The 72089-nt window shown below is 34.7% G+C and overlaps 3 protein-coding genes across 5 annotated transcripts; 1 reads left to right on the top strand and 2 right to left on the bottom strand.

Moving 5' to 3' along the window:
- Nucleotides 1–41069: 41069 nt before the first annotated feature.
- Nucleotides 41070–44395, top strand: LOC132645999 (probable protein phosphatase 2C 34). The gene is made up of 6 exons (XM_060363310.1): nt 41070–41328; nt 42144–42430; nt 42550–42858; nt 43362–43479; nt 43666–43889; nt 44151–44395. The coding sequence occupies exons 2-6, from the start codon at nt 42179–42181 to the stop codon at nt 44361–44363; spliced, it is 1116 nt and encodes a 371-aa protein (XP_060219293.1). The 5' UTR covers nt 41070–41328; nt 42144–42178; the 3' UTR covers nt 44364–44395.
- A 1444-nt stretch (nt 44396–45839) lies between these two features.
- On the bottom strand, nt 45840–47375 carry LOC132646000 (deoxyuridine 5'-triphosphate nucleotidohydrolase). The gene is made up of 3 exons (XM_060363311.1): nt 47138–47375; nt 46965–47056; nt 45840–46313 (listed from the first exon to the last, which is right to left on the bottom strand). Exons 1-3 carry the CDS (start codon nt 47302–47304, stop codon nt 46069–46071), a joined length of 504 nt encoding a protein of 167 aa, XP_060219294.1. The 5' UTR covers nt 47305–47375; the 3' UTR covers nt 45840–46068.
- Nucleotides 47376–48329: 954 nt separating this feature from the next.
- On the bottom strand, nt 48330–64571 carry LOC132645998 (phospholipase D zeta 1-like). 3 transcript variants are annotated; one of them, XM_060363308.1, is made up of 21 exons: nt 64071–64563; nt 62596–62700; nt 62352–62464; nt 62105–62246; nt 61406–61576; nt 60763–60936; nt 59643–59885; nt 59447–59563; nt 58563–58702; nt 58265–58414; nt 57419–57575; nt 57101–57347; nt 56877–57019; nt 56284–56394; nt 54514–54660; nt 54237–54434; nt 53773–53874; nt 49510–49641; nt 49313–49378; nt 48902–48963; nt 48330–48764 (listed from the first exon to the last, which is right to left on the bottom strand). In XM_060363308.1, the coding sequence occupies exons 1-21, from the start codon at nt 64263–64265 to the stop codon at nt 48515–48517; spliced, it is 3165 nt and encodes a 1054-aa protein (XP_060219291.1). In that variant the 5' UTR covers nt 64266–64563; the 3' UTR covers nt 48330–48514. The 3 variants fall into 3 exon arrangements, with proteins under 3 accessions (XP_060219291.1, XP_060219289.1, XP_060219290.1); XM_060363306.1 differs by having other exon boundaries at nt 56877–57347; nt 64071–64571; XM_060363307.1 differs by having other exon boundaries at nt 56877–57347; nt 62596–62697; nt 64071–64569.
- Nucleotides 64572–72089: the final 7518 nt, after the last annotated feature.

Here is a 72089-nt window from a genome sequence, read left to right as displayed (position 1 = left end):
CATAATGAAAAAAGATGGCAGCTATCACGTCATGGGTTACATCCTCAAATATATATATAACAGGACGACCAGTTCCGCTGGATAAGATTTCAAAGCAATTTTCATCCCACACTTTCGTTGTTGGATAAAATAAGGCATAACTAGGTTTATACCAGATGATCAAAGCCCGTGTAAGCACGGGCCTAACATAAAAAATAGTATCACATTTTTTTTTAAACTATTTAAAAAAGAATGATATATTTTTATGTTTAGAAATCATTTAAATTGAAACTTTTCTTTTTACCTTTAATGAAATGATTTAAATCCACACAAAAATTTATGACTTATTTTAGATCACAAGTTTCAAAGATCTTTCCTTTCTTTTTTAAACTTCATGCCTAATCAAATTATGTCACATAAATTAGGACAGAGAGAGTACCTTTTAGTAATATAATTATGGAATTTTTATTATAGAAAGTATTATAATTCAATTAATTGAAAATATCAATAAATTATTTTACTTAGTCCGTTTCTCCCATATATGACTTTCCTGGTTTGGTTCTCCAATTGAAAGATTTGATATACACCTTCTCCTACCGAGTTTCATGTCATCATCTCTTTCTATTCAACAACACTAAAAAGCGTTTTCATGTGTTAGCATCTGTTGTAGCCTTAAATTTTTAAGTATAGACCAACTTCATTATTTTAAGAAAATATGTGTATACGTTTCTTGACCGTTTATATTTCGTCTTCTTGATGTTATTCCTCATTATTTGTGTGAGATGTATGCGTCTAAAATTAGTGCATTTTTATCCTTACCCAAAGTTATAAGTTTTCAATCTTTTAGTTCAATGACTTCTTTGGCGATTTTTGTGTTCAATTTAAATCGTCATTTCTTTTTTCCTGAATTTCTCTTCGTTAAATTTTCTCTAAGCATACCTTTACCATTTTCTGAACTTATTATCATTATTTAAATGTCCTTTTTTTTTGCAATTGTCTCCTACTTCTTCACGTGGACCCTACTTTTTTTTTTTGGCAATTATCTCCTACTTCTTCACGTAGACCCCACCTTTTTTTTCTTTCAATTGTCTCATAATTCTTTACGTGGACCCCACCTTAATTTTATTTTATTTTTTAATTATTTTTCTAACTATATTAGAAGAGTGGGTGGTTGACGACCAAACCCACTTTTCTAATATAGTAGAAATAGAAATATAATATTTCCTCCGTCTCAATTTATGTGGCACATTTTGGGACCGATTAAAAAGAAAATGGTGCTACGTAAATTGAGACGGAGGGAGTAAATTAATAACATAGCTAACCAAAACATAAATGGGATTATTTGACTCCGGACCTCCCGAAAAGGTTGATGATTCTTTAGCAGATGTCTCACTATTTTTTAGGTCGACTAGAAAGAATGTCGCGACACTATAATATAACATTTTTAAGCTTTTAACCACATCAGAAAAGTATGACCTAAACTGTCGGCAACATTTTAGTGGTCTAAACAAGCGTAACATTTATGCTAAGGCTACGCTTTTCTTGAGATGAAGACAATGGTTTACACAAAAAAAAAAAAAAAAATCCAACCGATTAACCAAAGTATTAATGATAAATAAATGATAAAAATGAATAAAAAAATTATTCATTTTTATTAGTTATTAATAAATTTAAATTGTATGAATTGTTAGGTTTTTGCCCTGATTTTCTTATCATATTTGGATTTTACCTTTTCTTGAAGGAAGGGCAAAGAGTTTACCATAATTGATTTTACTTTTTCTAAAATAAAAATATAAATCTTCCATATTTGAGTAACCCTTTTCTTGGAGAAAAAGTTTTGGACATCTATAAATTGAAAACTTTCTTCCCACAACTAAAAAACACAATAGCATCCACAATGTAGTCATTAAATAGTCTTGTTTAGAGGAACATTTTTCTCTCAATAGATTTTATGCTTATTTATATTAGTTTTTCAATATGTAGGTTAATTGACCAAACTCACATCATATTGTTAAAGTCTTTTTTTATAGTTTTTCTTTGTCATCTGATTTATCGTGTTTAAGGTTTGCAATTATTAGTTTTCGCATGACGTCCTGTTATTTTGATCCAACAACTGGTATCAGAGCCAATGTTACAACAAAGTAGAAGATGGGTTTAAGATAGATTCATATCAAGATGTAGCCAATTTGACGATAATGAAGATTTTTGTCCAAAAAAAAAAAAAAAAAAGAGGATATCTGGAATACTACATGTGGAGAAATTCTCAATCATATTTTCAACAATCCTACTGCTGCATATTTCTAAAACAAAAATAACTTTTAACACATGCTTACTTTAACGCATTAGCTTCAATTTTCAACTCATGCTTACTTTTAACGTATGAGCTCAAATTTTCAACCCTTGCTTACCTTAAACGCTTGGCCAATTTTAACCAATGGGCTCCACTTTTAACCTGGCCTCACTTTTAATGCACAAGGCTCAAATATTTAAGGCAAACTTACTCAAGTTCCTACCATATTGTAGCTACCTTTTTAAATATTACCATTTGTAGCTACATTTTGGTAAAATAGTGTATGTTTTCGCGTGTATTTGTTGCCAACAAATACATGAGAACACAATAAAAAAAAACAGGATCCTTAATTTTAGCCTTTAACGGTGGAGCTATTAATATATTTTTTTTGGATGTATTTTAGTGATTTTTTTTTTGATGTATTTCAGTGGCTTTTTTGGATGTATTTCTCTGATGTATTTCCAATATATTGTGTACATTCCAACTACATATGAAGCCAAAATATATTCAAATTTTCGTGTATTTGAATGAATTTCAACAAATACATTCAGATACAAAGACAAAAATTCAAATACATGACAAATACATTCAAAAACAGTGTGTCTGGCTATTAACAAAATACACTAAAAAATACAAAGACAAATACATTAAAAAATAGTGTATTTGTGAGATGTAGATTTTTGAATGTATTTGTATTTGGCTTTTAACAAATACACGTGGCCAGATTTGAGACACTACCACCACCAAAGACCCTAATCTCTCCACCACCACCAAATCCTAATCTGAGACACCACCACCACCAAAAACCTAAATCCGAGACACCACCACCACCAAAAAAACCCTAATCTTTCCACCACCAACAAAACCCTAGTCTCTCCACCTCCATGTCATCTTCTCCGCTGCCATCTCAAAATCAGTGCCATCGCCGCCACCACCAACAATACACACGGCCAGATCTGTGCCATCGCCTCACCGGATAGAGTGAAAAAAAAAGAGGGCTAGCATAGAGGGAGAGGGATAAGGAGAAAAGAGAAAGGGGCGGCGGAGAGAGAGAGGGGTGAGCACAGAGGGAGAAGAGAGAGAGGGGCGGCGCGGCCATGGTGGTGGTGGTTGAGAGAAGGGGAGAGAGATTTTTTAGGGTTTTGAGAAATGAAAAATCTGAAATGGGTAGTGATTGCGAAAAAAGAAAGATATATGTGTTTGGGTGTGTATTTTTGATATAGCTACCATTTGTAATTTAGAAAAGTTAATTAGCTACTAAATATCATTAAATAAAAGGGTAGTTAATATTAATAATTAGGTCTTAAAAGAAGCTACAATGAGTAAAAATTCCAATTTTTAACCCATGCATACTTTTAACCATAGCAAGCAGCAGTGATGAAGATTATGTGAAGAAGACAAATCAACTTTTTTCAAGAAAATTCAGGCCAAAAGGGGAGATTTGATAGGGTTTTACCCTGATTTTTTTTACCATATTTGGATTTTACATTTTTTTGAAGGAAGGGCAAAGAGTTTACCGTAATTGATTTTACTTTTCCCACAAGGAAAATATAAATCTTCCATATTTGAGTAACCCTTTTCTTGGAGGAAAAGTTTTGGACATCTATAAATTGAAGACTTCCTTCCCACAACTAAAAAACATAATAGCATCCACAATGTAGTCATTAAAGAGTCTTGTTTAGAGGGAGATTTTTCTCTCAATAGATTTTATGCTTATTTATATTAGTTTTGCAATATGTAGGTCAATTGACCAAACTCATATCATATTGTTAAAGTCTTTTTCTATAGTTTTTCTTTGTCATCTGATTTATCGTGTTTAAGGTTTGCAATTATTAGTTTCCGTATGACGTCCTGTTATTTCAAACTCAACATGAACTCAGATCAATCAATAGTTACTATAAGTATACGACTATGATGCAATTGGGGCTTTATCGGCAGAAACAAATCAATTTAGATAGTCCTTCGTGGACTCGAGATATGGTGATTTTTTTTGTTTTAAAAAATCTTTTCGTTTTCATACAACTATGTTCAGAAGAATCTTAGCTTGTTTCCTCTATGTTATGCCTACTGAAGTTAAGCTTGAGTCTTGTTTCCCTCTTGTTTTTCCAATTTATATGTCAACAAAATTATATTTCAGGGCCTTTAATTAAAACAAATCTGCGAAGACGAGGCTTTAAGCAAACTTTTGTGGTCTTGGAAAATTTGTCTTATTACTAACGTGCAGGGTTTATGAGTTGAAATTGAAATGACATACTTGTGGATTCAGTCCTAAATTCTACTCCTAGTTTAATAATGTCAAAGGATAGATATCATACCACCTTAGCTAAATCGGTTTTGAGTCTTTTGACCTTGTAGTTTATTATCACTATCTTTTTTGTCCATTTAAGTATTTGCATATATACTACTTGTCATAACAAAGTCCTAGATCTTCATGAGTTTTACACGTGTCGTTGACATCTTTATAACAAGTTTCCTTTTGATATTGATATATTCGGTCAAATCACAAAAGAACTTACAATAATGGGAGGATATAATCATGCATCGAACATGGACTTAAGATGTTTGATTCAGATTTTGTGTTAAATATCTAAATTCTCTATCTTTTCGCCCCTGCATATTATAAGATCTGACTGAACGATATATCAAATACTCACATATTATGGAGTAGACATTTAAGATTTATACCACGTAAATAATTATTATTACAAACTTATGGCTCTAGCCGTCTAGCGTGGCCTTTCATCTTGAAATGAAGGTCACAATCAAGTTAGAGGTGATAAAAAAGTGACAAGTTTGGTGGTTTTCCTATTTTTGTTTACTCCTAATTAATAAATAAAACATCAATCATCATTGGCCCCAAAAAATAAGAAGGGCCACATTATTCTACAAAAGCAAGCAATTTCGTACAAAACGAGTTATTGTTGAACATGTCGCATGTTTTGGCAACGTCTCGGAACGAGAGTGCAAAATAGGGTCCAAACTTGGGCAGAATGGTAGTAGAAAATATTAAGGCAGCTTATATGTATCATGTTCATCGTGTGAAAGTGTAATTCTTTCTACTCGTCCAAACTTGGACGGATTGAAGAAAAAATATATTTATTAACGAGTTAATTAACTTGATTTGAATGTAACCAAATTTAGCTCGCCAGTGCTGGATTTATTTGGACTACAACACATAAGCAGATAAAAGTTCTTTTTATATGACTTGGTATGTATTCTGCTTTCTCTATATTTTCATATACTTTGTTTTAAGAAAATTGATATAAATAGTCATCCATCCAAAAATAATTGCCCGAAAATGTATAATATACACATAATATATTGTTAGCGAATCTTATTCTACTTTTTCTATATGAAATATATACTTTTTTAGGGAAATTGATATAAATAGTCGTCCATCCACAAAATAATTAACATAAAATATACTATAATATATACATAATATATTGCTAACGAATGTAAATACTCTTGGTCAAGCGATCGCATGTATGAGCACCCTTACTCTTTATCTTTGTTGAGCACCGACTTTTACCCGGTGAATCCGACCAGTCGAATTGGATTTAAAAGCAGCCCAATGGACTTGAGATTTACGAGAGGAATCAGCCCATAGAGGAAAATAAAAGGTGAGATGTGTAGTTACAGTAGTCGTAGATGTGTAGTAGTAAAAATTAGGTGAGAAAGTTCTAAAGCCTGCCATGAATTTTATAGCTACACCTTAATTTGAAAATAAAAATCGGATAAAAACAATGCTACTTAAAAATATGGAACAACTTATAAAGGTTTGAACCCTATCATTCCTTGGTTTTGAATATCTAAAGGTTTGAATCATGAATCCGTCCTTATCTTGAAACTACAACAAATTTTTGAACCCCATAAATGTTCCTTAATTTTGAACTCATAAAGGTTTGGCCACATGAATCCTTCCTCGGTTTTGAAGCCCATGAAGCTCTCCTTGGGCTCCACGTAATAATCCTTCAAATTGCAATAGCATTTGCTGGGGTTATTCCGTGTATTAGTTGGGTGTATTTTTGTCCAGAACTTTTCTCGTGTCAAAAGAATGACTAAATGTTAATACCTTTTAGATTAGTGACTAATATTAAATTGCAAGTATTAAAAGTGGCTATATGCCAAATTCGTCCAGTATTACACATGTCAATGTCATTCATATTGATAGCAACAACCGCATGTTTAAAAGTTTAATTAGATGTGTGTGACCACATTAATGGCTCCTTGTGCATAGTTCGTTGGAAAGATGGGAGATATATAGGCCTATCAATTTATATACCTCTCTGTCCGAATATTTTTATTATTAATATAAATCAAACGTCAGATGAAGGAGGGCAAGGGAACCCAGTGCTGAAGAAGGTTGATACATATATTGACACGTCCAGTTCATACTCAAGGAAATTGACAAACAAATAAGACAAATCGAAACCTTAATACACAGACCGAAAGCTAAAAGCTACAACAATTGTCACCGACAAACTTCTCACTGATCCCTTTGGATACACTCAGTTGCCGTGCACAGTTGGTTTTCTTTTTTCAGCGCCGCGCACACTTCACTTATGTAAATGCGGACACAGTAGAGTTTTCGAGCTTGACTATGTTGGATAATTATTTCACAGCCTATTAGATATAGTATTTATTATATGGTAATGCTCCCCGGCCTTTTGTTCTAAATGAAAGAGGGCTCGGCTTGATTGTTATTATATGGTAATGCTCCCCCGGCCTTTTGTGGATGGACGACTATTTATATCAATTTCCCTAAAAAAGTATATATTTTGATCCAAAAGGCCGGGGAGCATTACCATATAATAAATCCAATTTTGATCCAAAAACGAAACCCAAGACACAAATACAGAAGGCCCAACAAGGTAAGATTCTTGGCCCAACAGAGCCCAAAGTTATACGGCCAAAATTAAAGTCCACTGCAGATCTCATTCAAATTTTGGATCTTTACATTGGATTGTTAGCCCCCAACGAAGATTGAGGGCTTCCAAAAATTGGCGGGCAAGCCCACCAAAGGTAGGGTGGGCCAACTCGCCTTAGATAAAGCGTGTTCGTTTCGTGGGTGTCGGCACGATCCGCCGGTCTCTATACGATCATTAGCGAATCGCCTCAGCACCCCCGACAGGACGAGTTAATCCGCTCTCGTTATTGGGCTTCAATTTAAATAAGAGAAAGTTCATACTACCGTTTCTACTCTTACCGATGTGGGACAATAAGTTCAACGAAAATACCTCCAAATTCCACTTGTGTTGAGCATCTCAGAGTTTATCATCCAATAATTTTTAGTTGTTGACGTGTCTTTCCAAACATTAGCTTAACTAAAAGAAAGTATGTTTGGATTTTTTTCTTCAACAGTTCAGTTGTATTTATTATTTATTCTTATTATTCCAAGTTTAACTTGACTAAAACAAACCAATTAAACATTTCTTCTTCGACCATTACTGTTTCTTTTTGTTGAGTTATTTACTGTATTTCCGTACATACTATTGCCGTCCATCTTCCAATAGACGAATAAAATTATTAATGACATATGTTTTCATTGGATGATGAAGTTGTTTGTAAATGAAGTTTGTTTATCATTGAAGGGTGTGATGGGATAGTTTGGTTTTCTCCATCCAAACAATGTCTCGTTCAGATTCGAACATTAAAAAGAGAAATTTTTTAGGTAGTGAGCATTTTATTTTTAGTCGATCTACTCGACACTAATCTAAATTAGTTGTGTCACTAAACTCGAGAAATTGGATGGTTAGATAAAAACAACATTCTATTATGCAAATATAAATTAATAAGTGTATGTTGTGTATATGAAATTATGAGTAGTGTCAGTTCCAAAGTTTCAATGTCGCATACAATTATCATTGAGACATTTTTATGACACACGGGATTAGTACAAATAAACTAAATTGTTTTTTTGTTTTTATTTAACTTTCCTTAATTAATGTGCTGTGTATTTTTGTATATATGTATCATTATCCTTTCTTTTAATATCATTAATATGTCAGATGAATAAATTTCATCATATATTATTGAGATATTTATATAACACATGAGACTACTACATATAAATTAAATTGGTTTTTTGTTTTTATTCGACTTTCCTTAATGTGTGTGTATTTATAAATGTATCGTAATCTTTCTGTGCATATCATTAATATACCAGATTAAATAACATCTAATATTGAGATATTTATATAACACATAAGACTAATACAAATAAATTGGATTGGTAATTTGTTTATATTTGACCTTCCTTAACATTTTATATATCCATCTTTATCCTTTTCTTTTCACAAAGTATCAGTATACCAGATTAAACAACATCAATAATTTGGGAAAGCAATCACCTTGCCAAACAACGATGAAGAGGCCTACTTTCAAGAGAATGGACCTGGAAAGTCAGCTCCCTGAGTTTTTCCCCAAAATATTTTATAGTAACAAATTTTGATAAAAATATCCGAGTCAACCTCCACAAGGTTATTGTTATTTGGCAGGGTTTTATTTATGCAGGTACAAACTATATAATTCTTTCTTTAGCATGCCATAAAATTAATTTTGGTCCTTTTCATAGGAGCTCTTTCAAAATCATAATAAAGAGGCCACAAGGTAGTTGTTGTCCAACAACAAATGTTAGCATAATATTAACAACATTAATAGTGTCAATAATATTAACAAGTAATATTATTAGTATTTCACATTCATTACTCGAATCGAAAGTTTTAAATAAAAACGTAGATAAAACTTTACGTGTTCTTACCATTATTGAGCGCCTTTAGTATTGTTGTGGGCATTAGAGAAAATTAACTATTTAATTGCTTCAATTTTTTTCTGTCACTAAAAGGGTTGGCCTATAAACTTAAATACTTTGGTAAAGAGGGATACTTGTTCCCTCACGCTATTTTTAATTTTTAGTTATGTTAAATGTTCAACCTTACCTTTTGTTTTTCTTGTTTAATAATATTTAATTGCTGAGAAATAAACGTGATGTCCATTTCTTATCATTTAGACAAAACAAAAAGCGACTCAATAAGTGATTAAAAACTTCTTGTAACTAAGAATAATAAAAGGTGGTCTTGTTAACACGTGTGCCAATTCGTAAACTCTAACAAAGATATAGAGAAGAGGGTAAAGTTGAAAATAGCACCGTATAGTTATGAATAAAAAAATATAACAATGTAGAAACTATACAATCTTGACTTGTTCCATTCATTCACCAAGAGAGAATATATATAGGATACAATCTTGAACCCTGGTGAAACAAGGAAACTAACTAATATATGGTAATTAGTGAAACAAGGAAACTAACTAATATATGGTAATTATCTCCCTACAAATATGCTACCAAATAATATCAAATAATATAAATATATTATACCGCAATACCCCCCCCCCCCCCCTCAAGTTGGAGCATGCGAATAAAAAATGCCCAACTTGGAATGCAAGAAGTCAAACTAAGTTTTGTCGAGAGCTTTGGTAAAAATGTCTGCCAATTGTGAAGATGTTGAAACGTGTGACGGAGAAATCAAACCTTCATTAATTGCATCACGAACAAAGTGACAATCTACCTCAATGTGCATTGTTCGTTCATGGAAAACCGAATTTTTTGCGATGTGCAAAGCGGACTGACTATCACAAAACAATTTGATCGCCTTGGGATGTTGTATACCTAAACTCAACAACAGACCTCTCAGCCACTTCAACTCACAAGTGATCGCAGCCATGGACCTATATTCAGCCTCTGCAGAAGATCTAGAAACTGTGTGTTGCTTCTTTGTCTTCCAAGAGATGGGAGATTGACCTAGAAATACTAGCCAACCTGTCAACGAACGACAAGTAAGCGGACAAGCCGCCCAATCAGAATCACACCATCCCTGCAAAGTCAACTCACTGTCGGCACGTAACAAAATACCCTGTCCTGGTGTGCCTTTCAAATAACGGACCACTCGTAAGGCCGCTTCCCAATGTTCAATCCGGGGTTCTTGCATGAATTGAGACAAAATATGAACATAATATGCCAAGTCCGGTCGAGTGACCCCCAAATAAATCAAACGCCCGACTAATCTACGGTAGACCTCCGGATCCGACAACAAATCTCTATTTGCAAGGCCAAGTTTATGATTTTGCTCAATAGGGAACCCACTTGGCTTTGCACCTAACAATCCTGCTTCAGAGATAACATCAAGAGTATACTTGCGTTGACACAAGAACAACCCTGATGAACTACGAGCTACTTCAATACCCAAAAAATATTTGAGAGACCCAGGGTCTTTCATTTTGAAACAATCACTCAAATAGGCTTTGAAAGTTGCAAGTGCAGCGGAATCATTCCCAGAAATAATAAGATTATCAACATAAACCAAGATATTAATGTGAATATTCCCTCTAGTAAATGTAAAAAGAGAATAATCAGAATAAGATTGAAGAAAACCGTACCCTTTCAAAGCAGTTACCAATTTTGCAAACCAACATCTAGGGGCCTGTTTCAACCCATACAGCGATTTGCGCAAACGACACACCAACGTAGGATCTGGACTTTCAAACCCGGGAGGGAGCTTCATATACACCTCCTCATCAAGGTCACCGTGTAAAAAGGCATTATGAACATCCATTTGGTGAAGTTCCCAATTTTTGGATGCTGCAATGGCTAGGAAGGCTCGAACAGTAGTCATCTTGGCGACCAGAGCAAAAGTTTCATTGTAGTCAATCCCCGCTTGTTGATGATTTCCCAACATAACCAAGCGCGATTTGAGCCGTTCCACATCTCCATTTGACATAAACTTGGTCTTGTACACCCACTGATTACCAAGTGCTTTCTTACCCAGAGGAAGATGTTCCAAAGTCCATGTACCATTGTCTTCCAATGCACGTATCTCTTCTTTCATTGAATGTCTCCAACCTTCGTGTTTCATGGCTTCTTTGAAGGTCTTAAGATCCTTACCCGAAATAATAGCTGCAAGAAACTTACGATAATTTACAGAAAAATTGTCACAATTAATATAGTGTGCCAAAGGATAGGGAGTACCTGAGGATTGATTAGTAACAACAGTTGTAGGGGACGGACTATTAGCAAAAACTGAGTGTGTCACATAATCACGAAGCACAACAGAGGGAAATTTCTCCCGAAAACCACGCCCCAAGCCACCTTCCACATTCGTGACTGGGGTATGGTGTTGCTGCCCCCCCTCGCTGCCAGCGGGCGCTGGGTTCCCAGCGGGCTGTGCAGTGGCTGTTGGCAGCCGCTCAGCCTCGCTGCCAGCTGGCGCTGGGTTCCCAGCGGGCTGGACAGTGGCCGCTGGCTGCAGCTCGGCCTGGCTGCCAACAGGCGCTTGTTGGGCAGTGGTTTGCGGCTGCTGCTCGGCAGCCTCCGAACTATAAACTTCGCCCCCTAATTCATCCCCGTACACCATAAAATCACGATCAATTTCAGCACCCTCATAAAAAAAACTAGACGAAATATTAACATCTTCCAGACAAGCAAAAGGAAACACATCCTCCACAAACTTTACATCACGAGAGACAAAAAATTCCTTCGTATCAAGATCAAACAACCGCCACCCCTTCTTACCAAATGGATATCCCACAAACAAACACTTTCTGCTCCGACTAGCAAATTTGTCACCCTGAGTTTTTTGATTATGAGCAAAGCACAAACACCCAAAAGTACGAATAGCATCAAAAGAAGGAGGTTTATTGAATAAAATTTCAAAAGGTGTTTTATTTTCCAATTTGGGTGTGGGGGTATGATTTATGAGATGAGATGCAGCAAGAACACATTCACCCCAGAAAAAAATAGGCAAATTGGCCTGAAATCTAAGAGCCCTCGCAACATTCAACACATGTTTATGCTTCCTCTCTACCCTCCCATTCTGTTGCGGAGTACCCACACAAGAGGTTTGAAACAAAATACCAGTAGCGGAAAAATAATCGATCAAACAATTAAATTCTGTACCATTATCACTTTGTACAACTTTAATTGTTTGATTAAATTGTCGATCAACCATAGCAACAAAAGCCATAAACATCGGAAACACTTCTGTTTTATCAACCAACAAGTAAATCCAAACAGCTCGGGAAAAATCATCAACAATTGTTAAAAAATAACGAGCTCCACACGACGAAACATGGCGATATGGGCCCCACAAATCATAATGTATTTTCTCAAATATTCTAGATGCATTATTATCACTTAAAGGAAATTTGTCTCTAGGATGCTTAGCACGTAAACACACTTCACAATCTTTTGCTAAACTACTTTTATCACTACTGACATGAGGAAGCAACTTAACTACTCTCTCGGAAGGATGCCCTAATCGTCGATGCCACAATTCCAATGCGGACGTTGCCACGACAGTAGACACATGTTGCACCACGTCCGGTTTGCTAAAATAGTATAGTCCGTCCCTCCTAACTCCCGTTCCAATCAGCTCCTTCAGTGGGTCATGAATAGCACACATATAAGAATTAAAAGAGACAATAGTATGTAAATTATCAGTAAGTTGGGGGACGGAGAGTAAGTTGCAACGTAAATAAGGCACATAAAGGACATGATGTAAGGTGATTTTATCTGACAGTCGAACAGAACCTTCCAAAGAAGCAAACACCTTTTCACCATTAGGCAAACCAACAGGACAATCAACAGTATGGACATCAAACAACCAAGATTTCTCACCGGTAACATGATGAGTAGCACCAGTGTCAATAATCCAAGAAAAAACATCAAACTTACCATTCAAGCGATTTTCGGGAATTGTAGCATTACCAAAAAATCCCGTAATAGCCTTCCATTGTTCGGAAGTAAAGTGTTGACCGATGGCAGCGTTATTTGATGCACCCTTGAAACGAGTAGGCGTGATATAGTCCCCGGGTCGGTCTTGAGGACCGAGAAAATAGGGAGAATTAGACTCAATTTTGGGTGGTGGTGGAGGAGGTACGGCGTCACCGGCCATGGAAATTTACGATGAAGAGAAGAAAAAAAACGTGTGGCCTGATACCATGTAGAAACTATACAATCTTGACTTGTTCCATTTATTCACCAAGAGAGAATATATATATAGGATACAATCTTGAACCCTAGTGAAACAAGGAAACTAAGATCCTAGTGAAACAAGGAAACTAACTAATATAAGGTAATTAGTGAAACAAAGAAACTAACTAATATATGGTAATTATCTCCCTACAAATATGCTACCAAATAATATCAAATAATATAAAGATATTATACCGCAATAAACAAGGATATCTTGAATAATTTCTTGGTGAAGTTGGAGTTAATTAATATGTGAGTCCGAAATCGAGTGAACAATGAACTATACTGTTTCTATATATATATATATATAGTCAATTTTAATTTCTTATTAAAATTTAAGCTCATAACAAAGTCATGTATGTCTCGATCAGAAGTTATAGCTCAATTTTATATCAAAAATAGTAAGGTTTCCTAATTAAATTATTAGTAATTAGGTTTAAGAAGATATTAAAAATGCTCCAGCAAATTAGACGGCAATATCCACAGCTTCAGATCAGAACTAATTACATGTCGCCATCATATTGAAATGCCGAATTATTTCTTGGGCCACTAGGAAATCAAATTAGTTGTATTTACTAATTTCTAAATAGTTAAACGCGGTACTCCAATTATTTCTTAAATATCCTGGAAGGTGGCGTGGAAATCTAGATGCTCATAGATACTGATTTGATTTTTGTATGGTAATATTGACATTTTATTGCCAAAAAAGAAATCACGAATATAGTGGGAAAATCTATTAGCCATTGCCAAAGTATAATGGATAGACACAACTATCTAGTTTATGATTACCAAAAGTCCACACATATCCACATTCAAATCATCCTATGTTCGAAAAATACGCTATTAACGGCCTTCGAATTATAGAGAAAAAAAATAGAAGAGAAGAATTAAGGGATGAACAAATTTGTACTCACCGAATAAGGGATGAACAGATTTGTACTCACCATCTTGATAAATAAAATCTCTTTATATTTGTGGTTGCAAAAATAAAAAAAATAAAAAAAAAATCCTCCTGCAAAACATATAATTTCAGCAAATTAGTTAATTTAGCAAGTCAACAATTTAATTTGTTATACTTTGGTGGAAAATTGTATTTTGGTTTTAAGATAAAATGACGTTATTTAATTACCTCTTTTTCTAAAGAGGGTTGTTTGCGGGAGAAGTACCAGGGAGAAATTGACAAATGGCTACTCTTTCATGTTTGAACTGCCAATTTAAGCTTTAGCCAAATCTCAAAACTATTCAACTTTTTCAGCCACTTTTAATGCTGAAAAATTACAGTCAAATCTCCCTATAATAGCATCTTTTATTCGAAATTGTTTTGGCTGTTACAATGAAATATTGTTCTAGTAAACATATAATATAACATAACATGAAATATTAGTTCCAATAAAAATTTAGATGTTATAGTGAAAGGTTGTTATAGAGGTGCTATTATACAAAGGTATGACTGTATTTGGACAAAAACATTTTTACTTATAGCACAAGAAAATTAACTCCAGTATAATGAGTTGGAGTTCAAAGTTTATACAAGTCAGTGGCGGAGCCAGGATTCATATTAAGGGGTGTCAAAAATATAAATATGTGGCTATTCAAGATCGAAAACGAGACCTTACCGGAAGTTTGCAACCCTTTAACCATGCACCAAACGCTCAGCTTGTGTCAAGAATCGGAGTTTGAAGAAGGGGAGGGAGAAGGAGCTCTTGACCCGCAGGAGGATTTATTCAATCACCTAGTTTGGGCTCCTAGAATATGGCGCCCTTGGGGAAATAATAATTTTTTTGTTTACAAAAGAATAAAGATCATTTCTATTCTAAGGTGGGGAGTTTCATTTTCCCCATCGACCTATTTGCAGAATTCAATTAAAAAAGAAAAAAAAATCTATATTTCCATATTTTTGCCCTTAACCCAATAGATAAAATTGCTTAATGAAATTTTGTATCACTAATTGTCAACACTAGTATACATACCTATAAAATCAAAATTTCACCTACCTATACAATGTAATTTTTCGGCGAAGGTGTGTCGCTTGACACCCGTCGGGCAAGGATAGCTCCGTCCCTGTATACAAGAACCCTATGTTGGAGTTGGGAACTTCTAAATTAAAGGTGAAATTGTATGTTAGGTTTCAATCTATTTTTTAAAACAATTCCCTGCTTCATTTTTATAGCAAGAATATTTGTTCAAACTCCTGGGATATAATCATGGAGTTTAACTAGTATAGAAGATGAAACTCCATAGAGTTCAACAGAGGTGTCATGAGTGAAATTAATAATCTTTTTCGTATTTCATGTACCTATTTTAAAATTTATACTATGTTTTATCATTATTTCACTCATGATATATAATTATTCCAATTCCCCTGAAAAAATCTCTGGTTACTTTTCTTCCTGTAACAACTTGGTGACCTTTTTTTTGTTCATTAAAGAATCGAAATCAGTTTCTTTTTTCTTCCTTTTTATCTCTTTGTTCTTTAATCTTCCTACAAAGTAACCATATTTATTTATGCGACATCGTCGAAATCATCTATATCTATACGATCGAGACAGAGTAGAAGATCATTAGTTGTTTTTGCACTTCTACGAGTTGATTTCTCAAAAGGTCACTCAATTATCTTCATTGTAACATAAAAGTCATTTAATTTTGTTTTGTAACTGAAAAATACTCAATTTTCATCTTTGTAACATAAAAGTCATTCAACTTTTTAGTTAACTTTTGCTGACATGGCATTTTTTTAAAAGTTGAATTCTTATTCAATATAAACTCACCCATTTTTACCATTTAGTGACCCGCCCGACTAACTTGACCTGCTATCCAATGAATCTAATGTAGACTTGATGAAAATGTCTGAGAACTGAACAGTAGTGTAAAATTTGTAGAGCAAAGGATTAATATAGTAATTTTGAACAAAATCACTACTTCCTGGCTCCTGCATTAACTAAGTGAATTGAAACGTTGATTATCCATGTGGCATTTACTTTCCCTGCAATCATGACTATCAACTTCTTATGGTATTCTTTGTAAAATTTAAGCCGCTTGCTCAAGGGAATTGTATTATGAGTTCATCATAGATGAAAAGAAAAACAAAGGTACAACTAGACTCTGTTGATTTGCGTAATATTTTGTGAATAACATATAGAAATTTCCTTGAAGAACTGTTACTACTTGCAAATAGCTTAGCAGTAGTGTCATAGTAACCAGATGAACTTGAGGCAAAATTTTAAGGTCTGAGTAGAGAGGAGAATCTAGTCACATTACCAATAAAAATTACTAGTAAAATTTCAGTCCTTAGTGTGTTATTATAAAAATTTGGATAGCGGGTTCGTTTAGTGAGGCGGATCACCAAATGGTAAAAATGGGCGAGTTTGCATTAAATAAGGATTTAACTTATAAAAAATTGTCATGTCAGCAAAAGTTGACTAAAATGAGTTGAGTCATTTTTGTGTTACAAAAGTTGACTAAGATGAGTTGATTGACTTTTGTGTTACAATAACGATAGTTGAGTGATCTTTCAGTTACAAAACAAAGTTAAGTAGTTAAGTGATTTTGCCGTTACAAAATAAAGTTAAGTGATTTTTATATTACAATAAGGATAGTTGAGTGACCTTTTGAGAAATCAACTCTTATGCTGACTTATGTGTAGATAGAAGAGAATCCAGGGATCAAAATGCTGCAGGAGCATAACTTGTCAAGGACAATAAAACAAGTGATAGTGTTGATTGAGGAAATCAACCTTAAATTTTCACCAAGTGGACCCAAAGAAGCTCATGTCATTTGCTCTGTTTCTTTTAATTTTTACATTAATTAAGTGCATGCGAGAAACTTTCGTAGCACATAATTCACCTAACATCACTTGCTGTTATACTGGTCTCCAGCTAGTAAAATAAGTATATATATATATATGTAAGCACAATTTCATCAACATAAAGTCAGATGTTAACTAATGCGATATTAGTATATTATGATCACGTTAGCTACTGCAGAATTTGAGAGGATCTTGTTGACTAATGTTCTGTTTCCCAAATATCAGTAGAAGTTAAAAACATTGTACCCTAATTGGAAAGACTTGCCACTTGCAAGTGGTAGATATTTCACGAACCAAATATGGTCTACCAGAAAACAAAGGGTAAAAAAAGCCTGGTCTAGCAACATATATTAGGCCAATTAATGTATTTGAAGGAAATTGAATATCATGACGAAACAATCATTTTGACTACAAAATCATATTTGTCCGTTTAACAGATCAAATTGGATGATCACGCTGAAGGTTGTTCCCTTTGTTCCCTTTTTTATCACTTCTTTTTCTAATGTGAATCCTGAATCATCAAAGATTTGCTGACTCCAATAAACGACTTTAAAACTTTTATTGTAGTAGTGGTAAGTTTTTAATTAACAAATTTTAACTATTGTTATCTAGCGTCCAGCCTTTTGAATGAAAGAGTTGAACATGTGAAGTATTGGAGCTGATTATGTTTCAACTTGTCCGATCCGTAAAAGTTGTATTATTCAACTTTCATCCAGTGTTCGAATTACTCTCGTGTAAGAAAGAAATGTTGGGTACTACATGTCTTGACTCTTGAGTAGATAAATGTGTTCTGTAGCAACTTAAATTTAATTTTTAGATTAGACGGGGTCCACACTTCAATAATATGAACTCAAGCTTCCAAAAGAAAAAAAAGAAAAGAAAAGGACAATCATTCGAACTTTCTTTAAGTCTTGGAAAATCCTATAACTATTTCTAGAAATGAATATATATATATATATATATATATATATATATATATATATATATATATATATTATACAGTACATTGGAGTGACTTCTTGCTTAATCCAGCTTCTATCTCCTAATAACTCTGTGTGCTATGTATTATTCTCCACCGTAATTGTGCCACCAACTAGTCACCATCCAATTCAATGACTTTCTAGAATACTTTGTTTTCGTTTTACGTTAGCACTTCTTTGTAATCACTAGCTTACTTTGTTCCATTGCCTTTAGCCTCTTATGTCATTAACAATAGAAAGTATTTAAAGTAACTTTTTGAGCTAACATAGCCAATGACAAAAAATTCAGTCTTCTGTGACATGTCAAGTATAAATAAAATAATGCGATACTAAATCCATTTATTTGATTCCCGCGGCCAAGTCCCCACCGTAATTTGTCTCTTCAATTTAGTGCTTCACTCCTATGCATTTATTTACTAAAAAATGGGAACTTTTTCTCATATAAAATATTTCTGTTCCACATCGAAACCAATCATAACTTGGAAAATTGCAATTACAAGATTTACATGCGAGTGTAGAAGCAATGATTTCAGTACTCCACTTACCCAACCAATCTTCAAGCACTGTAATATATTATAACTATACTAGGGTATATTTTATCGTCCACCATTTCATGATAATACAAGTTTCAACTCCATGAAGAGTCAAGTTAATACTCCCCCTATTCCAATTTATATGAACTTATTTCCTTATTAGTCCGTGCAAAAAGAATGATCATTTTCTATATTTGGAAACAATTTACTTTTATGAAATGATTTATAGCCACACAAAATATATGTGACTCATCTAACACCACAAGTTTAAAAGTCTTCTCTATTTTCTTAAATTCCGTATCCAGTCAAATGGGTTCACATAAATTAAAACGGAGGGAGTAGTCAAATTATCAAAGATTCCCCTTAAATTTTTCCCATCAACCTCTCCCACTAATTCACTTGATAGATCTTGTCTTTTAGTTGGTGGGCTAAGAAGCGAAATCGAATCAATTAGAAGAAAAACTTGAATCAACATCTTTGAACAACTTAGCATTATAAAAAAATCCTAATTCACTGGGTTGTAATGAAAGAGTAGCTCTTGGTTAATCCAATTATACTGTTGTAGTGTTGCCAGCCATCTGGAAGAGATCGAATTTCATGAAGTACTGTTTTTCTTCTTGAGGTCATTGGTTAGATGGACGAATTCAGTTATTTGAACATTAATTATGAATTTGGATTTTGAATTTTGTTACAACCTATTTGATTTATGGGTTCAAAATTTATTATTTAATTTTTTTATGAATATACATATATATATCCGAAGTTTACCATTGAGTTTGAGATGATCTTCAACAATGACAAGAAGTTAACAAAAAAGAAGAAGAACGAGTATCGTAAGGGATCTTTAATTTCTTATATGGAGTAGCATGATGCTCCTAGAAATGTCTACGTACTACTATAGAGTTTCCACTTTCCAGCTGCTAATGTGCATGTACATGTGCATCTCATATACTCTGGAACTGACCTAAATACTTCGAATTTTTGGGACTTTTGACAAGCTGAATAATCTAAAAAACTCTTTTTGGAAGGAAATTCGAACACTAACTGAAAACAAACGTCAAAGTAAGTGAATTGGAATTAGAAAAAGGGGTCTCCCCCGTTCTATTTCCTTTGGACATATGTCATTACCGTCCAACTTCAAATTCCCATTAGCGATAAGTGAGGAAAAGTGTGTTGAAAAAAAAAGTGAGGCAGCGTGTACGTAATAAATGGTATTCGGTGGCCAATGCACAAACAGTGAGAGGTGGGAATAAAAGGTGCAAATCCCATATATAGATGGTAGGTGGTACCCATAATTGCTACTCCCTCAACAGTAGCAGAATTTTGCAGACTGACTTGGTCCAATATGAACATAATGTATGGGGCATGCTAGGGTGCATGCATGAGGAGAAATCTATGATTTGAACCTAATAAATTTGAGTTTGGAATTTGATTTAATTACTGGTTTGAATTCTATATTTCTTACATATTTAATTGATATTTAAGCACTTATATAAGATCCGAGCTAAAGCTAATTAATAAATTCTTAAGTTATACGCTAGATCGGTCCTAGGACCACAAATATAGCCCTTTTTTCCAATTTGAGAGGGAGGTTATTAGTTTGCGAATAATGGAAGTGACGGAACTGTAATTACAATTTACACATTTAAGTGAGGCAAACTGGAGTAGCAATCAATCTAACTACGCAAGTCAAGCTTTATACCTTACTCCATATCACTTTTTATATATGTAATGAGAGCTTAAAGTAGAAGGCCGAGCCTTGCCGTAACTGGTAAAGTTGTTGTCATGTGATCGGGAGGTCACGTTCGAGTCGTGAAAATAACCTCTTGTACAAATGCAAGATAAGTCTGCATAAGAAAGATTCTTAGGTTTGGCCCTTCTCCGAACCCAGTGCATAGCGGAAGCTTAGTATTAGGGTTTTGCCCTGATTTTCTTACCAAATTTGAGTTTTACTTTTCTCTTGAAGGAAAGTCAAAGTATTATCATAATTGCTTTTACTTTTCCTGGAAGGAAAATATGATTCTCTTCCATATTTGGCTAATCCTTGTCTTGGAGGAAAATTTTTGTACATCTATAAATTGAAAACATCCTTTCCACAACTGACACAAAAAAACAATAGCATCCACAATGTAGCCGTTTAGAGAGTCTTGTTTATGAGGAGATTATTTTGTCCATAGTTTTTAATGCTTTTCTTTAAATTAGGGTTTTAATATGTAGGTCACTTGACCAAATCATATTATAATATTATATTTTTTAGAATATTTTAATTGTTGTTTGATATCATCGTTCAAGATTTGCAATTGTAAGCTTTCGCATGATGCCCTGATTATTTCGATCCCAACAAATGGTATCAGAGTCAGGTTCATCCAATGATTCAACAAGTGGTATCAGCGCCAAGTTCGACAAGGTTAAAGACAGGTTCAAGATGGGTTCTAATCAAGAGCAACCAATTTAATGATGACGAAGTTTTTTGTCAACCAAAAAAAAAAAAGTCCAAAATTCTACATGTGGAGATGAATTTTTCAATCATATTTTCAACAATTCTGCTGCTACACATCTTTAAAAACAAAAAATATATTTTTAACCCATGCTTATTTTTCATGCTTGTTGTTGTTGTTGTTGCTGCTGCTGCTGCTTATTTTTCATGCTTGTTGTTGTTGTTGTTGTTGTTGCTGCTGCTTATTTTTCATGCTGGGGCTCCAATTTTCAACTCATGCTTACTTTTTTAACGCATGAGCTCAAATTTTCAACCCTAGCTTACTTATAACGCTTGGACCAATTTCAACCCATGTTTACTTTTAACGTATGGGCTTCACTTTCAACCTGTGCTCACTTTTAACCACAAGGCTCAAATTTTTAACCCATGCCTACTTTTAACCATAACAAGCACCAGTGATGAAGATTACGTGAAGAAGACGGATCAACTTTTGTCAAGAAAATCCAGGCCAAAAGGGAAGATTTGTTAGGGTTTTGCCTTGATTTTCTTACCAAATTTGAGTTTTACTTTTTTCTTGAAGGAAGTCAAAGTATTATTATAATTGCTTTTACTTTTCCTGAAAGGAAAATATAATTCTCTTCCATATTTGGCTAATTCTTGTCTTGGAGGAAAAGTTTTGTACATCTATAAATTGAAGACATTCTTCACACAACTGACACAAAAAAACAATAGCATTCACAATGTAGTCGTTTAGAGAGTCTTGTTTATGGGGAGATTATTCTCTCTATAGTTTTTAATGCTTTCTTTTAAATTAGGGTTTTAATATGTAGGTCACTTGACCAAATCATATTGTAATATAATGTCTTTTTAGTATATTTTAGTTGTTGTTTGATATCGTCGTTCAAGATTTATAATTGTAAACTTCCCTTGCAATTGTAAATTTTCACATGACGCCTGATTATTTCAATTCCAACAAGTGTACCGGGCAGTCGGGCTGCCCTTTAATGAAAGCTGAAAATATTGTGATTTAATTTATGCAGGTGCATGGCCTTGGATCAGATATACGTTCATGTCAATCAGGTCCTACATTAGCTACGCCGACTCTACAATTGATCTATGATTAATCCATAGGCGGAACGGGTGTGCACTTTCCATTGGCTATTTGTTGCTACTAATGGACGACCAAGTTTGTAACTCTCTTCGAAACAATCACTGGGAGGCCGTTTGTTGCTTTTTTAAAAGATGATGCGAAAAAAATTTGAAAATATTATTGAAAATGTTTCTCAATAATTTTATTAAGGATGGAAGATTTAAATAGCCAACTTAAAAATAAAAAATCTGAAGAATAAAATTCAAAAGACCTGAATTATATTATCTTAACTGAACTTATTTAACTAAATTTAAATTTAACTAAGTAATTTTCAACACCGGTCTTGTCAGCTGCAGTAAAATGAGGTGCCTTTCTTGTGTCTTATATTGCTATTCTTACACTAATTCAACGAATAGATTCCTATTATTATCATGAATCAATATAATTCCAATGTCACAACTGAAAGAATTATGATCAGTCCTTCACAGAAAGGGCAATGGACAAGATATATCTAAAAGTGTCCTCATGAGGAAAGGAAGACCTTAGCTTAGACTTTGTGAGAAAAACAAAAAACAAAATCATGTCGTGAAGATATGGGGGGAGATGTGTTCACACACATGAGAAGGGGTAAAAATTAACATAGAGTATTTTTTTTTCCCGTAACCCAGTTTATTCACACCAATCTGTGTTTGACTATATACAATTATCATTTAATCATGATTAATGTAAATATTTTCACTATATTAAATTACTGAATCAAATTAACTTAAGTAATCACTTTTTTACCCATGCCAAAGTGACAAAACTAGAAAAAAGAGGATGAAAAGCAGAGTTGAGTCTGTGAAATGCATATGAGGTATGGGTCAAGTTTGCAGTGCCATCCAACGATCCAAACACTCTATGATTGCTGGTTTACGTGTCATCATCTCAGTGGACAATTCCCAAATTCTATCACTACTTTCCACCGACGTCATTATGCCTTATTTCCCACTTCTGCTTTCATCTGATACATGAACTAACTTTATTGTACTCCAGACTCCAGTAAACATTTTCACGTGTCTTTTTTTTTTTTTTTGGCCTTTTCCAGAAATTACTGCTTTTACTTTTCTTTTTGCAGATCAAAATTTTAATATCCCTCACGTGGGATATATAAAGTAGTAGAAAATGCCGACGTGCTCCAAGTGAAATTCACATGTAGAGATTTTACCTTCTTGAGGTAATTGACAAGTAAATTTACCTTGTTTAATAGACAGACCTAATTTAAATTACCTATATAAAATAAATAATTGTACTAGAGAAAAAGCTTATCAATGAAGCTGTGTTTTAAGTAAAAGCTACTATACTCATTCTTTGTTAAGTTACTGAATACCTCAAAAATTCACATTTGAATTTCGAACTTGCAATTCTCATCTAGCGTACGTTTTGATGAATTTGTTGTAAGTTTTATCAATAAATATCGTTTGAAGCTCTTCCTAAATTCTGAGGGAAATTAGATCGAGGGGGAACCTGGGAACAAGTTAAATGGAGGAGAACTGGTTAAGTTTTTAAGGACAATAAAACAAATGATGATGTTGATATACTCCCTCTGTCCAAGTTAACTAATTTTCGGAGCTAATTTTGATTAGATCAATTCAATATTTTAAAATTATAATTTAGATATTTAAAAACTATACGAAAAATATTGCAAATTGTAATTATTCTCATATTAATACGTTGAAAAAACAACTCTCAAAATATTGATCAAAGTTTATATAATTTGACTTTTAAAAAAGGGAAGTGGACAAGTAATATGAAATGGAGGGACCTGGAGATACGCCTTAATTTTCGACAAGAGAATAAAAAGTAGGTGCTCATGTGAGTCTTTATTATTAATATAATAATGATAAACATATCACTCTTTCTTTTAGCAATTGATTAATTGCATGGGAGAAAAGTTTGTACCATATCGTTCATCTTTTTCTTCTGTTGCTTTGACATTGATCTCCAGCAAATGAAATAAGTCGATTTAAGTAAGCATAATTGTAAGCGTAGCGATTGGTTTTAATTAATTTACAAGATATTAGTTAAGATCACATTAGATGCATACTTTGGGAGGATCTTGTTGACTGATGTCGTTTCCATAAAAGTATTAAATATAGGGTAGCTAGCTCAAAGTCTTGGCAAGTGGCTATTTACAAACTAAATACACAGTTTTACAGCGAGTTCTTGTCTAATCCAGGTCCTAATTATATAATTCTCTGTGCTAATTAAAAGTAAAATCTCCACTTCTTTGCCCATATCAAACGGTCATCATCCAATGAATACATCTCTAGAATACATCATCTTTACTTTATGTTTGCACTCTTTTAATTTGTCATCACTGACTTTCTTCATTTAATTGTCATTTTCCTTGAGAAAAATAGTAGTAATAACTTTTTTAACCAAAGCATAGTGCAAAGGGCAAAACTTTAGTCTTCGACGACAGTCAAGTAATAAATAAAATAAATGCGTCACTAAATCCATTTGATTCCCAATTTGTCCCTGATAGATAATGTAAATATTTAGTCAAAGAATATTTTGTAAATCTTCTATTTTAGGTTAGTACATTTTGTAGATTAATATTACGTTGTAAAGATGGTATATTTACCAACTCAATCAATGAGAATAATGATGGAATTAATCTCTTTCATGGTATCAGATATTAGGGTTTCTCTTCCTTCTCTACACCCTCATCTTCCGCTGCCCTAGTCTCCTTCTTCCTCTTCTGTTTTCCGTCCATTTTCTTGTCTTCCATCAATGGCAGACACCAAGTTCCACCCTGCTTTGGCTGTCTCCAACATCAAGAATCACATTCCGATCACTCTTGAGATGGAAACGGATCATTATTCGGCTTGGGCCGAATTATTCAAGCTTCATGCCCGGTCTCACCGTGTCCTTTCCCACATTCTGCCAACCGGAAAGGAGAAGGCTCCTTCCACCGACGAAGAAAAGGAGTTATGGTCCACCTTGGATGTCACGGTACTTCAATGGGTGTATGCAACCATCTCCACTGATTTATTGCATACGATCATCGAAGAAGATCTCTCGGCAAAGGAGGCCTGGGATCGCCTCCATAATTTTTTTCAAGACAACAAGAACTCCCGTGCCGTTGCCTTGGAACACGACTTCTCTCATGTCAAGATGCGGGATTTTCCAAACGCTTCGGCGTATTGTCAACGACTCAAGACCCTGGCAGATCAACTCAAGAGCGTGGGGGCTCCGGTAACCGACAACCGCCTCGTTCTTCAACTGGTGGCTGGCCTCACCGAGGCGGACAAGAACGTGGGCACTTATATCCGTCAAAGTAAGCCCCTTCCACCATTCTCCGAAGCTCGGTCGAGTCTGTGCCTTGAGGAAAAGGCGTTGGCTGAAATGCATGATGACTCGCCGACAGCTATGGTGGCTGCTTCCCAATGTGAGTTTGATGACTCTGGTTCTCTGGAAAATTCGAGTCATTCTCACCATCATCGGGGCAAAAATAACCACAAAAATCGTGGTTCTGGCGGCGGGAAAAAGACCAGTGGTGGTCGTGGTTCTGGCGGCGGCAGTGGCAACCGTCGCGCTGGTGGTCGTGGCTCCGACGAGAGGCAGCAGGTACCGGTGCAGCAGCAGTGGCAGCATCCTTCTTCACCGTGGCCATGGGGGTGGATGCCTCACTGGGCTCCCTCTTGCCCGTATCCAACCACACAGTGGGCTCGTCCACCTTCTGGCCCAAGAACGATGGCCTAACCAGGTATTTTGGGCTCACGACCACAGCAGCAGGCGTATGCAGTAGCAGGTCCAACAACGCAGTGGGCTCCAACTGATATTGAATCGGCCTTGCACACAATGACTTTGAGCCAACCCGACCCCAATTCGTATATGGATACCGGCGCCACATCCCATATGACATCCACGAAAGGTACTCTCTCGTCTTATTTTAATTTGAGCAATCATAATACTGGCATTGTTGTTGGTAATGGTAATTCAATTCCAATTCGTGGTTGTGGTCATGCTAAATTGCCTCCCCCGAACCCTCCATTATTTTTAAACAATGTCCTTCATGCTCCAAAACTCATAAAGAATTTAATATCGGTTCGTAAATTTACTACTGATAACTCTGTAAGTGTTGAATTTGATCCTTATGGGTTTTCTGTGAAGGATTTCCGGACGGGGATGGCTCTCATTAGATGTCATAGTAGGGGTGATCTTTATCCGTTATCCACCATCAAATATACCACAAATTCACCATCAACTTTGCTGCCTTGTCTTCTACACGTTGGCATGATCGTTTGGGTCACCCGGGAGCTTCTATTTTGGATTTTCTTAGGCACAATAAAAACATTGAATGTAATAGTTCTAGTTCATCTAGTATTTGTCATTCTTGCGTACTTGGTAAACATGTTAAGTTTCCTTTTGCTAGTTCTATTTCCGAAACTTTATTTCCTTTTGACATTATTCATAGTGATTTGTGGACTTCTCCCATTTTAAGTTCTATGGGGCATCATTATTATGTTTTTTTTTTGGATGATTTTACCAACTATTTGTGGACTTTCCCTTTGGCCAGAAAATCTGATGTTTACTCAAAATTCTTAGCTTTTAAGGGCCACGTTCATACTCAATTTGAACGTCCTATCAAGAATGTCCAATGTGATAATGAGAGGGAATATGATAATGGTCAATTCGGAAAATTTTGTGAGTCCAATGGGATGTCTTTTCGTCTGTCTTGTCCTCATACATCCTCTCAAAATGGGAAAGCCGAAAGAAAAATTCGTTCAATAAATAATGTCATCCGGACTCTTCTTGCTCATGCCTCCATTCCTCCATCTTTTTGGCATCATGCATTGCAAATGACGACGTATCTCCTTAATATTTTACCAAGCAAGTTATTGGGTCAAAAATCACCTTTAGAAGTCCTTTACCAACGGAAACCATCTTATTCTCATTTCCGGGTCTTTGGGTGTTTATGTTATCCCCTCTTTCCGTCTACTACTATTCACAAGTTGCAACCTCGGTCAACTCCATGTGTTTTTTTTGGAATATCCACCAAACCATCGTGGCTATAAATGTTTTGATTTATCCTCAAATAAAATCATTATTTGTCGTCACGTTTTATTTGATGAGACTGAATTTCCGTTTTCTAAAATTCACACTCCAACTACCACCACTTATGACTTCCTTGATGATGGTCTTTCCCCTTACTTGGTCCATCATCTCACAACCAGCCCACCACCGCTGCCTTGTCTCCAACCACCGCTGCCCAGTGCTATTGCGCCTGGTCTGGGCCAGCTGCCCACGCCACTCTCTGTTGGGCCGCCTGCTAATCAGGCCCACGCAGACCCCTGCTCACCTGGGCAGCAGCGTGCGTCTTCCTCTCCTCTGAATCAGCCCGCAAATCTGCCCCACCAGCATGCCCCCAGCCCACACAACTCACCCATTCCTCCTCCTGTCCAGCAGCCCGATACCCAACCACGCATGGTCACTCGTAGTCAGCGCGGGATTTTTAAGCCCAAGCACCCATTTAATCTACATACGGCGGTTACCAAGTCCCCCATACCTCGTAAACCGTTGGATGCGCTACGTGACCCGAATTGGAAATTAGCCATGGATGATGAATATGATGCTCTTATTAAAAATAAGACGTGGGATTTGGTACCCCGTCCACCTAATGTGAATGTTATTCGTTCTATATGGATTTTTACTCATAAAGAAAAGTCTAATGGTGATTTTGAGAGGCACAAAACCCGTCTTGTAGGTGATGGCAAAACACAACAGGTTGGCATTGATTGTGGTGAGACTTTCAGTTCGGTAGTGAAGCCAGCAACTATCCGCACTGTCTTAAGTCTATCTCTATCTAAGCATTGGCCCATTTATCAGTTGGATGTCAAAAATGCATTTCTTCATGGTGAACTCAAGGAGACAGTATATATGCATCAGCCAATGGGTTTTAGAGACCCATCTCATCCCGATTATGTGTGTTTGTTGCGCAAGTCCTTATATGGACTTAAACAAGCACCGAGAGCTTGGTATAAAAGATTTGCTGACTTTGTTTCTTCCATTGGTTTTGCTAATAGCAGGTCTGACCACTCCTTGTTCATCTACCGCAAGGGGCACGACATGGCTTACATTTTACTATATGTGGATGATATTATTCTTCCTGCTTCTTCAGATGCTCTCCGCTGTTCAATTATGGCTCTTCTTGGCTCAGAATTTGCTATGAAGGCCTTAGGTCTTTTGAATTATTTTCTTAGCATTGCTGTGACTCGTCACAAGGGTGGCATGATTCTTTCACAACGAAATTATGCTGCGGAGATTATTGAACGTGCAGGAATGTCATCGTGTAAGCCTTCTTCCACTCCGGTTGACACTAAACCGAAGGTCAGTGCCTCTTCTGGCGATCTGTGTGAGGATCCCACTCATTTCCGAAGTCTTGCAGGTGCTCTTCAGTATCTTACTTTTACCCGACCGGATATTTCTTATGCCGTACAACAGATTTGTCTCCATATGCATGCTCCACTAGATACGCATATGCTTGCTCTTAAACGGATTATTCGGTATATTCAGGGTACTCTTGATCATGGTTTGCATCTCTACCCATCTTCAGTTACTGATTTGGTTTCCTATACTGATGCTGATTGGGGGGATGTCCCGACACACGACGTTCAACGTCGGGTTATTGCGTGTTTTTGGGGGATAATTTGATATCTTGGTCATCCAAGCGCCAACCTACTCTATCCCGCTCCAGTGCGGAAGCAGAAAATAGGGGGGTTGCTAATATTGTTTCTGAATCATGCTGGATACGTAACCTCCTCTTGGAACTACATTGTCCGGTCCGTAAGGCTACTTTGGTCTATTGTGATAATGTCAGTGCCATTTACCTTTCATGAAATCCAGTTCAACATCAGCGCACCAAGCACATTGAAATGGATATCCATTTTGTTCGTGAGAAGGTGGCGCGCGGACACGTACGTGTCCTTCATGTTCCGTCCCGATATCAGCTCGCCGACATTTTCACTAAAAGACTGCCACAGATCTTATTTGAAGATTTTTGGGACAGTCTAAGCGTTCGTAAACCTCCCGTTTCGACTGCGGGGGTGTGATAGATAATGTAAATATTTAGTCAAAGAATATTTTGTAAATCTTCTATTTTAGGTTAGTATATTTTGTAGCCTAATATTACGTTGTAAAGATGGTATATTTACCAACTCAATCAATGAGAATAAGGATGGAATTAATCTCTTTCAGTCCTCACCCACTAGCTTGTTCAAGTTATTACCTTGCCCCTAGGGAATTGTATTAGAAAATTAGTAGTAGAATGTTTGTTCCACATACACAAAGATTAATTCGGAGAATGGCACACATATAAAATTTGCGTGTGAGTTATAAGCAATGATTTTCACTCAAATCTAACCAAATCTTTAAGCGTTGTAATCAATTGTGTAATTGGTGGAGGTGTATAATTTTTATTAATTGTCCGCTAGTTCACGATAATACAATTTTTTATCACCGTCGAGACCTTAAGAGTCAAAATGTTCATGATTCTATCTCCCATCAACTTCTCCCACATTACTCAAAAGTAATCTAAATTTGTCTTTAAGTTATTGTTCTTTTCAGCTAAAAAAAAAAAAGGGGGGGGGGAAGAAGAAGTTATTGTTCCTAGAAGCAGGATTTTAATAATTTAAGCAACTTCTATCGTCATCAATCTTTGATCGATCTGCAATTTTGGACGAAAAAAAAAAAAAAAACTAATCACTTGGTTGTAAATGAGGGGTATAGCTTTTTGTTGATTAGTAGTACTGCTCTTTGTAGTCTCATAAATCAATCACCGATTTTTCTTGACAATTAATAAATGACAATCGTGGAGGGCTGGAGGCGTCTCTGAAAATTATGAACCATATAATTCAAAAACCTAAATACTTATAGAAATTTTGGAACCATAGAGAGCTGAATGCAGATCTAAGGAACAAAAACAAGTATCATGCATATCACTTGTTTCGTGTCTACCTTTACAAAAATTATGAGCATTATCATACTTATTTTGTGCTCTAGCTAGTGTATATATTCAGCTCTTGTGCACTTTTTCTGCGATATATAATGGGACCCATTTGGCCATAAGAATTATTCATATTTTTTCAGAATTTTTTTTCACTTTTTTTAAAAATTGATGTTTGGCCATGAAAATTTCAAGTATAGTTTGAAGTTGTATTTGGAATTTAAAAAATAAGTTTTTCACAACCAAAATAAGTATATTTCAACGAAAAAAAAATACTATTTTACAAAAACTATGGCCAAACACAACTCCAACTCTAAAATTTCAAAAAAAGTGATTTTTTTTTTTTTAATTTGTATTGCCAAACGCCTGCTAAGATCTAGGGTGGAGCTTAAAGACCAAATTTGTTAACACGCATTGGGGTGCTAAAAACTTCATTCTCGTCAAAATTTAAGTAGATTGGATAGAGAAAAAAGGGGTCTCCGCGTTGAATTTAGCATAAAGGTCTCCTTCGATTTTATTTGTACAATGAGTCCAATTTTTCAAGAAAACAATCTGAGAGAGTTAAAGTTTGCGTACCCTTTACTTTTTTTTAATCCCATTTATAAAAATTTATCCGGTATGTTGTTATTGTAATGAGTCCAATTTCCAAGTTTCCAGTAGTAAATTAAGTGAGGCTACGGAACAAAAATAATTAAGTGAGGCCGTATCTGCAATGAATGGTACTCAGTCGGTGGCCCAATAGCCAATCTACAGATTTTAGAAATTTGACAGGGGCCAAGTCTAATCTACGTGTTGGAATGAAAGTGAATAGTGTCTCAAAAGAGTTTTTCCAACGGTATTTCTCTCTACTTAATTAGTATCAAAGAGAGCTAGTCATAGTGAGCTCACACGAGAACTTTTTACCCAAGTAAGCTATTATTTCAGCAAATTTACCAAATAATTTATTTTTAAAAAAATTTACAGAACTAGAATAAACGTATTCCGTAGTAACGTATTAGACATTATTTTATTCACAAAATCCAACAGGCAAAAAATTAATAGTTAACGGTGTTGAAGGGTAATTCGTTACTATGAGTAACGTTTTATGCCTAATACGTAACTGATAGTAACGTTTCTATAAAATTCTGTAAATTGGGAATCCTTCTGATTGATTTACTTATAATACATTATCGATAGTTTTTTTGGTGAATATGTTGTCCCCCTTTATTGTTAAAAAAATTCAGCATTTTGCACATAAAGAAAGTATCTATACGCAACTAAATATTTTCGGAATTTTTTTCAGAAAGTACCTATTAACCCCAAATAATAGTATGTTGATAACGACAACCATCAATTCCGAACTAATCAATAAAGTTACGGGTATTCACAACCTAGTGTATCATCCCCTTAATTGATAGAAAAGAACTTAAGAGTAAAACCTTATCCATGCATGTATACAAAATTGCATTTCCTTTATTGTATTATCAAATAAAGAGGCATAGCAAGCTGATTTACTGGTCCCAATTTCCATGAACCCAAGAAAATGTTAACATGTTGCAGTGTTAAAGAGAAACACGAATAAGTACTAAAACAAAAGAAATTCTAGGTCGATCGGTCCTTATAAAAGCCTTAGCCAAACATACAACTTTAAGTGTAGTGCTTTATTTTCTTATGTCACTGGTGTTTAACAGACATTTTTCTTGATTCTTTCGTAATGTATGCTTACAAGTTGAAAGAAATATTTATTAGCAATTATGAGCATCGAGATTGTTAGGCGGAAAAAATTGGTTCACAAAAGGGTATTTTTTTTAGCAACAATGATGCTCGTTAGAATTCCATTCAGATAGTACATATCCTAAAGCCAGGTCTTTCCCAACTAAACAACGCTGACTTTATCCATCTCATCTACAGTGTCGAGAGAAAACATCTCCTAGCTAGTTCCAATTATCCCCAACTACTTCCAAAATTGCTTGATGTATATCAAAGGGTCAAAGAACGTTAAAAAAAAAAGTGAAAAAATATGTGTAAGATGCTATTTTTTAACAAAAAGGGGGAACAACATATTTACCAAAAAACCGCCAGTAACGTTTTATAGGTAAATCAATAAGAAGGATTAACAATTTGATGGGATACGATTGTCCGTGCCTGAATTCCATAGAAATGTTACTGTCAGTTACATTTTAGCCTAAAGTCGTAATCTCTGAGTTACCACTTTAAGATCAATCAATGTCAGATTTCGTACAGGGATTGCTCGTGCGTGGATTTTGAGGAAACGTTACTGTCAGTTACGTATTAGGCATAAAACGTTACTCGTAGTAACGAATTACCCTTTAACACCGTTAACCATTAACTTTTTTGCCGTTTAATTTTTTGAATAAAATAATGGCTAATACGTTACTGCGGAATACGTTTATTCTAGTTTTATAAATTTAAAAAAAAAAATATTATTTTGGTGAATTATTTGGAATAATGGCTTAATTTGATAAAAAAATTCCACCCATGAGGAATAAATCAAAAGGCATAGCCGATGAATATGTCCCTCGATGTACGAGGTCGATGGACGACAAAACTAGTTGTTATACGATTTACCCCCAAAATGAGTCGAAATATAAATTGTTACAAGTTTAATAGTTTCTATCGTTTTTATCCTAGTAATAACTTATACTAAAAGTGCTTCTGAATCCTGGGGCAGATATACATTGTTGGAAAAATATCTTTAAGTATATAATTTGTCCTTACACGCGTCAAGCTTCACAGGATTATTTGATTCTCCAACGTAACAAATAGTACCCACAATTAATTGCAACTCCTTTTGCTGTGGCAGAAATTAAGAGAGTAGTTTTGTCTTGGTCCGCCATGTGTGAAAGGACCACCATGCATGTGATTTTCTGGACTCATTTTCCTGGAAGGACTTGTAAATAATGAGAAAGAAAAAGGTACTCGATGAAATTTGAATTATGTACCCGATTGATAGTATTTAGAAGTCGAAGAAGTGAAATTTTCTTACACTATATATTGCATTGTAAATATTGCCGTCACAATATATATCAGAATCTTTCTACGTGTATCCATTTTATAAGTGTAGTCAAAGAAAGTATGGGTACTAGATTACATTGTCATTGTCTCTAATGCCTTTGATCCATTGCGAGTTAGTGCATACGCATGCCTTGGATAATATCCTTCCCTGTCAGTCAATTTCTTATTTTTCGATCTTCACTTTCCGGACATTTCACTTTATTCCCTTTCATGCATGTGGAAGTGGTTGATGACCAAATATGATCATCAATACCTTGGCAAAGATTGTTGTACATTTTGCATTGGACAAAGTTTTTGCCTTTTCGTGAGAGCATCTTTTGACTAACTTGCAATTTTAGGTAACAATGTTAGAGGTGGTTTAGATATGCTTTTACTTCTTTTAGATTTGCTCGATCTAACGAGACCACAATGTGGACGAATTAAAAATGGAAAGCTAATAAACACATGAGTTATGAACAAACTAAAAATTTGCACTTAGCAAAGAGATCTTCTTGAATACAATTGTGGCACGTTTGCGGCTGAATAGCCATAAATTAGACGTGGAAAGACAAGTTCCCTCCTTCAATTGATAGACGATACCCTCATGTCATAATTAAATAATTAATGCACTGCAATATCTATCACATGTAACTATAGTTACAATTATTATTTCTTTTTTCTAACTACTTTGAAATGTTTTCCCTTAAGTCGAACTAGGGTCTATCGAAAATAGTTCTCTACCTTCCAAGTTAGGAGTAAAATCTGCATTTATACACTCTATCCTTACCAGACCTCGCTTGTAAAATTATACTGAGTATGTTATTGTTGTATATAACTACAGTACAAAAGAAAAAGGTCTAATGAAAATGACTAACACACGAAAACTTTTTACAATGTGGTGAATGGGAGAGGACCTTAATGAACACTTTCCTGGTATTTTCATGATTCAATAGACATGTTACAACTGCACCAAGAAAAATGAGTCCTCCTTAATTTGACTGAAAAGATGAAAACGCGGGGTAAGGTCCTTAGAGTTGATAGAAAACAAACATGTCTGGAGAATGGGAAAATGAATCAGCCAGAGAATGGGAGAGTTGAAGGGTCAATTTTGCTGTGCTGGAAAGAAGCAGAGAAAAATCAATAATTCAGCATGTGCCGCCCCACACTTGATTGTTGGCAGTTTACGTGTCACCATCTCATTTTCCTTCAAAACTCTAATCACTCAGCATCACCACCAAAAAAGTTACTTTTATTTTAGGGCAAGGGATATATATCTCAACTTTCCGATTTAAAGAAAATATATATACATACTCCTATCATTATAAAATAATACAGATATATTATTGCCTTTATAAAATGATGTAAATATATCTTTTTCATTGACTGAGTTTTTTTTAAATCATTTAGGTTATTTTTGAATTAAAAAAATGTCACGTGACTTTCAAAAAAAATTTACCTATTTTTTTTGACATATTTTTCTAAAGCCACATGATTTGGGTGTGGTTCGTTTAAAAAAATATCTCTGTGACTTTGAAAAAATAAGTCTACCCATTTTTTTAAATGAACTGGACCCGACCCACTAGAAAAAAATTACTGTTATGTGGCTTTAGAATAGTATCTCTACTAAAAAAAAAATGGGTAGATTTTTTTTGTTCAAAGCCATGTGGCTTTTTCTTTTAATTAAAAAATAACCTAAATAATTTTTTATTTTTTTTTAAATTCCGTCAACGAAAAGGGTATATTTGCACCATTTTGTAACGATAGGGGTATATTTGCACCATTTTGTAGCGACAGGCGTATATATACACTACTTTTGTAACAAAGAGTATGTCTGCTCTAACTCGCAAAGTTTAGGGGTATATTTGCACCTTTGCCCTTTATTTTATTGGATAAAGTTTCATTTCAAACATATTTCCGGGGTAAATTTCACAGATGGTCACTTAACTATCACTTTTTTCAACAAAAGTCACTTAACTTTGAGTATACTAATACAAAAGTCACTAAATCACTTTACGGTATCACTAAACCACTTACGGTGAATAACTGATTTTCTACTCTCTTTTTTTAGAAAAAAAATCAAATAAGTTAAAAATTACTTAAAATGGTTCAACCCGACCCGACCCAAAATTACTTATTATCCCTCTGTCCCAATTTATATGACACGGTTCAAATTTTGAGTCAAAACAGTTTAATTTTGATTGTGAATTTGGGCATGTGATCTTTAAGTTTTTTGAAATAAAATGTACATATTTAGAAATTACGTAAAAATACTATAAGTCACGATAATGGACAATTCAAAATATTTAAAAGATATATGAAAAAATTACGGTCAAAGAAACACTTGTTTGAATCTCGAAATCCGAAAGGTGCCACATAAATGGGACGAATGGAGTAAATTTTTTTTGGGTCGGGTTGAACATTTTTAAGTAATATTAGATTTTTTTTTTTTAAAAAGAGAGTAAAAGATGTGTTATTCACCGTAAAGTGGTTTAGTGACTTTTGTGTTAGTATACTCAAAGTTAACTGACTTTTGTGTTAGAAACGATAATTAAATGACTTTTGTGTTAGAAACGATAATTAAATGACTTTTGTGGAAAAAAAGAATGATAGTTAAGTGAATTTGTATTACAAACGATAATTACGTGACTTTTGTGAAAAAAACCCCACCCCCTCAACTATGAAAAATAGACATTCTCCCCCATTTATTCTAAGCAATGTTTATTTTACCCTTGGTATTTTCAATCCTCCATCTATATAATACCTTTTTATATTATATAAAATTTATTTATTTTAACCTAGGTATTTATACATTTTTATTTAAATTCACATTATAAGTAGAATAATCCATTTATGTATTTATCACAAAATCAAATATTACTTTTTATGATTGTTATTTTAATAGTAATGCGTGTATGTGTATATTATACACACAAACACACACATTACCGTTTATTTTTATATGTGTGTGTGTATGTCTGTATATATATATGTATGTATATATGTATATGTATAGTTAAGTTTCACTTCTCTCTTATTCTCTATTGTCAATATATAAACGAGTTTTGGTTGTCATTAATGGAATATTTTAAATTATGAATTAAAATTCATTTGTGATATAAATAGATTATCTTTTAGGAATTTGTTATACAATATACCTCTATTTTTATTAATTATTTTATATTACCTTCATTGAAATATATTTATAAGATTATTATTACATGTTATTTTTACTTGTATAAATAGATATCAAAGTTTTGATTATTAGTAAAACAAAATTTTTATTTTTCTCATTTATTTCATTATAGAACGGCATTAAGCTATATACTCAACTAGTGTTTCTCACTTTTCTTTTTCTGTCTAGATTTTTTTTTAATAGAAAATTTGTCTCATAGATTAAAGAGATAAAAAAAATCATGATTTTAAAGAAGTAAAAGAAAAAAAGAAAAGTTGATAATGTAAGGGTAAAATAGAAATTTTAAAAAGTCAATTAGGATAAAGGGGGGAAGAATGATTTTTCAACGTTAAGAGGGAGTTTGATTTTTAAAGTAAGGTTGGGGTGAAAATGATTTTGTGAAATTTACCCTATTCCTTCACTACAGTATTATTTTCTGTCCAGAAAACTACTTCGTTCAATTTCTTTTTTTGGTTCAAAAACCTTATTTGATGAAGACTTATGGAATGTCAACCAATTATTAAGATTTACTTTTAAAGTGTTATAATACTTTCTCTTGTGGATTTAACAAGACTAGTTAGCAATTCTACCGGTGGACGTAAAACTGATAAAGAAAAAGGCAAAACAAAGATATGATTAGAAATATTAGTGTCTCACCACTTTTTATATTGGAACAAACACTTCTCATAAGTCATTATGATTTGGAGTAAATTGTTGAGCTGTGTAAGGGGTTGAATTGTTATCGAGCCATCGAATCTAATGACCAAGTAATAGGGTCCACCATAAATCATTGATAAGTGAGTGTGACCGTCTTAACCAAATAAAATGGAATTTACACCTTCATCAAACTTTTAAGTCTCTTTTAATTGGTCGTCAATGGGACATCAATTAAATTAACTACTTAATGAAGTTTTTGGGTAAAGTAAACACAATGGGCCCTCATTCCGACATTTCTATTTCCTCCACATATTTCTTAGCTGATCTACATCACTTTATTTTTATATTCTTCATAGAAATATATCCAATTAAGGAAAGATAATCTAATTAGAAGTTTTAATTAATTAGTGGAGTCCAGATTAAATGTCATGTCTCATCTTTTTGGCACGCATCTTTCTTGTTCAATAAAAACTAGTCACCCTTTGTGGTTGTAGTTTTTTTAAGGAATTATCCCTTTGTATAATCTACCCCCGCAATCTTTTAAGTTTTAACATTTTTTATTGAAGAAAATTGTGAAAACTTAAGAAGAGTAAAACTTTGATTTCTAGTCTTCAAATTGCGCTAATGGGTGTGCTTGTAAGTATTTGAATTGCTTAATTTTGACTTCGGAATAACTCAATTCTTGTTTTAGTAGGCGTCGATTTTGGAGGCCGTCATGAATATTAAATTTTGAATAATTGTCAACCACGCGGTACATCTCGGAACATTATTGCGGTCCAAAACCACATGCAAAAAATGCACATTAAAAACAATGCTACAAACAAAATGAACAATAAATAGTACTCCATATATCATTCAAGAACAGGGTTCTATATGTTATTCGTGGATCTCATCTCTAAGTGCCGGATCCACTCCCCACCCACTTATGAAGGAAAATAATTTATTCAAAATCTCATAATTTGAATGTGCTCTATAATTCTTCACAACAGAAAATAGCTAATAGCATTCTATTTGTAATAGTACAAAATCTACTTTCGGCTAAGATCATAACCTTATGCCATTCAGTATTATGTTTTCTATTACTTAAAAATTATCTCCTTCTTCTTAACGGGAAAAATGACATATGGAAATAGGAATATTATTATTTTCATTCCCACATCAGTATTGCTTATATAGAAAAAACGCAATACCAACCAAAGAGTTGACTGGTAGGTCGGTTGTAAAATTACTATACATGCTACAGCTGCAGGTGTAATATTTGGATATTACTGAACTTTTTCTTTCTTCTTACCCTACAGTCTCTCATTCAAATAGAACATAAATAGTTAAAAATGTTGTATCTGTTATAAAACTATATAATTGGAAATAAACAAGAGAAGCAAACTAATAACTTTGTAGAAAGGAGGGAGAGACTGTATTTCACTTCTTGTTGATATCTCTTACAAATTGAGAACTTAATCATCTATTTATAGAGATGGTAAATCTCTTGATGAAGTCATCAATGACAACACCAAGAGTTAAAATCAAACTTGTGTTGCTTCATTTCTTCATTTCATACATGCCACCAAATGTACATGTACCTTGCTTCATTTTCTTCATTTTATACATGCCACCAAATATACATGTACCTATTCTTTTTAGGACATGTGGAAAATCTAGACTCTATGGACATTCATATATATATTTTATAACAGTATCAATTATTTTGACCAATTATGTGTACTTATTGCACGGCTCTAGCTCTGATTGGATACAATGAAAGTTGACATCTTATTATAGCATTATTTCTTACGCAAAAATAGTTACTGTTACTTGGTCGACTTCTATTTCCTATTTATAGTAACTTTTGGTTATTCATCAAAATGTTAGCAAACCTTCAGTTGTCTCTATGGATGCCACCTGAGACGAACTGTATGACATTGTGCTTCAAATAAATAGCGTACAAGTTATTAGACCAACAACTAATAATTAATCATATCAACATAATTGCGTTATCTTGGAACTATAATAATATAATAATAAAAAACATAGAAGACTCTGCTATGTGGACCGCCAAACTATTTAATTAACTCAATCTTGCTCGGCCATCCAAGCTTATCCACGTATTCTGTTACGAAGTATCTTAGCATATAAAATTATTTGTCCCTATTAGTTAGAATTATTCTTTCGTTTCGACAGAAAACTATAATTTGACAGCTTACAATGTTTAAACAGAAGAGTTTATTTCAGCCCTTACCTCACACGGTTAGTTGAATAGCAAATTAAATATATAGATAATAGTACATATTTAATAATGCTCTCATCACAAAGTATTTGACAACCTATATGACTCGATCATGTTATTAATTTAGAATGAGATTTCCATTATTTTAAACGGGAATATTGTTAAGTAAAACACAATAAAACATACTTAATCTTCCCAAAAGGCATCAACTGTTGATACATGCATGCATGATGCATATCACATTATGTCTCATTTAATTATTTAAAAGTAAGAAATCATTTTACGAATGGTTAGAACAATATCTTAATATTCTCACATAATTATGAACTCAACCGAATTGTTCGTTCTACTGGAAACAATCCAATTTTTAGATATAGTCAAAGAAAGATAAAAGAACTCTTTATATTTCTTATGTCTCAATTTATATAATACTCTTTGCAATTTGAAGAGTCTCATTTTTTTTTTTAATAATTCCTTTTATACAATTTTAACAACTCTCAAGAATTTTTAAATTCAATCAAAATTGAACTTTATGTCTAATTATTTTTAACAATTACAATTTTCTTCTACTGCCACAAATATAACATAGTGTATAACTGAAATCAAATATCTGAAGCACCAAATAAATCAATTACCATCATAAAAATAAAATAGAAATAATCTTTTTTTGGCCTGATGAATTAAAACCAAAAGCGTATAGGTTGTAAGTTGCAACCATAATCAAGATTAACCTTAATTTTCTGTCATTATGCATTAGAATGTAAATTGAACATCCGTTTTAGCTAATAACAAAAGTTTTAAGTTTCTAATGATTTAAATAATAGGAGTTTCAAACCTCTACTGATGGCATATTAAAATTGAGGGAAAATAAGAACAAAGAAAAGGATGGAGATATTGTCTTGAATCTTTGTATACCTCCTGTTCTATTTATAGGAAATTCTTCCTTTTTTGGTTTGATTGAGAAGATCCCACACCTCTTTTATATTTGAAAGTTTTTCTTACTTAACATTTTTACATTATTCTTGAAGATATGCTCCAATCTAATACTCCTATGAGTTTGAATAATGTTTAGTTGAAGTTGAAAAAAGAATATTTAATATTAAAGTAAGTATTTAAATTGTATTTGGATATAAATTTTACTCGAAAAAATAAATTTTTAACCCTCTTTTCTTGTACAGTTTTACTATTTCTCCTGAGTATCCACAAAAAATTTCCAGCTAATGATTCGGGTTTAGAACTTGGTAAATGGTAAGTTTCAAAATGAAAAAAATAGTTGCAAGTGAATCATGGCCAAAAAATTACTTAAGGAGCCGTTTGGACACGCAATTTGTATTTCTTAAGTTGCAGTTTTTTCTATAAACATAAACATAAAAACCCCACAAGTTGTGAAAACCATCAAAATTTTCCCAATTCTTATACAATCTTACCAAATGCGTAAATTATAGTTCATAATAAAATTAATATGCTACTAGAAGACCTTTCTAAAAAATATAACATCAATTGATCAAACTTTAGTTCAATAAAAATAAAAATTTAACATGAATAGTAATGTAACAACTCTTTAATATAATCCTCCACATGGTACGAACAATATATCTACCAACTTATGATTGGTAAACGTGATTGGTAAATATATCTACCAACTTATGGGTCTGTTTTTACAAAATATAAACGTATGAGTCAAATTTTATATTTATATTTTTTGAAATCATGATTTTAAATTTTAAATCATGCCTTTTTAAATAATTTGAAATTTCATCTCATGAGATAAAACGACTGATGGAATCGCATGTCCAAACCCTACTTATTTTACAAAAATATCTTGACGAAATCAACGTCAATATAGACGTTTAGTATTCACCTTATTTTAAGACAGTACACAGGAAGTTGCACACCACATGTTTAACGTACGCTCTATGTATGTCACTGTACACATAAACCAAACTCTCTTGTCTTCTCTTTTCTTACCCTTTAAAGGATCTATAACCAACGTAATCTTTTAATGGATTCTCTTCTTCTTTTCTCTCCATTATATTTCTCAGTTCACCTCATCAGAATTTCATCACTTTCCGGCAATCATTTTCTTGATTTTCAGACCCGTCAATAAATCTCCGACCATATATTCAACCGGAAGTAAAATAAAAGGTGGTTCACATGGTCCTTACTTTTGGTCATGTTACATAACAAAAGGGTGTTATTTGGTTAATCAAGTTGTTTTTTTTTTTCTTGGAAATTTTCTTTTTTAGCTTTGTTTACGAAGAAAATGAAGAAAAAGAGATGTAGTAGTAAAGTTTTCAACTTTCAATAATCGTAAAATCTGTTCAATAGTTATTTGGGGATTGTTTTACCTATAAAACACTAGTCAATTTTTTTTTTTTGTTTGCTTTGTTTCAAGAAAATGAAGAAAAACGGATGTACTATAGCAAAGTTTTGAACTTTCAAGAATCGTAAATTCTATTCAAAAGCTATTTGGGTTTTTTTGTTATTTATGTTCTCAGCCAATCAACTTGTTTTTGTTAATTGAGAAAATGGTAAAAAAGGGACAAACTTTTAAACTGTAAAGAAGTTGTCTTTGTCTGTTCATGCTAAAAATACCATGTGGGGAAATGCTTTAGAGTTAATGGATTGATGGGTGTCTGTTCATTCTTCTGACATTTTTCTGTTGTTGAAATTCCAAGTTGGAGTTCGTATATTCCGCTTTCTTTGCATAGTTAAAAAGGTTGTTTAATCCTTCTCCTGATTTGTCATTTTTGGATATTTCTGTATTTTAAAAACTGTAGATTCTTAACTTTCTGACTCAGATCACATCCCTTTTTACCTCAGCCAAGTATATCTAATTACTTGATTCATGTCATGTTGTGTGTGTGTGTATTATTCAGTTTTTTACTAAATAGTGATATGCATATTTTGGGGGGTGTTGTGCCTATAAAGCTCAAGACTATTTTACCTTTCTGCTGCAGGGGTATTTAGGTAGCTAAATTAAAGAAGGCAGGAAATGGGGCATTTTTCTTCCATGTTTAATGGATTAGCAAGGTCTTTTTCGTTGAAGAAAAGAAGGAATAGCTCTGATAATGGGAAGTACAATGCTAGAGAGGCTGTTGAAGCTATGGCTAAAGAAGCCAAGAAAAATGACTTGATATTAAGGTCCCCAGGGACTGTAAACGTTGATGGCTCTAAGAATTTTGCTTCATTATTCTCCAGAAGAGGTGAAAAAGGAGTTAATCAAGATTGCTTCATTGTTTGGGAGGTATATTTCCATCATCACCCTATTTATGATTATTAATTTGGTCTATGTATACTAGTCTTTGGATCTTTTCATTGTGGTTTCAATGAATTTATAGTAACAGTAAGTTTTGGTATTTGCAGGAATTTGGATGCCAAGAAGATATGATATTTTGTGGTATATTTGATGGGCATGGACCTTGGGGTCATTTTGTGTCAAAGAAGGTTAGAGAATCGATGGTGTCATCGTTGCTTTGCAATTGGCAGGAGAGTCTTGCTGAGGCTTCAAGTGATCCAGATTTAGATTTAGATTCTGATAAAAAGCTTCAAAGATTTAACATATGGAAGGACTCATACCTAAAGACATGTGCAGCTGTAGATCAGGAGCTGGAAAATCATCCTAAAATTGATGCATTTTACAGTGGAACCACTGCTTTGACAATAGTCAGACAGGTAAATTCTTTCTTTCTTTTTCTCTTTGGAGTGTTCCTCCTGCTAAATTGTTAAACAGATTATAAGTGAAACTCAATGTAAGAAAAATGTGCTGAATTGTTGAATTTTTACTGTTATAAAGGCTATTGTGACAGTTCTCTTTTTTCTTCCATTTTGTTTTTGAATGTGGAAATGGTAAGTGAAATGATGTTTTTACTACTTAGAAAAAGTGTTTAGCATGTTGACCCTGCAAATAGCAAATTGTGGAGAATCTATGGTTGAAGCCTGAGAAATGAAACTGCTTTCTAAGAGAGCTTTTTCGAAAAACTTTATCTTCTTTTTAGCTTCTGTCAATGAACATCTAGGAAATCGACCATCTCATCTCTGGCCTCGACCCTAATGTATGACAAGGATTTTATTTTAAACTTCATTTTGTTTTATGTCTCTGTAGCAAAATGAACTTGCTGCATAGTTCCCTGATCAAGAAAATTTGCTTAATCATCTTAGCGTTTGTTGTATTGCAGGGTGAGGTTATTTTTATAGCAAATGTTGGCGACTCACGTGCTGTATTGGCTACCACTTGTGATGATGGCAACTTAGTACCAGTTCAGCTCACTGTTGATTTCAAGCCTAATCTACCTCGTGAGTAATCTATATACCTTCATCTTCCTCTCTATACTGGACACAAAACAGCATATATGTACAACAAGTTGGTTATATGAATCGCCATTGTACATGTTGCTCTAATTAAGCGAATGTATATATATATATATATATATATATGGTATTTTAGTTTGATTTTTCTTTTTCTTTTTCTTTCTCTTGCAGAGGAAACCGAGAGAATAGAGCAGTGTAATGGTAGAGTATTTTGCTTAGATGATGAATCTGGGGTGCACCGATTATGGTTGCCCGATGAAGAATCCCCCGGATTGGCGATGTCTAGAGCCTTCGGGGACTATTGCGTGAAAGATTTTGGTCTAATTTCAGTTCCTGATGTGACTCAGAGGCATATCACAACTAAAGACCAATTTGTTGTGCTGGCAACGGATGGGGTATGTTTTGGCCTTCTAGGCTGTTCCCAATTATAGAATTAGTCTATGTTGGACAATCACGGCTTCATCTCTAATAGTACCATATTTCTTATTTAGGCACATAGAACAAAAGTAGGTAGGTCAAAATGGTAAGCATGACCTGATAAAGATCCATCAGTTCAACAGAATCTGTTGACCACAATAAACGAACCTAGGCTTTGAGTTATCTTCTTAAGTATATATTCTTTGATGACAACTAAAGTGTATTTTTTATTTATGCAGGTGTGGGATGTTGTTTCCAACCAAGAGGCTGTAGAAATTGTATCCACAACTCCAGATAGGGCAAAAGCGGCCAAGCGCCTGGTTCAATGCGCTGTTCGTGGTTGGAAACGCAAGAGGAGGGGGATAGCAGTAGATGATATTTCAGCAATTGTACTTTTCTTTCATTCTAATCATTTCTGTCAGCATATTTACCCTGTAACTACACCAAAATAACATTTGATAGAAAAAGGAAAGTTTCCATCTCACTCTCTCTCTCATATTCTCCCTGCCTGCCTTTGGTTGGTTTAGTTTTTAACATTTTAATCATGAAATGGTCTCGATTGGTATTTGTGTAGATACGGCAAAGTCATTTTATTGGATCGAACAAGTCGTGATCTGGTTGATACTTTTCTTGATAGTAGTGCACGTTGCAAGGCTAAGCCGCGAATGCCACCAAGAACTCGTCCACATGCTTGCATGTTGGAACATGTATAAAACCTTAGATTTAGGTGCTCTTGGGTGAAATTCTCACTTGCCTTTGGACCTTTCTTCCTCCAAGAGGTCGCTTACTTTTTTGCATGTTACAAAAGACATTATCCTAAGATCTAGGTGCTCTTTAATTAAGTGAAGTTCCCACCACCTGAAGTTTGGGAAAAATCAATCTAATGGTTGTTGACAATTAACGCACCTGATTGAGTGTGTAACTGCATTAATTCAGATATCATTGTAGACGATGCATTCCACTCCTATTGCACATGGTTTGTAACAAAAGCATGAAAAATGGCAGTGTCATGTGAGCATTATTAATGAAGAGTAACATTGTAAGCATAAAGCTTTATCCTAAAAGGCCATGGTCATATGTATCAGACCCCTTGTTCCATATAGTAAACAGAATCATTGGTCAAGATACATCACTCGATCGTTGCCCTGTCATTTTTCTTGCTTGTATTGTCTTACGTTGCAAGGCTTTCCTAATTGGTCTTGCGAAGTTTTACCAAGTAGTTTCTTTAGTGAAAATTGATGATAGGCAACGCATTACTGGAAAGAAACTTGAAAAATACTTCCAACAACAATATTTCTCCATTAAAGAATACTTCCAACTTCCAAGTGATGCAACAAAGATAGAGCTAGGCAACTTGAATGATGAAGCTAAAGTTCAAAGCATACATTAAATGAAGACTAGCTGCAATTGGAGAAGTGCTAAATTTCCTGCACTAGAAATACTGGGGAAGCCACCCTAACCTAGGACCGGACTAAACAAAGAGTTAAATGCACGTGTGGCTGAAAAGTCATTGCCCAAGAAAATAAGAAAACAAAGGCAATTTTGCCGCACCTTGTCAACAAGGAAATTAAGGCCACCTATAATTTGTGCAGCCCAAGCAGCCATTTCAAACAACTGCGAGAGGGATAGTATTTGTTTATTCAAGTTTGAGATTTCAGAAACTGAGGCTTAGCTAAGAAACTAAAGTTGTAACAGATAGAAACATAATGCTCCTTGCATGTTGTTTGATCCGAACTGCTAGAATAATCTTTTCGCTTCAATCGAAAATCAGTGTTTTGTTTTAAAATTTTTCAAATCCAACTTGGAGTTGGATTTCAAATTTGGAGAAGTGCTCCAAACCTGTTTTCCAACTCCAACTTCATAAATTCCAAATAGTCAGAATCTATGACCAAACACCAACTAAGTACTTAAAATAGAACAACATACACTAGTTGAACCTGGCAAGTCATATAGAATGCACTGAGGCAATTAAAGATCAGTGAGATATACATTTGATCCAAAATGCAATTCCAAAATCTCTCACTGCTTGATCACTAACCCAACTACCAGGGTTTAAGTACTAGGCATAATCCGAATAACAGCCAAAACCTACTAAATTCAAAACTAGATACTAATACTATTATTATACCACAATGTTCCAAGTTAAGGTCAAATTTCTTATACTCCAGTGGATCCAAAGCCACCAGATCCCCTCACAGTTGCATCAAGATCATCAACCTCCTCAACTTCTGGTGTCACAATTTTCTGAATAATAAGCTGAGCTATCCTGTCACCAGCCTTGACTTCAAAATCAACATCAGAATGGTTGAACAAAACAACTCCAACCGGCCCTCTGTAATCAGCATCTATAACACCAGCTCCAACATCTATAGAATGCTTCCATGCCAGACCAGATCGAGGCGCTATAGAAAAACCGACAAAAAAAAAATCAGTCCTGAGAAACCAGCTCTTTGAAGGTCCTATGGATGCTTACTGCAGAAAATGTTTTACCTTGAAAACTCATTTTCTAATAAAATCAATTGTCAAATTTTGATTGGGCATAGACATAGGTAAATATGATAAATCATACAAAAAGTGTAACAATAGAGCTTCATTCCAAAGGCAGATCTCTGATTTAAACTCAATGGATTCAATTTTTAAGATCTTTCTAATGAACCCATTACATTTTTATGAATCATGGAATAAAGAGACTGACTCTACTTAGTCTCCTGAACTAAATTCTTGAGAAAAAAGAATTCTGCTTACTAGATTTCTCATTTATTATGGGTTCATAATTTACTACTATATTTGTTGCAATATTGTTGAATTTTTACATGTGAAACTTATGATCGACATCGAAAGTACTAGGTTCAAATAAACACAATATCGTAATGGTTGATCCACCCCTGCTTTTCTCAGTTTAATGATAAGATAATATTATTTCTCTCAAAAACTGAAAAATAACTTCACTAAGAAAACTGGAAAAAACGGCTACCGTGGTCCCAAACACATCTAGAACGAATATTTTTCAAAAATGGGGAAAAACAATTCTGAAAAGGTATAAAAGAAATTACCAATACGAGCATAGGTTCCTTGAGGAACAGCAATAGTGAGATCTGTGGGTACTAGAGCCTTGCCTTTTGCAGGCACTTTAGTCTCTGCAGCACTACACACCAAGAAAACAAACAATTTAGAGAAAAAAATCCAACCTTGCCAAATAGATTAAATAAAATCACTGCAAACAAACCTGGATAGATCATAACCAGCAGAAAGAGGAGAGCCTCTGGAAGGCAAAACAGCGTTTTCAGAGAGCTTTTTGACTCTGAAAAATGGGATTTCAGGGGTATTGCCGTTTTGGGTGTGGTCCAATTTTTGAATCTTGGGAGAAGGCTCTTTGATTTGTGTTTCTGCCATTTTTGGAAGTGGTAATGTTGAAGAGGAGTTTCTGAGAATGGAGATAATGGTAGGGTTTGAAGAGTGAGTGGGAGGTTTATGTAGGGAGAAAAATGAAATGGCGCCAAATATTCCCGCCTTGTTTTGTATAGGGAAATGGCCTATGGGGATGAAGAATTCTCATTCGGTATACCTAGTATTACTATTTACATTCACAAACTAGAATTAAACTAGATGTAGGAGGCTGCTTTAAACTCAATTAAGTTCACTCACAGAGGGTCGTTTGGTAGCTGGTTAGAGTTATGCAGGGTTATGCTTATTTTATGCAGGGTTTAGTCATTCATGTATTAGTTATTTAATTTTCTATTCTACATAAAATAATACATAGATTCTCTCATAACTTATATATGTAATCCTAATAGTTATACGAGTGTCTGAATTGCAAATCAAACACCATATTAGATGTATTGAATTATATATATAGTAAAAGAATGTTACCACACATGATATATTGATATTACTTATGAGGATTTAATAGATGAATAACGTAGCTCTTAAACCATCTACCAAAGGACCCTTCAATGTCTAAAAACTAGTATGCTCAGTCACTTATAATATGGTACAAATGCTTTTTGCAAATGGCAGTCTATATTTTTTCTTAAAAAGCAAGTCATATTGCTTTCACAGTATTTTTGCAAATATAAAGAGAGACTAATTTATCAAATCCTATTTTACATCAATCTACTTAAAAAAAAATATCAAATTCCGTTAGAGATCGAAGTCGAACTCTTATCTTTTTCTTATGCAGGAATTTGTTTGCCAAGCTTCTTCCCTGTGGGGTTTGGGTTTCAAGTAACACTAGCATGTTTATATAAGCAAGCATAATGTAGTGTGTGACATAGATTGTAAATCGAAGATCTGAATAGCACTTTACATATATACTATAATACTAGTATTATTTTCAGAAAACACAATAAGTGTAATGTAGGGTATCAAGTTACAAACAAAACCAAAAGAATATATTGGGACCAACTCAGATTAGTCCCTAAAGAATAAGGTTGGTTTCTAAATACCCAGGAGAGGCTCCAGGAAGAATCACAGCTTGTTATCTTGATACACAAGAAGTTCAAATCTTCTGTCCTAAAATGGCTATTAAATACATAAATAGGAATATATGTACACTTTCTTAAACACAAAGCCTATATATACATATCATAACTTAATTTGTAGCTTAATAGAACACTTGAGGAGAAGTATAAAACTCGGTCTCGATGAAAACGGGTCTCAAATCTTCTTCACGCATGAACTCCAAGGGGAAAGAAACAAGATGTCCTTTGACTGACTTTAACTTCTCTTTCGTATTCACTACAGCTACTTGCCCATTATCGTGAAATTCAAGTTTATCAGGAGCGACACCAAGATCAATAGTAGTGTGCCCAAGCTTATCTTTCCAATGGTTCATACATTGTCGAAGTTCAGACCTGCATTCCAGGATGACATTAGATAACATAAGCAACTAAGCATGATCAAAGAATTTGCGCTACTAGCCTACTACCACAACCTCCCCGCCTCCACATAAGAGAGAAGATAGTCGAAATTCAGTGTGGTAGTCATGTACCTTGAGTGAACAAGATCATTTGGGATGCAAGAGAATACAGCTTGGTAAATCGTGGCATTTGACTGTAACATAAAAGATACAAAGAGTTACTGATGCTCTGAGATGAAAATCTAAGTGACCAGATAGTGCAAGTTTGAACAAGATTTCATGCATGGCATACATAGAAATGATATTTCTTTCAATGGGCAGTTACGGAAAGACAATTAAATAACTAAAACAAGCAGAAAGAGTGATAATGGAACTGCTGGCATACCCGGAAGCTTTCTTTCTATGTTAATGTGTCCGTGCATCTTTACCAAAAGATAGGCATAGGGCAGAAATATTTTTCCGTTTCTTTCAAGAATTAGTAGTCATATTTTCATATTGCTTTTCTTTAAAGGCATCAACTAAAGTAAGAAACACCGGTCTCACCTCAGCAGTTGCCATCCATATATCTTTGTAAGTAGAGTCAGCGGCAGGATCTTTGATTTGACATATCTGGAAAAGAAAGGATGGCCTTTAGTTGCTGTGTTTCAAAGCATATGCAAATAAAGAAGTATTGCATGTCAAGACATGTAACATCCATGAGAGGAAGTTTTACGTCATTTGAAGTCTGCGGCATCACTAACCTCTTCAGCACGTAAACCAAGGTGCTCTGCCCACAAAGAAACCCGAAGGCTAAAAGCAAACTTTCCAGCCTTCCAAGGCTCTCCGTCCATGGTTGAGTCAATGAAATCTTTATCTTCAATGACTACACAAATCTGGAACCACCAATTTTCTGACATCAGTTCCTTTTTGTCTAATTTTTTGTTTATCTATTTTTTAAAAGTATCAACAGAACAAGATACTGCCTTTGGAGATAAGTAGCTGAAAGAATTCAATTGCAGATATCCAAGGTAGAAATTGATATGTGAAGCCACATGCAGTTGAAAATCTAGATTTATCTTTCAACTGTGGACAACTCTCATACACAAGCAGCATGCGTGGAATAAGCAAAGTATAGATGAACCAAGTATTATGAATCGACAGACAGGAAAGCAAGGTGAAGACGGGATGAATCTAGAGTTTTCTGCAATGGATGTACAAATTCATGAACGAAAGCACGATTTATCTATATTATATTACTAGTTCTCGAACACGTGCGTTGCACGTGTATCCCATACTCCTAGCCTCACTTAATACTATTGAGAATTAGCAATAGGCTAGAAACGATATATGTTATGTCAATAACACCAAATTCTAAAAACTCGTTACTGATGTTCCTAGATAAACACTAGTAGAGTTATGTATCTTTCTCTATCTCCCGAAAATACTTTTTTTGACGAAATGCGAAATGGACCACTTCGAATGTCCATATAAAAGTTAATCCTCGAGCTTTATTTGAATAACAACCAAGAGCTTATGAAAATTCAATATTTTCGAGTCTCACTGATTCATATATGTCATTATACCTTGAGAAGTAGAAAGAATATTGAGATACTAATTGGTAGATCCGTAGAATATTAGACAGTTCAAAGAGGCTCAAATCATTTCTTTGAACTCTTTATTGCTTATTATAGCCAAAAACCCATAGTGTCATCATTAATCAATGGTAGTTAAGACGCATTATTATCTGAAAAAAATATCATAGTTAAAGACCAAAATCAAGAACCCACGACAACAAACCCATGAAAGGCCAAAAATCGAAGTAATTGCACGGTTTGCCCTTCAAATGGACTGGTCTTTAAGTGTTGTCCTTCAAAAACGAACTTGTGTCTGGCGGGGCATAAGTTCTTTAAGGGCACGGGCATACCTTGTGGATAATGCGTATTCGATTTTGAAGGACAAAAATTAAAGACCACCCCGTTTGAAGGGAAAAAATTAAAGACCAACACAAAATAGGACAAAAGTGTAAATGACCCCCAATATATGAATTAGCCCTACAAACTCCGCTAGCAATAACATATCTTTGGTTAGGCCTTTTTTTTCTTCTTCTTTCGATCCTCTGATCATGTCACTAAATGTATGCAATTAACAACCATACAACAAAATTTCAAGATCAAATAACCTTCCTTTCTCCCCTCTCACATAAAAAATGCTAAAGAATGAAAATGTTACCTTACTTGAGTCGGATCCTCCAAAGATATACTCCTATTTATGGAGGATCCGACATGCGATGATGTTAGACATTGAGTCGGAGCAACATAGTTTTTTAGTAAGTAGAAGTTGGAGCAAAGATGAGATCTTCATATTTGTACTTTATTTGTTTGTTTTCCAGAGCCTAAACTTGTCTGCTTGTAGTAAATTCGAGTAATTAAGGATAGTATCATCCGGGAGAGAGGGAAAGCCTTCATCAAGTTGGCTATTTTTTCATAATTCACTGTCCCAATCTCCTCCACCCCATAATTTATAATATTTAAATACTTTTTAAAAAATGAAAGATTTGTCATTTTGATACTTTTATCCATGCATTACTAATATCGCATTCTTATTCACATTTTATCCCACATAATAAAATAATGTATGCAGATATTACTTATAAGAAACACATTCAATTTGGAATCTTTTACCTTATTTAACATAACTTAGTTTTTTAAGTAATTTCATAATTAAAACCTCTTTTTTCATGTGTGGAAATAACCCCATTTTATTTTAAAATTTACTAAGTTTCAAATTAATTTAATCTAATTATTGTTTCGATAAAGGATCTAGAAACGTTTCGAAGTCCAAATCTCTTTTTCTTTTTCAATCCAAATTAAATAAGGACAAAATTGGAAAAGAATAAGATCCCAGTGCATATTAATCCGAATTCATATTGAACTCAATTAGGGTTACCGTGAAGACAGAAGCTTCTATTTGTGAAAGAAACGGAATACATTTAGCTATTTTATCCAAATATTAGATTAACTAAACAAAAATTTAAGCTTTTACCTTATTTCATTAAAAAAAAAAAATCTCTGTTAATTAAATCCCTGGAATTTTTATTATCATTCTTTATTTGACCGCACACAAAAAGAAAAAGAAATATTCTTATGAGAAAAACAGATACGATTAATCTTTTTTTTTCACAAACCGAATCCTGTTATAATTGGGAGGGAAAAAATTTCCTAACTTTCATTAACCCGAATCCCACTCGGATTCGGATTAAGGATTTCAATCTCTATATAAATTTCCCCTAATTTCTAGGGTTTCTCATCAGTTCTTTACTAAATTCAGTTTAATACATTATATTGAAAGAATTGAAGATTCATCATCATATGAATTTCCGATCAATGTCCAATATGAAGCTTTCAAAGAAGTGTTTTCGACCATGTTTCTCGTTAGTGATGGATTCTTTCTCAGCTGCAATTGAAGCTTTCTCTGAACCCCACTAATCTTTTCTACAGTTTTCTTCAATCTTGAATTTCAAGCTCTACTAATGGGTTTCGAGTTATACAGAGTTGTAGAGAAATCTCCATGTGGTAGGTTTATTAGATATGATCAACTGTTGGGTGGAGGTGCTTACAAAGAAGTGTATATAGGTTATGATCGTGTTGAAGAAATAGAAGTTGCATGGAACCAAATCGTTTATTATGGAGAAGATGAAGCGTTAAAATACCCCGAAAAGTTGTTCTCTGAGGCTATTCTGTTGAAGTCTTTAAACCATGAACGGGTTATGAAGTGTTCCAAATATTGGTTCGATTCAAAGTCCAAAACCCTAAACATGATCACCGAGTTATTCCCTTCAGGCAGCCTGAAGAAGTATATGTCGAAATATGATAATGGTGTTGGTGTTGATTTGGCGAGTATCATGAATTGGGGGAAGCAGATTCTTGAAGGTTTGAGCTTTCTCCATAGCCAGAGCCCGAAGATTATTCATAGAGATATCAAGTGTGACAATGTGTTTGTTGATTGCGATGGGAAGCAAGTTAAGCTTGGAGATTTTGGGTTGGTGGTTCGTATTATGGAGAGTGATTTAGTGAAAGAGAAAGAGGCTAAGGGTACGCCTGAATTCATGGCCCCAGAATGTTATGACGGGGAATACAATGAGCTGGTGGATGTATATGCATTCGGAATGTGTCTACTTGAGATGGTTACTGGTGAATATCCATATATGGAATGTGGAAATCAGATTCAGATATTTAAGAAAGTGTACACTGGTGTAAAGCCTAAATCTCTTGGAAAGGTGAAGGATTCCAGAGTGAAAGATATCATTGAAAAGTGTATGCTTCCCATGTCTGAAAGGCCGTCTGCAGAAGAGTTGCTGAAAGATCCATTCTTTTTATACAATGGGGGATCATTGACGTTGGAGGCTTGCGCACCCGCTGCCAGTTTTCTTGCTAGTCATCCTTTCAGGGGATTACATTGTTGTGCTAGGGATATTAGGAATTTGTATTTGGTGTGATTACCGCAATAGGATGAATCACACGTGTTCTGGTTCAGGATTAAGGTGTAATTGATTCATTATTGATTCTTTTTCACACATCGTCTCTTGGAAAAGTTTTAGAATAGCCAAGAGCCTTTTCTTTTCCAGAATTCGTTGTTAATGTCAGAATTAGTTGACTGTCTATTGAGAATGTAAATATATCATCTTTGCGCAATTTGCATTTCTCTTCAGTTAGTTTTTGCCTTTATTGTGAATGTGTAATTGACAAAGTGAATGTTTGGCTATTTATGATTTTTTCTCTATAAATATCTTTCTTCAGCTTTAGACAAAAAAGGTCCAGAACATCTAGCTGCAAAAGCGTCTTAATGATCTCGTAATGACAGCTTCCAAATGATAGATTTTATCAATTTTGTAAGAGGAAAAGGATGCTGATAATTTCTAATAGTAACTAAAGTTTAAGAACAATAGAACTAGATAGAATAGGAATTTGAAAGGATAGGAATAGATAGAATAGGAATTTGAAAGGATTTAAACAGAAAAGATTTACCTCAGAGTCGCGAGATCCAAGCAAACTTCTGTCATTTATATTAGATGATCCAACCACAGCTATACGGTCATCCACAATCATCACTTTACTATGTACATAGACCTGTGGTTAAATTTGAGAACTTTTAGTGCAATAGAATACAAAATTTTCAAACAATAAAATCAAGTAAACTTGCAGAGCTACAGGTTGCATCTTAGAAAGTTAAGAGAAATTGAGAGAAGATGATGAACATTTCCTACGAAACAGTAGAATGAGCTAACCCTTAAGGCTCCGGGAAAATTGTCATTTTCAAACTTTGGCCTAGTACTTCCACCAATTCTTTAGAGGTTAAAGTTGTGTTCATACAAATATTGGATTGGCTGGCTCTTAGCAATTCAAACACAGTCAATCCAATCTATGGACAATCTTACTACATAAGTGAGTTCCAGTTAATTGATTTATACTATTAGCTCTCTAAAAATTACCTGACTAGTGAACATGGGGCCAACATCAGAAAGCTGGCCGTGCGTCCTGAGACCATAAAAAGATATGTAATCACGGGTTTCTGGACCCAATAGAGCATTAAGATTGTGCAATATTGAATTGTTGCCCTTGCAAATAGTCCGATATTGCCAGTGCATTAAGGCTCTCACAGTTGCTGCACCAATGTCATCCAGGCCTCCCTGTAATGGTCAAGCTAGATATGAAACATGGAAGATCAAAACCAACTTATAGTCCCCAATGTGAAGAAAAGATGCCTACCTGAAAACCAGGTAATAGTGGGATGACTATTATAACCCTGAAACACCTATTTTCTTTGTGCGCTCGCCTTATACGTCTGTATAAAGCATCAGCTACACGATTGCGTATGATTTCATCTCCAGCAAGACCCGAGATAAAAAATTGATTCTGAAAGTTTGTAAAAAAAGCATGAGTTTTCATTTAATAAGTGAGCTTCTTTACTATATTTTTGCACATGACATCAAAAAACATCCGGAACTAAGAAAAACAATAAAGATCAAGAGAAAACAAACAAGAACCCTCTAAAGAAAATTGTTACAGTATCGAGGAAAACAAATCGCAATTGCATATTGATTGTCAATGAGAATAAATGGAAATGTAATTTCCACATACGAGGCTTAAAGTAGCTACTTAGTTAACAACAGAATCAGTTCCAAATGACGTCAACCATATTATTAGAGGTCCCAACTCATAAACAAATAGCTAAAACTTTGAAAAATCTAGCAGCTGGAGGAAGAAAATGACAGAAGATGGTTATATATTTGTTAGTCATGCTTATAATTATTAGTGTTGGACTAAACATATACTATTTGTAGATTTTCTCCATTTAAGCCTTTTTTCATTAAAGCCCGCGCTTTATTTGCACTTTGCGCTTAAAGCCCCAAGGGACCTTAGAGCTTTTTTGCTCTTTTCGCTTTTAATAACACTGATATACATATGTATGAATCAGTCAGAAGTTATCAGCTGTTGTACCATTTAGTTTGTGGCTATATGTACCAGAGTGTACATAAAGGACATTAGCAAATACTATGTCCAGTAATCCTCTCCTATTACTTGGAAATGTTTGAGAGAGTCTCAATAAGATCACACTTTCTAGGGATGAGGAAGACCAATAAGCACAGAAAGAATATCAATTGGCTCTTTTATTTGTTAAGCTTCTTAATTTGTAATGACTCGCAGATGCACATCCAGACATCTGCTTTCAAATAAGGGTGTCATGATATCACTGCTAGCCTGGCATCCCCTCTAGAAGGAGTTTCTTCAAGATATATTTTTTTATTGCTTATACTTTGATTTTTTGGGGAAAAACATAAATGTCAGTTTGATTGAGATTTTGAAGGAAATACCTGAATTCTTCCTGACTACGGCCTCTTTTCCAAGTCACTGCGTATGTTTTTAGTGTAATTATTTACGATTATATCTTATTCTTAGCTTCCACATTTCCATCACATATTGTTTTTCTCTATGGCAAACTCATTTAAATGTACAAACTTGTAATGGTCCTTTCTCAAGTATTTTTCTCTAGTGACTGCGGAATGGAGTAGTGGTGCAGTCTGAACAAGAAGAGTACACTTGTGACTGGACAGTAACAACAATAAACCCACTGAGCCACTGGTGGCAGTCAAGCTATGGTTAACTACAAAAAAAGGGTAATTTGTGGAGGTTGAAAGTTGCAATTTGCGGGGGTTTTAGCCTCCTCAAGCAATTAGTGGAGGCTAAAACCCCCGCGAATTGCAACTCTCAACCTCCGCAAATTATCTTTTTTTTTGTAGTATTTAGCTTTCCATAGTTGGCAGTCAAGCTAAGGTTGACAAGATGGATATTAGCTTTCCATAGTCTAGAGATTGAATCAGAAGATGGCACTATCTAAATCCGTATAGCTAAAAAGAAGTGTGTTTTCCCATGTACTTCAAAGCAGAAAAGATCTGCAATCAGTATTGTCTCCGTGGTTAATTAGTGCATACCTCAATGAACACAAAGCTCTGACAATCAGTTGTATTTAGTGCATACCTCAATGAACACAAAATGTTCTGCTTCCTCAATAAGAGAACAATAAGCTTTGTGAATGCTGTCTTCAGTTTGAGTTGTTCCAGCAGACCACTGACTGACACTTCTAATGACCTATGACAAGTTAAAATAAGAAATGTCAACGGCAGTAGAAAATTAACTGAAACATATGCGAATGTGAAAAAACAAGAAAATGAAACTAAATGTTCAGATCATCTAAGGAAGTAATGTAAAGAAATATTATGAACCAAAACATTATCAGCAGAAAGTATAGACTATTTGAAGTATTGTTTAGCTAAATAGCTGCTTCTAATCCCTACCTTTATTTGTTCAATATCTTTATCCTCTAACAACAGCATCCCAAGGGGGAAGGGGGTCCCTCCACCTGATTTTAAATATTTAGAATTTCTTCAGGTGGTCCACTTTCAAGGTCCTAATACTAGCTGAAAGTAACCTTAATGTTCTCCTTGTTGTTGTTACCCTTGAGCAAGGCTAGCTACTTAACAATGTCAATGACCTTTATAAGCAGCATGTAAAAAGTACCCATTATATACCACCAAATGACATCCTCATTGTACTAAAACCTTAAAACTAACCTGACAGTGACAACGGGTCCGAGGACCAACATCTGCTATTTCATCAGTTGAAATGACTTCTGCTACTCGCTCTTGTGTCTCCCACCAGTTATCTTGTTGGTGAGTTTTTATGTGGCTTTGGAGATCACGGTGATGAAGATCATCTGAAAAAAATATCTTCAGACCTAATGTCAAAGTGCTACCTGAAAATAAATCAAACTTAAGCAATAGACTAGAGACCAGACCAGTCAATTTCTCGTCCGCACAGGAAACCTCCTCATCACAATCAGCTTCCTGGGGTAAAAGTAATGGGATGTCTTCCGGTGGTGACCCAGACGGAAATGGATCTTGTCCATTCAGATCTTTAGAGTTCAGCTCAGCTGTTTTACTTTCAACCTCGACTTCTCTGCTTCTGCCCATGTAGTGCGGAAGAACCATGTGATGCTGTGGCATAAGCAGTGGTATAGTCTGTTCATTTGGAGCTTTGCTTCTCTGCATCAGTGGTCAGAAATATTAGCAACTTAAAATATCGTAAAGAAGCACACTGAGGACTAGAAAAGAACCTTAGCATGATTCCAACGCTGAACGAAGTGTCTGGCAATATCTCGGCACGGTGGTCCCCAAATAGCACAGTGGACATCATGCCATGGCATTCGGGGATATTTCTCTCGCTCTAGTTCATCTTTCATGGCATCTTCCCAAGAATTTGGCTCGGACTCTCTGCATAATAATGATTACTTAGCAAATTTAAGTATCACATTTGCTGCATATGGGTTTGAATGCCTTCTACAGCAGTCAAACTTTAAGAGAATGCTCTAATTCTATTCGTTCTCCATCTATGAAATTGATAGCAACTTGAAGCATCTCAAACTAAAATAGATATTTGTTTGCAGTAGTTGGCAAGTATGAGTTCTAATAGAACGGGTACGAAGGATCAAACTAAACAGTCTAAAGGAGGTATAGAACATTAATCTTACACGATACCCTTACATTTTAGGACATCACAAAATCTTTGAGACAACTACCAATGATACTATTACTAGGAGTTTCACTAGTTTCAAGAATTGAAATTCATTTAATCTATCGAATTTAAATTTGATTTAAATCCGTCAACACAATTTCAAGATGGATAGCGTTAGCTCTTTCAACTAGGTCGTGGTGGAATTTTTTCAAAATCTACATATTCCGTTCCTCGCATCGACAGGTTACAAATATCTTTGTATCATCATCTGAATGCTAATGGAGACCTATTACCCAAACACATACTAACTAAAGTAGTTCGAAAAGAACTCCTGTTAAGAAGTATAATGGCACCCATATTTATTTGACAGTAAAAGTTATAAATCCAGACTTGCCAAAGAAAACTTCAAGTACATGACTTGGTCACGTACATATCATAGTTGCATTACCTTGGGTTATAGTAGTCCTTCCCAGGCCAAATAAAAGGAGGCTGATCACCCAACTTGTGTTCTCTTGTGTCATAACGGCCAAAACATAAATCTAAACCTCCAATGTAACAAATCTTGTTGTCCACAATGACAAGCTTTTCATGGTGCGACCTGCATATAGCAGCCACGTTTTAGTTTTAATAAGTTTATCAAGTAGAAGGAATTAATATGCATAGAGTGTAGATACAAATGGAAAATCTATTCTAGATCATTACTACTACATCAGAGTCTATGCTGTCTAAGATTCTTAACTGCATACCACAAGTAGATCCCGGCGGAGAAATGGTTTGGATATCGCAAGACTTTAACATTTTTGTGAATTTTCAGAAGCTTTCTTTTGCTATATAAGCTGTTAATCTTTAAAGCAATAGAAACCTCCTTGTAGAGAAGAACATAAATCTGCATCAACATAGATGTAGAAGTTAGTATGGATCTTAAAAATCACAACGGAAGAATTGTAGAGAAAACACATCTTTTTGTATCCTTTCTAACTTAACAAAGTCTTGTAGTGAACAATGAGATGTTAGCATGATCTCTTCTTTTACAGAATAAGATAAATTTAAGATGAAGATACCAACCAATATGAGTAACAAAGCTGCATTATCAAGAGAACCGTGGTCAACCATTTATTGCACCTATGACCATCTACATTTGCTATGGTCAAATAACATATACATTACTCATTTAGTTTTTGAATGAAGAATCTAATAACTGATACTTTCTCTAAAAAAAGATTAATAAATAAATAAAGTACACAGACATTTGCTCATAACTACTTGATACCATTGATCCAAAATTCAGTAAATGCTCCGCCGTATTCGTTATAACTTCAGAAAGCAAGTAAATCACTAAAAGTCCTTAGTATGAGCAGAATGCACATCAAAATCACTGGATAGTGTTTGTTACACGCTTTACACTCTAGTTTCATTGTGTCTCTGTTAAATAACTATGTGTCTAGATGCAAGACAGATTGCATGGTTCCTAATCTTTATCACAAGTGACTTGAGTAAATGTCTTTCAACAAAAGTGTGACTTATTAGACTGTTGGCAGGGGTAAAAGAATAAGAATTTATTACATGCAAAATTTTACTCAATTATTTATAAAAATTAAACAAGTTAGGATGAGATTAGTTGCATATGCACCTGGACCCCTTCTTTGGCTTTAGTCTCAAGTAATGCATCAAGTCTAGAGGAGCTATGGTTGTGATATGGACGTCTCAAGTACAGTTCTGGGCAAAGCCACCATCCAGTTATATAGATCTGCATAAAAAGTAATTAGGTGGAACTATTTGCAGCAAGAAAATTCATGATTAAGATGTAAAAAGTTGATAGATCAAACCTCAGATTTTGCACTCTCTATTGAAGAGGCAATTGCCTCAAATGCTGATTTCCCATCTATAAACCACTGAGCTTGAGTGGCATCATCATTTGTCCCCCTTAATGGAGCAAAAGAACCAAAACGATGAGGGTTACACCAACCTTCTGGAGGTTTAAGAACAGCATCATTAATTGCAGATATCCAATCATTGACTTTCGCATCGCTCGTGGTTCTAAACATTATGCTACGGTTCCCACAAGAAACCTTTCAGCCATTACAACTGTCAGTTTTATGCAAAAGGAAGCAAAAACAAGATGCATTCTTTAAGATGTAAATTCAGCAATTATGAGATAACTTACTAAATACAGAAAGAAGAGGTGATTTAGATATGCGACATTTAACTTCATATTTTGTCACACTGATCCACTATGGATTTATTTGATTTAGTGGGGAAGTAACAGAAGATGGATTTCCAACAGACTGGCAACGTTACGTAGAGGAAAAGGTGACTTTCCCACAGATCTTGGTTGACCAAGAAGCTGCTGGATAATTAACAAGAAAAATTCATTAGTTTGACTAAAATTTATAGGTCCGTTTTAACTTTTTCCTGAATTAAATTTCCTATGTAGTTGAATATGTCAACGCAACTTTAGTGGTGAATTTATGGGAAAAAAATAAGTAAATAATGTAAATTGTGATACAAACTCAATCATTACTTAATGTTATAATGCAGAGCTGATTGGTTTAAGTTAAATCATCTCCTCCATTCCAGCTGCCAAAATCATTTGCAAGTCATCATACAGGTTTAGGAATAGAACATCTAATTGATCAAACTTAAACTACTATTTCAGTATGTGTCACGAAATCTCCTGTTTGTAGCACAGTCCTGCTTTCAAAACTAGATAAGTCTCAGCTTCAGGCACATTCAGGTGAGGGTGGCATGATAAGCAACTAAAATACCCAACTTTGTTTGACATATATCTTGAATAATAAAATTAGCACCCCACAGTAGAGCACTCATAAAATGAACATTTAACCAAGAAATAAGAAATTGTAATGATTGAAAATTGAGTTTAGACAGTTCCAGCATGCTAAAACACCATAAAAGAAATTTCTGTAGTGTTTGACTGGAACAGCAGACCTTAAATGCGTATTGCAAAGGATTTCTTTCTCTTATTTCCTCTGCTAAGGATACTGCATGTTCTCCCTTCCCATTAGAAGTTGGAAGCACATCGAAAACAATAATATCCAGTAGTTTTGCATCAAAAGGATTGTTTAGTAAGGCCAAGTAACCAGGTTTTAGAACAGCCCAAACCTGCATGACATAGTACAAGCAGTTAAGATAAGGAAGACACAAACTTTTAAAAGGGTCAACCTCCCACTTTTCAGTTAACAAATGCTCACTCATGCGGCGTTAATAACTGGTTAAATACAACTATTGGGATTTTCTAGATTGGACATGGACAAACTGGTACTGAACGTGGACAATGTTAGTAGATTCAGAATCTAAGATAATATATGATAACAACCACGAAAGTAGGAACCATGGAGACTCGGGACCTCGAGGTTGCCAAGATGAATTGTTAAAATGCATATGCGGCTGTCTATCTTGTAGTGGCTATCTATCGTAGATACTACTTGTCAATTAATAGAAGAATCTACCAAACTTTCCAGCTTTCAGAAAGAAAAAAGACCTTATGTGCATAAAAAAGTTTGTGCATAGAGTGCATACAAATATCTCCACAAATGTTGTCAGCGGACTATGCATTATGTTGATCATTTACCTTTTGCCATTTGCTCTTGCAACAGCCAGACCAATAACATATGCAACATCCCACATTCTCCTCCTCTTTGGGAACTTTTGACAAATGCTTAACCATTACATAATTTTCTTTGAGCTTTGGGCCATATTCTGGTAAGAATGATAACTTGGATACCTCCAAAAACTTACACACCTGAAGTTCAAAAATACTCTATGTGTTACAACCAAGGAAAAGAAACACAGAGCAGCAGAAAGTCCCAAAGAATCAAATATACCGGTTCATAACTATGAATAACAGAATTGCTTGGGAACTATTGTTTGGAGGAAAGGTAGAATATCATCAGAAACAAGAATATCCAACAGTACAAGTCTAAAGAGAAAAGTAACACCACTTAAAGGAGCACAGATGCTAATTGCCTAATCAGAAGGAAATATATGTTTCCCATACTTCCTCAAATGGAAAAATATTGAGCTACAACAGATGTTGCAAGCACTTGTACAAGATCATTCCCATGCTTAATTCAATATTCAGGAAAAATAACTTGTACAAGCATGTAGTTCAGAGACTAACTAGTCTATGAATTCCAACACAGCAGTGAGTACCTCTGCCAACAGTTTACTTCTGCAACAACTGTCCATCCCATACAAAGTTTTCTAGTCAAAATGTATCTATCTGTCTAATAACAAACTGCTGGAGATTGAAACAGAATACTAAACAGACCTCTCGAGAATTTACAATGTCCAAATCCCCCAGAAAATGATTCAGATACTCTTGCATAGCTAGTTTTGCTTTTCTTGTGATGGTTTGCTGCCTGCCCAATGCTGGACGGATGATTGGTAAAGCAGCCCGGGATGGAACACACCTGCAAACATACCCACGGGTAAGAATCATATGTAGTATTTGCAGAACGCTATGCAAGGTCCGACCTGCTAAGCATAACATTATTCAAATAGAAACAATTTGACACCTTTTTCTAATACTATCTTCATTGTAAATTGGCACAGCTCCATCATCTTCATCATCGTCATGTATGACAGCTGTTTGTTCTCCTATACCAATGTGGTGAAGCCATTCTTTAACCTTTTGACAAGTATTTGAGAACGAGATCAGGAAGACTTTAAGATAGTCATCATCATCAAATTCATCGAATGAAGAAATAACAAAGGTGTAGAAATGTCTCATTTATGTGAAAGCAAAGAGAGAGATGAAACCTGCTCTTGCTTCTCCTGTAGTTCCTCAATTATTGCACGTTTCCTCAATGCAAAGTGTAAATAAATAACTTGTGAGGCCTTCTTCAGTAAGCGCCACTTGAACTGCTAATTGAAAAAGTAAAAAAGGAGATGGTCATGTAATGCGAACACAAGATCTTTTTGTAGAAACTAAAGTTTATCCACTAGATGTTATCAGGCCACGAACTTATGGAAGCAGAAACAAATTCAACCTTTCTTTACCCAAAAAAAAAAAAGAGAGGCTAAAATACAATAGATATTTTGAATAATTGAAGTAATGCTAACTGCTCAATCTTTTCATTATTTTAGCATAAAGAGTGAAAGCTAAGAGGCATTCTTGAATAGGGTCACCCGGTCAACTGGACCAGATATAAAAGTGTAGTTGTGTGTAAAGGTTGTACTTCTTTTATCAAATTAACTGAGCTGTTCATAATCATCTGTTGAATTCAATACATCCAGTATTGTAGGCCTCATGACTTTCCATATCCATACATGCAACATTATATCCAATCCAACATTCTCACTTCAGTGAGTTTTCTTAATGACTCTATATGTATATTCTCATGGTTCCTTCCACCATAAAAAATTAAATAGCCTTTCTGTCACTTTCATCGTAACCACAACAGCCCATCTTAACAGTATTGATGAGGCCCGTTTCAATAATTACACCATTACAAAAGGATATAACTACTAATCGCATGTTGCCCTTGATCACAACAAAAATACTATTCCAATGGCCTGTGAGTTCAGTGTCATTTCGAACTCATGAAGTTCAAATCCTGGTTCGCCTCTGTTCAAACACAACCTAGTACCAATTACTCAACAGAAACATATTCTAAAATGCAATTCCCAACTTAAACCACAATAATAAAAGTTTCTTAATCCATTTAAACCCTACTGCTTCCCGCCCGAGATTAAAAGAGCAATATAAAATTATGTACTCCCTCCGTCTCAAATTATCTGCCGTGTTTCTCATTTGCAGGCCCCTTAAGAAAACATTATTTAATAGTGAGTTTTAACTATTTTACCCTTATTTATGGCTTAAGATATAGTCTATCTTCATTAAGTATTTACTAGTGTTTGTAGTCAACAACAATTACGAGTAAGAATTAAATGAAAAAAATAATTAATTTTGTCTTGAACTTCTAAAATGACTAACAATCTAAGTAATTTGAGACAATTAGAAATAGAGTACACCCTACCCTCCCCAGACCTCACCTGGTGGGATTATACTGGGTATGTTTAGAAATCGCTGACAGGTAATTTGAGACAGGGGGAATACTTCCTTATTTCATTGACTATAGCAACTATTAAATGAAAAGAGAAGCAGAAAAACAAAAATTGACGACATTCAAAAGCTAAATGTAATTACTACTCCTAGTTATTTAAAGTCAATGTCATGATTAAAAAACATGCACTCCGTCGGTAGGAATTAATTACTAAAGAGAGTGTTGTACCTGCTTGTAGTGGACTTCAATGGTGTATGACAAAAGTAAAGGGCTTATATCACTAGCATCTCCTCTTGACACCCCAATTATACTCGCCTTGGGTAATTCCTCAAAGATAGTCGTTGGCTCCGCGTAATATCGCAATGAATGCGTGGATGACACTGCCGACGCCGGCGCGTTTTCTAGCAGTCTCTCCGTCGACATTATTGCTACTGCTACTTAGTTCCACTTGATGAATTCATTCAAATTTATCCAATGATGAAAAAACTCGTTAAGCGTTTCAGAGAAAATGTACGAATATTCCATTGTATGGAAAAGTTGAAGTTGGAGGGAGAGTTTTTATAAGTATTTCTAACGGAAGCAACAAAAGCGTAATATAGTTGGAGAACAAGTGGAGCAAGTTAGGGAAGGGTGACAGCTGAGTTCATGTATTTCTCGTGAAGCTCTCTTGATATGGCGACACGTACGTGTAGATTATGGTGATTTACACGTGGCCATTGTGCATTTGTTGAGGGTAATAGTTTTGGTGCTGTGGTGCAATGCGAAACTGATGGTGTCACAAAAAAAGAAACTGATTGTGTTACGTTTTTTGTGTTCCATAAATAAGAAGTTGGTCCTAAGCATAACATGAAAAGACAGAATTACCCTTGGCTAGATATGTGATTAAAGTGATCATAATGTTTTTACTTGCACTTTACAATTTGTTTTATTGTTGTACATTTGGAAAGACAACAAGAACAAGGAAATTTCAGTTTTCTTTTCATTCTTTATTCACTCATAAGCTTTATGGTATTGTTCATCTATTATATTGATTAAAAAAAAATCATCAAAGTACATGAGTAATCTTTATAATTACATAAAATAAACTATACTTTGAAGTTTGCTCATCATAATATCAAAGAACTTGTTTCTCTTTTCAATGTTAAATTAAAGAAGAAGGAAAATGGGAAAAAAGAAACACTTAAACTAATTCTAAGGCACGGAATTTTCATTACCTACAGGCTACAATCTGCAAAGGGCAAATGTACCGTTTTAATAAGAAAAAGAAGGGGATAAAGCTAGCCTTTGAGAAGTCAACCAAAGGAAATATTTGTCATTTCCAGTTGGGTGGCCCCGTAACAGATAAATTTTAGAATATCCAACTTATAAATGAGTATATGCTAAGTTAGCCGCCCAACACTTGTCAGAGGTATCATACTCATATTCCAAAGATTATTCCTAATAATAATGATAATCATAACCCAATTATTAAGACCACTTTTCTTGTAGTAATGTTGTTTAGCTGGATAATCGGATGGTCGCCGTCAAGTGAAGTGATAACCTTGAAATACACTAGATTAAATGATTTGCTAATGAGTTTGATTTTATACTCCGTTCATGTAACGAGTTTTTTACACCATCAGGCATCGGATAAGGAAATTTACAGATAAGTTACATTACAATATGGAATTTGAAATTTTAAAAATAAGATATGTTGTCTACTATGACAGATAAAAATGACATGATAACATAAAAACTATTAACATTAACGCTGAGGGTGAATATCACTTAAACTGGTAACTTATTATTGTTAGCAATAGTGTACCTATTTTCCTTGCCACAACACACCTCGTTATAATTGACGATGAGCTTAATTTTTGTACAATGGCATTGTAATTCCTTTTTATGATATGAAATTTACCCTAAATATATATAAAAGGTTTTAATCTTGAATATTTTTCGTTCTCTATCCTTTTTCACTATTGTTCTCGACTTCAGTTAATAGCAAGATCATCCATGTTAGTGGTAGAGTCAGAATTTTTACTAAAGGAGTTCAAAATATGAAAAAATTAACATGCGAAAAAGCCAAGGAGATTCAACATATAATATATATATGCAACGTAATTTTTCTCGAATGAACCCCCTTCTTCTACCTGACGCCGCCCCTCATCCATGTAAAGGAAAAGAAAAAAGAACAAAAACTATAAAATCCAATCGCTTTCTCTCCGATTTTCTTAATTATTGCTTTGTTCAATTAAGGAACGAAATCATTAAAACAAGGATAATACTAGATTTATAAGGCAAGAAAAGGGATCCTTGGTCTAAATTAGCTTCATTCTTCTGAATTACCTTAGGAGATAAGAGTCAAAAATACACTTCAAGTATTACATTTTTTTGAGTTTTCTAACTGAACTATCAGGTGTGAGAGTTTCCTACTATCACCAATTAGTTAGCAAAACACACTTCAACTGTCAGTTGTTCACTTTTCCTCCCTAATAGTTGAGGTAGAAAAAGTGAACAACTGATAGTTGAGGTGTGTTTTGCTAACTAGTTAATGATAGTTTAGATAGAAAACTCAAAGTTTTGTGATACTAAAGGTGTGTTTTTTACCCCTGACTCTTACCTTATTGTAGCTTTTCTCTTTTCATTTTTTAGGATACACCCACGCATTTCTTTCTTCGAAGAGAAATTTTTGGTCGAAAAGTTTGCACTTTTAACCATTTTCTATTAAAATGAAAAGTTTACATAATATTGAGTTTAAGTTTGGTGTACTGTCAGTGTATCATTTTTTTTGACATCATCATCTCTGCCCAGTCAAAATTTGTTATTATAAAAAAAAATCATTTTTATCACATGACTATTGTTAAAACAAAACAAAACATGTCAATTAAGATTAGCGAGCTTCGTAAAAAATTTCATCACTTTTGCTTAATTAAGCACGAATCATTTTTGAAGAGTGAAATCATTTTGCAACTTAATTTATATATCAATACATATGCAAAATGAACAAAAACAAAAATTCTCATCACATTATGCAATTCTCATGTCATAAGAACTCCGTTGTGATAACAATACATTTACTACGTAGGTAAAAAAAAAAAAAAAAACTGAAAAGCTTCTTGTGATTATTATCCAAATTCGAGGATTTTTTTCTCTTTACGATCCTTCCTCCATTAATTTTTGTTTGATTGTCCAACCAACTATTTCACGACTCAAGAGGTTCCGTAAAAGCACGTCCGCTACTGTCTTTAGCCTCGACAAAAGTGTAACCCGTTGCTACATGTGGTTCTTCACAACCTTTATAAATCATAGATGTACCTAAACGCAATTTTCTCATTGGGACAAATGCGAATAGATACTGCTGTAAATTTACCGCCACGCATCAATTTTCCTTTGTAAACGCCGCCCTTTACACATTGTCCTGTAGTATAATTCTCAGGAAATTTACCTTTTGTGTCTTCAATTTTCCATGTTTAAACTATCTTCTTTGAAAAATGAAAAGCTTGAAATCTTTGAGTTCTTTTTAATCAGTCTCTCATGCTTTTGAACAAGTATGATATTAGTAATGAGCTATGATATGTTACCTTTTTTAAAAAAAAAAAAAAAAAAAAAAAAGTCATCCAACACATTTTGATGGTAACTCGGTCGTTAAACTCTTTTTTATTAACTTAGGCATTTTGTTACATTAATTAATTTTTAACAAATCATGGATAGTATATATATCTTTTTTTTTTTTTTTTTTTGTATCTAAATTTATTTTATTAATCATCAAAGTGAACCTTACAAAACCACAGCCTAGCTACACACATCTAGCTGCCTCAAATAAATATTCCAACTCCTAAACTCTGCCTGTTACACAGACAATAGTGCAGTTCAGCCCTCAACAATGAGTTTCCAGGACTTGCACCAACAGGCTAGATGATAGTAAACTCAAACACAATTACAAAGAATCAGTCAACTAGAATAGGTATGTTTGCAGCAGTCTACTAATTCCAGGAATAGCTCTCACATTGCAAGCGAATGCCACATCCTTAGTAATGTGTTCCACTGATCTAATCTTACCTTCAAATACTCCCTCGTTCCTCTCCAACCATATAGCATGAACCCCTTCAGTGTACACTAGCTTGAAGATTTGAGCTTTCTGAGATTTGTCTTTTCCATGTGTTAGATTCTAAGACAGGGGTTGTTCCCAAGTCCTTGCACTGTATTTCTGATTCTGGAGCCACTGCATTAGTCTGGTCCAAAAAGCTTTCGCAAATACACACTCAGCAAACAGGTGATTCCTGTCACGCCCCGAACCATGGCCTGGGCGAAACACGGCACTCGGTGCCTTACTGCATGTGACCGAGCGAACCACATGGCTTGCTAAATCATCATAAGGCATAACATGAGCGGAATATAACGTGAATGCATGATGAGCCTTTATAAAACGTAGTAAATCATAATACTTAATAAAAATACTTGTTTAAACATGAGTACGGAAATAACATGAATGAGCCAAAATGGCTATACGACTTCGGAAGTCTGACATAACATAACTAACTTGTCTAGTCTATGAAACCTTTATCAGGAGTCTGACTGGAAAACATACTTACTGGGACAAGGCCCCCAACATACCTTAGATGCATAACTAATCATAAAACAAAAGTTGACTAAGCCCCGAATGAGATGGGGCTCACCAATAAGCCGATACGAATGCTGTCCTACTGAGCAGATGTGTCGTCCTGTATATTAGTACCTGCATCGTGAAATGCAGGCCCCCGGGCAATAAAAGGGGACGTCAGCACATTGAATGTACTGGTATGTAAAGCAACTGAATGAAATAACATGGGACATGAAATAATAACGATAGGAACTGAAACCTGGTCATGAACATGAATACATATATATAAAACATAGTAAAAATATCATAAGTAGGGAGAGCAATAACTTATAACCGATCCGTGGTCTAGTGCTTGTGTCCCGCCAGCAGAACACTCAGTCCTTGCCAGGGAACATGAGATTTAATAAAATATGAAAGGATCCAGTCATTATGAGAGATCGTCCGGGACATGGGTGGAGCGATCCTCATCCTACGGTGGCTACGTAGTTTCAGGCTATCTGAAGCCTTCCTCGGTAATTAAAGCAACTCCCAAAATCATGAACATGTAAAATAAGTGGCACTTGCTGCCCATGGTTTTCATGAATATAACTTTCTTGTACATGGATATCATAAATTATAACTTGTTTGCATGAACTTGTAAAACGTATATAGTACTTTCTTGAAATAACACAATATATCATAAACTAGCATGCATGAACCCATAGAATGAGATATATGGGTTTTTCATAGATTACGGATAGATTCTTAATAATCATAAAGAAACATTAAGAACTCAACAATGGAATTATAACAATTCATAGATAATATAATCATGGACATGGACCTAGGGTTATCATGAGCATGGTATAGAAATTCTAGTTTTCGTAAAGAATCATAATTTATGGATTATGAGGCGTGGGGAAGAACAATGACGTTCCCACACGTAGATAGTAACTCTACATACCTTAATCGCTCCAAAACTTGAAGAAAAGTCTGAATCTTTGAAGAAGAATTCCAAAGTCTTGAATTCTTGAACCTTGGGATGGGTTTTCTTGAAAACCCTAGTTTAGGAACAATGATTTCTTGCTTAGATTATTAGAGTATATATTAGAATTGAGTTGGAAAGGTTTACTCAAGTTAGAAAGGGATTAGGAACTTGAATTCAACCTAAAATCATGATAAAACTTACCTTGGAAGGTTCTTGGGGCTTGGGACTTGTTCTTCCTGACTTTAGGGTAATTTTTCGTGACTAGAGGTGTTAGGGAAATAAACCCCAAGCTTAAATATAACTTAAAACGCGAAATCCCAACTTTTAACCCGAAATCGACCTGTTTCGCGATGGGTCCGCGATGCGGGTGCATCGCACGACATTCTGCAGGTCACTACTCAGAGTTGTGCGATCGGCCCGCGATAGGGGGCCATTGCGCGTGCCCTCACGCGCCCCGTGTGTCAGTTCCAGGCAGTGTTCGGTAAACTGGTCATAACTCTTTATACAAAGCTCTGTTTGGCTCCACAATATACCGTTGGAAATATATTTCAAAGGGCTACAACTTTCATGTTTTAAGTTTCCTCAAATTCCCAATGGATTTTCACGAAATTGGACTGGAAGGCAAACGTATTGAAAACTTAGCCGATTCTATAGAATTTTAAGTGCCTTACTATTAGCCATATTGAGACGATCATATCTCCTTGATCCGATCTCTGATTGGCTTGGTCCTTATATCGTTAGAAAGGTATTTCTACATACTACAACTTTTATTAAGGGTACTTTCCCAAATTCCCAACTAATCAAGGATTTATGGCTGCCCGAAGTAGGTCTATCAACCATTTTCGCAAAACGTTCAAACCTTCAGTTTTTCCACTAAAACTCTAATGATATGAGTCTAAACTTAGTTCCAAGATACGGGGTGTTACAATATCTCCCCCTTGGGATCATTCGTCCTCGAATGATAGGTCTTGGTTAGGTATGGGACTGGACATGGCAGGAATACATAAACGTGATGGAAATGACATGAAACATAAGAGCTTGACATGATTACAGGAAAACATGGTCATGGATTCATGAGAACTGAATACGTGATTACATGTAAACATGTACATAGGAACATGAAACTGAGTAACACCTACATGAACTAGAATCATGAAACCGTTGTCCTCGATTCATAAATAATAATTAAGAGTTACTACTAACTCTAGAGTTTATAAAAATTATGGCAGGACTTCCTTCGTAATTCGGACTCTCATGACATTTCTCAAACGTCTGTCAGCTAACTAAAGTATAAACATAAACCTCACAGGGTATCTTAATACATATGATGTGGCATAATCTTAATTACTGAATCTTGAACATGGCTAACATGAATACTGAGCTGGCCTGAGCACGTGATTATTGGCGGAATGATTACATGATTACTATACATGGGGTTTGGAAGAGAATTTGTAAGCATGAATGACATGAGTACTGGAAAATAGGCACGAACATGAAATGATTACCTAGACGTGAGGAGCATGACGTGGGACATAAATACACGAAGACTGGCTGGCATGAAAACATGAATGCTAAACTTTTATAAGAGACAAACACGTGTAAACATGGACATCATAACATGAGATCTGAATGTCGAAAACATTGTTGTTACAACATGAGGTTTGAATACTGAGCGTAGGCAAGATCTGAACACTTAGAGACTTGATTATAGATGTTCGTGTGTTACCACGATAAACATAAGAGATAAGAGTACTACTTAGGCTCTGAATGCAAGTGCCACTCGGTGCAAATGAGATAGAGTTGAGTCATATACTAGGAATATGATTCTAACATAGGTATTCATAAAGCTCTAGCATAGGCATGACATGATACATCAAATCTGAGTAGAATATTTTTGAGATAATTAGTACCATAGAATACCTGAAGGGATCTTACTATAAACTTGGAACATACCTTATTTCGAACCTTACCTTGTTCGCTCTGAAACATAGATATGAATATCTTGACTTACCTTGCTTATTATTATAAGCGGATCATTAAGGAGTGAGAGAAAGGGATCATTCATACAAATCAAACTTTCATCTTCGAAGATATATGTGGCATGGGTACATCAGACTGAAGAGCATAACATGGAGCATTTATACATTGAAATGGGACTAATATGGCATAAGACATGAATACATGAGTAGCATGGCATGGGGCATGAGAGACACGGCGTTTACATAAGTACTTCGAAGCTACATACCCTGACATTTAGACATTAGCTCATGAATATTAAAGTGTGAATAAGACATAAGTGTGACTTAAAGGGAGTATAAGTTGTAGGCTTCACTCTTGAGTACTTAGAGACATAGGGATGGATAAGATATCACTTTTGGAACTTAGCTATACTTACAGAATGGGACATGGTTCAACATAGTTTACTCTTATCACATTGAGTAAACGCCCTTGTTATAAATAAGACACATGAAAGAATGGATTATAGGCATGTATAACTCGTTCCTCGAGCATCTAAGACATGGGTAGAAAGTCACCTTGAACATAACGAGGCCTAGATACTTAGCGAAAGGAAAAAGGAATAATGTCATCATGATCGTAAAACATTAGCTAAAGGAACATAAGCACTAATTACATAGAATCATGGGTAGGACATCCATCTTGGTTCACCTTCATTATTATCTCACATAATCATTGTTAC

The sequence above is a fragment of the Lycium barbarum genome, chromosome 6, assembly GCF_019175385.1.
Source record: "Lycium barbarum isolate Lr01 chromosome 6, ASM1917538v2, whole genome shotgun sequence".
NCBI classification, from domain to species: domain Eukaryota; kingdom Viridiplantae; phylum Streptophyta; class Magnoliopsida; order Solanales; family Solanaceae; genus Lycium; species Lycium barbarum.
The sequence above is the reverse complement of the archived record's forward strand: the minus strand, read 5'-3'. Positions and strand labels throughout refer to the sequence as shown.

Bases quoted from the DNA above. Each gene is read 5' to 3' on its own strand.
- LOC132645999 (XM_060363310.1), top strand. From the start codon at position 42,179: ATGGGGCATTTTTCTTCCATGTTTAATGGATTAGCAAGGTCTTTTTCG. The intron at 42,859-43,361 runs GTAAATTCTTTC...GTTGTATTGCAG, and splicing joins CTTTGACAATAGTCAGACAG to GGTGAGGTTATTTTTATAGC. The intron at 43,890-44,150 runs GTATGTTTTGGC...TTATTTATGCAG, and splicing joins TTGTGCTGGCAACGGATGGG to GTGTGGGATGTTGTTTCCAA.
- LOC132646000 (XM_060363311.1), bottom strand. From the start codon at position 47,304: ATGGCAGAAACACAAATCAAAGAGCCTTCTCCCAAGATTCAAAAATTG. The intron at 47,057-47,137 runs GTTTGTTTGCAG...CTTGGTGTGTAG, and splicing joins GCTGGTTATGATCTATCCAG to TGCTGCAGAGACTAAAGTGC. The intron at 46,314-46,964 runs GTAATTTCTTTT...GTTTTTCTATAG, and splicing joins AGGAACCTATGCTCGTATTG to CGCCTCGATCTGGTCTGGCA.
- LOC132645998 (XM_060363306.1), bottom strand. From the start codon at position 64,265: ATGTCGACGGAGAGACTGCTAGAAAACGCGCCGGCGTCGGCAGTGTCA. The intron at 60,937-61,405 runs GTAAATGATCAA...TATGTCATGCAG, and splicing joins GCAAGAGCAAATGGCAAAAG to GTTTGGGCTGTTCTAAAACC. The intron at 53,875-54,236 runs GTAATTTTTAGA...ATTTAACCACAG, and splicing joins GCCCCATGTTCACTAGTCAG to GTCTATGTACATAGTAAAGT.